The following is a 69,880-nucleotide window of genomic DNA, read 5'->3' on the forward strand; positions in this document are numbered from 1 at the left end:
GGAGAGAAACAAGTCAACTCTCCACACTCCTGAATAGGGTGTGATGTGGTAAGGAGAGGGCATAACATTCATCAGAACTTTTGAGACCAAGTCTGCTCACCAGTCCTTCATACTAGCCATTCAAGCTCACCCACCAGTACCACAGGAAAGTGAACCATCTATCCAGACACTGAAAATAACTGGTATTCATGGCTTTACACAAGGACAACTAGACAAGTTTGCCAGGAAGAATGAGTTTAGGGTAAATAAACTCTTCCCACCACCTGTCTGACAGCCTTTGTTAAAGTGTCACTAACAAGAAAGATAGCAGGGATGCCCTGTCTACTGGCCTAGTTCCACAAAGTGAGCCATGCCAGCTTGTTGGTTTCTAAGAGGAAGGGGAGGGGATATCAACTCTATAGTTTATTTTGAAACCTTTTATAAGCTGCCTATGTACGAACTGTTGGCTCACTGGGCAAGGGCAGCCAGATGGCATCAACTGTTTGCACAACAAAGATCAATGTTACACTAGCCTTCAGAAGCCTGCCACAGCAGCAACTTTATCAGGTATACATTATAGACTACTAGTGAAAAAGTAATGTCCCTAGGGGCCATGCAGGGGACATCTTTACATGGCCAGGCAGTCTCAATTGGCTTTGGTGTGTTTACATTTTAAACCAAATACCAATAAACATTACATCAGTAAAACAGAGACAACTCAGCAAGTGGTAACTACATTTTCTCTAGCTGAGTAGCAAGGCAGATTCCAAGGGCATTACTATGTCAGGAGTATAATCTGATCTGCAATGCCTACCCTAAACAGCAATATCAAAAACGTTGATTGTTTTAAACTAACTTAACCTTGAGCCCCCAAGGAACAAGCTTTAATAGTAAATAAATCCTTACACGGCAAGCGTGTAACATGCACCCATGTAACAGGTAACCTGAGACACAGAGATTAAACAAAAAGAAAAGGAGGACTTGTGGCACCTTAAAGACCAACAAATTTATTTGAGCATAAGCTTTCGTGAGCTACAGCTCACTTCACTGGATCCAGGTTAAGCAATTTCCCAGAGTCAAAGTTTGTAACAAAGCTGTGATTAGATCTTAGGAATCTTGCCACCTTTGCTCTGAACCCTAGGACAAAACTTCCCGTAACATCCCCACTAGCTGGGAGTGTATTTTAAGCCTCCTGTTTGTTTCTGCTGAATTCTTGGATAGATAAAATACAAAATCCCTGCTACCAACAAGCCTGTGCTTATGCTATATCAGAAGCCTATATAAGCCTAGTTTAAAGAAAAAAGAGAAAATGAAAGCAACAATAAGCTAATCTAGAAAGTCACCATGTTTGGATGGACTGAGTTTTGGCCAGTTAGACAGTTCCTCATTTAAGCAAACAGTGAATGAGTCAGTATGATTCAACATTATTCCTCCACCATGGTGCTTCAACACCCTGGTGCCAGCTTGGTAAAGATTTCCCGCACTTAGGAAAACCAAAATTTACAGTTCCGCCTGCAGGTGTGGAAATCATTTCTATAGTTCACCAACTCTATTTTAGCTCTCAGCAGCACACATAGTAGAGGAAACACCATACTTCCCATTATTTCAGAATAAAGCTTGCTTTTAAATTAGAGAAACAAGGATGTGATCATAACTGAAAACCCCTAGGAACTAATTCTGAAACATTCTCTGGAAAGGTGGCACTTCATATCTAACTTTTCCATGCTCTCACAACCCATGGTCTCACTTCCCTTGGTTTGCAAGATCAGCTTTATAGTGAGGGAGCACTGTCTAATAACCAGTTATTAGCCTCCTACACAAACTAAAGCCTATCCACCTGAATCTATAAAAAAAGGTCTAGGTATCTGCAAAACATAGAAAGGTATGGGTAGGAAGAGGATTTTGGCAAGATGGGGGCTCTGATTTAACTTAATACTTAGTAAAAAAATCTCAAAGTACTTTTTGGAATATTTACTAAGACTCAACCCTCCTCCCAAGGTCGAGTATACATAGTCTAGTTCACAGCTGGCTGAGGAGAGGTTAAGTGACTTGCTCTAGATCACAGAGTCAGAAAAATTCATGTAAGCCACTAGACCAGGCTCCTTTCTTTACAGAGGTGTGCCTCTAGGGGGATGAATAGGCTTATAACAGAAGAAACAGTCCTATGTGTCACTAATACTAAATATTAAAAACTTATACGGGGCTTTTCATCTAAAGACAGCCCCACTGCCCCCCCGGGCTCCCCCAGCCCAGCCCCAGCCCCGCCCCCCCAAAGAAGGGGGTGCCAGCCCCACTGCCCCCCCAGGCTCCCCCAGCCCCGCCCCCCCAAAGAAGGGGGTGCCAGCCCCACTGCCCCCCCGGGCTCCCCCAGCCCCGCCCCGCCCCCCAAAGAAGGGGGTGCCAGCCCCACTGCCCCCCGGGCTCCCCCCGCCCCGGAGATCAGCCCCCCTGCCCCCCAGGCCAGACCCTCGCCCCGGGACTCACCCGCAGTCGGGGGCCGGGCACCAGCGGCAGTCGGGGTCGGCGGCCAGGCAGCGGCGCAGCATGAACTCCTCGTACTTGGCGACGAGGCGCGGCGAGTCGCTGAGCAGCAGGCGGATGTCGGCGGGGTTGAGGCGCTCGCTGCACTCGGGGCAGCAGATGTTGACGCGGGACTCGGTGATCTCGATGCGCAGGTACTGGCGCAGGCAGGCGCGGCAGGAGCGGTGCGGGCAGGAGAGCAGGCGCGGCGCGTTCTCCGCCGGCTGCCGCACCAGGCACAGCGGGCACTCCAGCTCCCCCGCGCCGCCCTCCGCCGCCGCCGCCGCCGCCGCCGCCTGGGGCTCGGCCGGGGCCGCCTCCGCCGGCGGGGCGGCCGGCGGGGCAGCCGGGGCGGGGGCCGGCGGCGGCGGCGGCGGCGGCGGCGGCTCGGCCTTGGCCCGGCGGCGGCCCCGCACCCCGCCGGAGGCCGAGGCGGCGGCGGCCGAGAAGACGCTCTGGAAGGAGAGGCGGCGGCGGCGGCGGCCGCCGGGCTTGGGGCACGTGGGGGCGGCCGCGTGGATGGAGGAGGAGCGGGGGGACTCGGAGTCCTTCTCGGAGCCCATGGCGGGGCCCGGCGCGGCGGCCTGCGGAGACAAACGGATCCCCTCAGCCGGCAGCCCGAGGCGCCGCTCTGCGGGCTCCCCTCGGCAGCGACTGACGCTCACACCCCGCCCTCACTGCGCAGGCGCACGGGGCGGGGAGACCCGCCCCCGCGGCAGCGGCGAGGCTCGTCACGTGACGGCGATCGGCCGCCAAGGCGGCCATTTTGGGTATGGGCACATGGCCAGCGAAGTGGGCAGGGCTCATTGGGGGTGGGGAAGAGCAGGAACACGTGCCCTAGGGTGACCAGATGTCCTGATTTTACAAAAAGAAAAGGAGGACTTGTGGCACCTTAGAGACTAACCAATTTATTTGAGCATGAGCTTTCGTGAGCTACAGCTCACTTCATCAGATGCATACCATGGAAACTGCAGCAGACTTTATATATACACAGAGAATATGAAACAATACCTCCTCCCACCCCACTGTCCTGCTGGTAACAGGAGGTATTGTTTCATATTCTCTGTGTATATATAAAGTCTGCTGCAGTTTCCACGGTATGCATCTGATGAAGTGAGCTGTAGCTCACGAAAGCTCATGCTCAAATAAATTGGTTAGTCTCTAAGGTGCCACAAGTCCTCCTTTTCTTTTTGCGAATACAGACTAACACGGCTGTTACTCTGAAACCTGATTTTACAGGGACAGTGCTGATATTTGGGACTTTTTCTTATATAGGCACCTATTACCCCCGCCCCGTCGTGATTTTTCACATTTGTTATCTGGTCACCCTAATGTGCCCTGAGCTCAGGGGGCCCCCTAAACGCCTGTAACTGGGGTGAAATGGCACGGGGTGGGCCCCACGTTTCTCTGGAGGGGCCTGGAAGTGGGGATGCGCAGCCCAAGCTTTGCCCGGTCTCAAGGCTGGTCCCTTCCTTTGCTGACAGCCTCGGCTACCGCAGCTTGCTTACAGCTCCGGCGTCACAGCACGATGACATCCCAACATGTCATTGACACACGCTGGCCCATGACACTGATGACAACGTGCCAGTGGCACACACGCGCCCCTTTGACACCCTGGTTCCATGTCATGGCAGCCAGTCTCGCCAGGGAGTGCCATGATATGCCATCGTGCCACCAACACACAATGCCCGGTGGCACCTCGGTGCCATGTCACCTTCGCATGTCAGCACGACCCAGCGTGCAATGAAACCTCAGGGCCACGCCATATCTATATATCAGTGCCATACACCGCCTGATGATGCCTCTGCACCACGTCAGCTCATCATAAGTCTTGATGACACCTTGGTACCACAAAACAGTAACAGCCGATACCCGGTTGCCACCACATATCAAAAAATTGCAGATCAACTCTCCAGGGTGTTTCGGCACCATCTAATCAAACCGGGAAAGCTCTTGAAAATGATGACAGGACCAGCACATAATCCCACCACACACAAAAAAGCCATTTACAAGCAGGATGATCCCCAAAATGACAAAGACCTTTCCTAACCGGAACTTGAGGGCCACACCAAGTTTGCATAAAATTAAGTATATCACAGTCATGCTTGTTTTTAACATCTGCTGGGATCAAGGTGAGATATTGTATGCTGAGCCCTCTAGCTCTGAAGGATGCACCTCTTTATTAGACATAAGACTGACTGTGAGATGCAGTGGAAAACTCCTTGGAACACACACACAAACTCACTCTCCTGCTGAGAAAACCTGGATTTGTACTGGAAATGGCCCACCTTGATTTTCATACACACTGTAAGGAGAGTGGTCACTTTGGATAAGCTATTACCAGCAGGAGTGAGTTTGTGTGTGTGGTTTTTGGAGGGGGGGGGGTGAGAAAACCTGGATTTGTGCTGGAAATGGCCCACCTTGATTATCATACACATTGTAAAGAGAGTGGTCACTTTGGATGGGCTATTACCAGCCGGAGAGTGAGTTTGGGCGGGGGGGGGGCGGGGGGCGGAGGGTGAGAAAACCTGGATTTGTGCTGGAAATGGCCCAACCTGATTATCATACACATTGTAAGGACAGTGATCACTTTAGATAAGCTATTACCAGCAGGAGAGTGGGGTGGGAGGAGGTATTGTTTCATGGTCTCTGTGTATATAATGTCTTCTGCAGTTTCCACAGTATGCATCCGATGAAGTGAGCTGTACTCACGAAAGCTTATGCTCAAATAAATTGGTTAGTCTTTAAGGTGCCACAAGTACTCCTTTTCTTTGTGGAAAGTTTCCTCAGCCTTTGCCAGGAGTTTATAGGCTCCCGCTCGCTCAGCATGTTCCTGACCAAAGAGCAGTTCAGACCCAACGGTTTGTTTTTATTCAAACTGAAGAAAACCCTTATTGGGAAGGAGAGTAAACAAGGAAGTTTGCTGTTAAGGAAGGGAGGAGGGGAGCCAATGGGAAATTCTCCAGAATCTGCAGATCAGCTTATTCATACCTAGGAATTACAAAGAAATCACATGGCTTTAGAGTGGTCTCCTGTTCTGACTGTTCGCCTTAGAGAGAAATGAAAAAAAAATGAGGGAGATTTTAAAAGCCACAGTGAAACAGAGAGCAAACCCCAAATGAGAGGGTCAAATTCTGCTCTCACTTAAACTGGCATAAATCTGGAATGACTACTGACTTCAGATCTTCCAGCTCTTCTCTGTTTAAATGAGAGCAGGACTGGACACAGATACTTTTAAAGCTGCCTTAAAATGAGACATCTTCCATGAAGCCTTTCGGCAACAAACCAACAACACCCTGCACTGCTGTGGTACTGAACCCTTTGCCAAAGTATTATCCTCAGCTGTGCTGCATGGCTTGTGCATCTTTCTCTTTGTACAGCACCACACACAATCAGCATTCAGTAAGTAAGAGAAGTGGGTGAGACATGGTAGGCCTGAAACTTCCCTTCTTCCACCCACAGTGTTGCTTTGATGGGTGATGATGAATTCACACAAACACACACACACACACACAAAGCGATCTGTCAGAGTCACAAGGCTGCAGGGAGGAAAGGCCTCTGGCTACGTACTAAAGAAAAGCCCTTTGTAAGATGGAGGGTGAAAGCAGAGTCTACCAGGAAATGTGCAGCTTGCCTGCTTAGTCTGCTCTGGGGGTTGCGAAACTCCCCTTTCACGGTGGGACCGTTTGTGTTGAGGAAGCGGGGAGTGCCAAGGACACACTCACACCAGCCCGGAATATTCTGTGGCGGCGTCAAACAGCCCAGCCAGTTTGGGTTTGTGTCATTTAAAAGAGAAACTCCGGCTCCTGCCACGTACCCTGCCCCCCACCTTTCCTGGTTACCCAGAGATGTGGTAAATGAATGCCTGCTCCTCTCCCTCTCCAGCCTGTCTGCACCTTTTTGACTCAAAAGAGCTGCAGGGTGGACAAAGAGCCGTTAGGGCTGAATCCTACAGTTCATTCCAACAGTGAAGCTTAAACCCTCTCTCATGAGCAGCACTTTTATTTTGGATCGTGTGTGCCCGAGGGGCTCCCCCCCACCACACACATGGGGCTGGGACAGCTACCAATAGGTCACAGCCTATGTCCTGGTGTGGAAGAAGTTTAGGGAAAAGTCCTTGTTTATTCACGAAGGGACCGCAGAGAAAGTTAAAGCGGGGGGAAGTGACTGGATGGGGGAAAATCCGAATGGGTGGGATTAGAGCAGGGGCCTGGCTGGCAGTCAGGAGTTAAGGCTCTCAGGGTATGTCTACACTGCACAGCGCGGCCACGGTAACGTGAGACATGGGCAGTGTAGATGCGCTTTATCGTGGGGGGAGAGCTCTCCCGGCAATATAAAAAACCCCAGCCCAAGCCGGGGGGGGGGGGGGGGGGGGAGAGTTTTATCACCGGGAGCACGGCTCCCAGCGATAAAGCGCTTTTCAGTGCTACAACTTTTGTTGCTCAAGGGTGTGTTTTTTCACACCCCTGAACGACTCAACTTTTAGCGCTGAAAGTGGCAGTGCAGACCCAGCCTTACTTATTATTTGTATAGCGTCAAGAGTGTGCTAGGCATTTTACAGACAGGTCTGGAGAGAGGGGCCAAGATCTTCAGCCCCTTTACATTGGGTAAGACAGCCAGAGCAATGTAAAAGGGCTCTAAAAGGATTCCCCAGTGCAGGAATGCGTCTGAGGACCCTTTGCAAGCCTTGGCATTAGGGGGGATGCCAGAGGCAGGAGAGGGCATGCCAGGCGCCGAGACATGGCACGCAGTGCTGCAGAGATTCCAGGCAGTGCAGCAGCCCATGGGGCAGTCCTAGGCGGCTGCTGTGACTTAGACAAGCCCCCAGGGCTGTCAAAATTATGCTAAGAGCTGCTCTGAAACCCTCCAGTCCACAGAGTAGCTCAGGATCAGGAGGGCACAAAGGTGGCTTAAAAGCTCTTAGGAACATAGCACAGAATCTCACCCAAGGTCCCTGCCCTAAAGAGCTAAGAACACATCCCAGCTCTGCTACCTTGAGCAAGTCACTTCTCCTTTCTGTAAAACAGGAATGATAATTCTGACTTGCCCATAGGGGTTTTAGGAAACATTATTGTTTGTAAAGGGCTTGGAGATCCTTGGAAGAAAGGTGCTTTGTAGGTACAAAGTATCAGTAGTATTTATAAGAGTTGACGCATGATTGGGTCACAACCTTGTAAGTCCCTGGGGAAGAAACACTGCATACTGATGTCAGGCAGATTGATCATTTCACAGAGCAGGCTGTCCTCATGAGGCTATTTTCTTTTTCTGGATAAGGATGGGGAGAGATCTCTGTGCACCATTTCTATACAAATATACTGTCTGTTCTGGTTGTTTCATGTCTCATTTCCCTCCCATGCTCCCATGAGATATTTCCACGTGAGCAGATGAATCTGCTTTATCCTCCCTTCTATCTGCTGAATTTAGCCAGGATTTACATTCTTTTAAATGAGGAACAAAAGGCAGGATACGGGAGCCCTGGGATCAGCAATTCAAGGCTCCTCAAAATAGCATTACTTTACCTTACCTTGCAATTACACACCCTCTCCTGTATCACACGCACACACATCACAGCAATCTCTTCACTCCCCACAATAACTTTCTAAAGAGGCTGCTGTCGTCATGTAATCTCCTGGGAGACAGACACTCCACATGAAGTGCTGGGAAAGCACCGTGCAGCATTTACAAATCAGGTCTGCAGACAGAACACCAAACATTCTCTAATTTTTGCTGATCTCAGAATCAGTGGTCCTGCCAAGGGACATGCAGTGAGCCCTCATGGCCTACCTGGAATGAACAGACCTTTTCTTAGGGGTAGATGGATGAGAGAATCATAGAATCATAGCATATCAGGGTTGGAAAGTTTCAGAGTAGCAGCCGTGTTAGTCTGTATCTGCAAAAAGAACAGGAGTACTTGTGGCACCTTAGAGACTAGCAAATTTATTTGAGCATAAGCTTTCGTGAGCTACAGCTCACTTCATCGGATGCATGCAGTAGAAAATACAATGCGGAGATTTTATATACACAGAGAACATGAAACAATGGGTGTCACCATACACACTGTAACCAGAGTGATCAGGTAAGATGAGCTATTACCAGCAGGGGAGGAAAAAAAAAAACGTTTTGTAGTGATAATCAGGAGGCCATCTAGTCCAACCCCCTGCTCAAAGCAGGACCAATCCCCAACTAAATCATCCCAGAGAAGAGTAGGTCTGTGGCTCCCCTGAAGTAGGGTGACCAGATGACAAGAACAAAATATCGGGACACATGGGGGGGCAGCCACAGGCTCACCCTGCACCAGGGCCGGCTCCAGGTTTTTTGCCGCCCCAAGCAACAACAACAAAAAAAGCCAGAGTGCCGCCGAAGCAAAATATCGGGACAAATGGTACATTGGTCAGGACGCGGGACAAACAACTAAATATCAGGACAGTCCCGATTTTATTGGGATGTCTGGTCACCCTACTCTGAACTGTTTGCAAGTGTCTGCAAGGTGTTTGCAAGGGAGAATCACCCAGGAGCTGCCTCCGCAGAACGAGGGTGCATTCTGAGTGCTGTCAGCAGCTGATCCAAGAAGTGGGAGGTGGAAGGATTCTGAGTGGGAAGACTGTGGATAAGAGGCAGGAGTCTTTTGTTGCACATTTCTTCCTGGGCTACTTCCCCGAGGTTTGAGCTAGCCGGGCAAGCCTGTCTGGATGGGTGTCCAGACGACCAGCATAGACACGCTGAAAGGGGAACTGGAACATAGACACAGAGACAGTGATAGTCTATTCTGTCTGACGCGTACAGATAAGGAGCAGTAAGTGGCGGTTTATAATAGCTATTTGATATTTTTTTCCTGTCTATAAAAAAGGGTTTCCTTCGGTAACAAGAGCACAGGCTGTTCTGATTCCTGAGTATATACCTGATGTAATATGTCGTTAGCTCACAACTACAAGGGCTAGAAATAGTAATAGCCCTGCTTCTTGATTTTCCATTGCCTTGTGACTGATCATTCCCAGTTACAAGGGATTATAGCCAGAATGGTTTAGCCCAATAGCGATCTACCCTTGGAAACATGCTAGTCTGATACCTATAATACAAAGGGAACAGCAAGACAATCCTCTGACCTGAATTATTCAACAGACACAATTATAGATTTGGTAACAGCATAAACACATGCAAATTACTGACTTGAGAAATCCCCAAATGCTTGTTGCAGCTGGTTTGGGCTAGACGGAGGTGGTGATGCCAAACATCTTCTTAGCCCTGTACTTCACGGTGAGAGGCTAAGCCAGAGAGGAGTAGGCAATTACAGCTGGGCTCAGAGAAGGGAGGAAGGTGCTGGGCCGATCAGGTCTTGTAGTGACTAGTGCTCCAAACCACCTGACATGAGAAGAAATGCTGCAGGGCAAACCATCTCTGGCCAATGCCTGAAAATACCAGTACCTGATCAAGGAAGCCAGAGGCCTCCTGGCTGATGTCATGCTGGGTTTCCCAATGTGCTGTAATGCAGCAGTGGAATGAAAGGGGGAAAAGCGTGCCACTGGTGATCACAATTGAGACCCAGAGAAAAAACAAGAGTATAGTACTGGGAACCCTCAGCTCTCACTGATATCACCAGGAGTTGAGAGCACTCAGCACTTCACAATATCAGGCCCCACATGATGAGGGGAGGCCAACAAAGAATCAACAGCCGTATAGCCTGCAAGGGCTTGCTGTGCCCACAATGAGCAGGTGGTGACAGGCTCCAACGGAAACACAAGGATTGCCTTCGCTGATGAGAACATAGCAAGGCAATGGCCTGATTTCCAGGAAAGGAGAGCAGTGTGTCAGGGAGAATCAGTTACAAAGACTGAAGGCTTCTGCCTCAGCTCTCTGTCTCGCTCACAGAGACGTGTGAGTGCTTGAGAGTTCAAAAGGCTAAATGAGAGACTATCACAGTACCCAATCTGGCACAGGAAACTGTGGGTTCAGCAGGCAAATTATCAATAGGCACAGAGCAGAGCACTCTGTGCTTCTTCTGGGGGTGCAGGGACAGCTGAGTGACTGACTGCATTGCCCCCGAGGGTGGATCAGAATTGACTGGGGACAGGTTAGCTCCAACCAAGACCCAAAGAGAATCCCAGTCAGTCTCTCACTTCTCCAAGCTTAGTGTTCAGAGCATCCTGACTACAGATCAGGGCATCGTTTACAGCCTTTCAGATTAATTAATGCTACAAAACACAGGCAGGGCCAGGAGTAGCCATACATCTGTGCCCTAATCCAACACCTTCCTTTCCATTCGCTCTCTTCTGGAGATGTGGCAGCAAAAGGGTTAACCCTGCAGGCCTCTAAGCTAAACTGTATTAGCAGGCACCATCTGTCCTTTTTCGTTTGGTGATGCACGACCTATTTTGCTGTTTAGCGGAGCAGGCGCTGCAGCTGTGGGTCTCCGTATTGCAGCACTGTGGCTGGCTCTGCACAATCCATCCCCTTGCCTGTCAAAGAGCCAGCTGAACAGGCTGATGAAAGGAGGCCTCATGGGGCTAGCTAACAGGAACCTTACACGGGAAAGTTCCCAGCATGGCCCCTTCTGCAGAGCCACCTTGCTGCAGAAAGAGCTTTGGGTCTCCTGTGCATCAGACTCATGTCCACAAAGCAGCAGTTCACGTCAAGGGAGAGAAGGCATGACAACCAGAGGCTTGCAAGAAACAGGAAGCAGGGAGGAAAGAACAAGACACCCAACCCAAAGTGCCTCTCCCCGCAAGCGTCCTCATCGCAAACAACCATAGGGAAGTGACTTCGAGGGTTTGCCTCAAGGTGATACTCTCCCATGGTGGAAAAGATCAAGACACATCCTCTGCAGTCTGCACGCAAAAGTTCACTGTGTCACACGATGGAGAGCAAAATAGACAGGGGATTTGAACCTGATTGTGTCTCTTCAAAGCCATCTGTGGTGAGGAGACCAGAGTTAAGGCTAAACCCCATCACAGGTCTATGACTGGCCTCCCAGGAATAGCACCCTGAGAAACACAGCCCTGCAAAGTTTGCTGTGCTCTGGAGGGAAAGGGGAAATTGGGTCTCTTTCTCCCTAGCTCACACACCTGTCCTGCTCTGTCTCTTGTTTTCAAAACTCAGCAACAGCTTGAAGAAATAGAACATTCACAGGAGTTGCATAACAAACAGAGCATTCTTGTATCCATAGGGATGGAGTGAGCTGGGAAGTGCTGACAGAGCTAATCACTAGGAAAGAGAGTGTTTGCCATACTGATCAATCTCATCCTCTATTTTGCTTCAGACAATACTCTATACCTGATGCGTCAGAGGAAACTGATCTCCCCACTGAGGGTTTCCAGATAGCAACTGTGAAAAAACAGGACAGGGGGTGGGGCACCTATATAAGAAAAAGTCCCAAAAAACGGGACTGTCCCTTTAAAAACGGGACATCTGGTCACCCTATCCCCACCCTTCAAAATAAAGCCAGGCCATTGTGCCGTCCTGTCCATGGTGGGAGGATGGGTGAAAGGCATTGGAGAATTCCTTCCTGATCTCTAAGGAATGAGCTCATGTCCTTCAGCATGTAACTAAAGATGTTATTAAAGGTCATAAAACCATCAGGACTTTCTTCAAATTCACCCATGGTATTTGACTCAACAAACTGCAGCAGAAGATTCCAAAGGTTAACGCCTCCCTATGTGAAGTAGCATTTCCTCCTGAATTTACCTGCCATTCATTTAACTACACTATGCTGGCTGAAATTTTCCCTGTGCCCTGACTCAAAAGGTATGGATAGATTTTTTCCCCCCAAGGGTGGTTATGGTCAGAAAAGGAACATGGTAAAAATGACGTACTGACAATGCAGTACCCACTGAGGGCTCTGGTACCTAGAATGCTCTAGTTAAAGGTCAAAACAAGAGTTACTGCTGAGAATTCAGCCTAGTGTGTGAGAATCAAGCTGGGATTTTTCAGCTTCCTGCATTACTAACACCATAACTATTCTCATCCTGAAAGCAAAATAGAGACTGGATGGGGGTATCCAGTATTACATTTGGATTGATGCTTTTTACTGGTAGGAAACACTCTCTTAATTGGCTCATCCGCCACCTAAACCCTTACCCACTCACTGCCACCACCAAAGCCATCAGCAAGCCAGCAAAAATACTACCACCAGATGAGATTTAGCTTTACTTTTCTTACAGCCAACACTGGATTTCAAGGGCCACCTCCCCTAACACTACCTTTTCCAGCTGTTTTGGGGTAGGGACGTGTTTATTTTGGCTCAAGTAGTCATTAAACTGGATTTCTCAGTCAAGCAAACTCTCTGAAAATATAACTCCACCATTTGGTCTTTCCATTGGAATATGGTTCTGATCCAGTCTGGCAAATCCTAAAGTTCATCTAGACCAGTATCCCATCTCTGGCAGTGGCCAGCACCAGATGCCTCAGAAGAAGGTGTAAGAATCCCACAGCAGCAAAAGTGGGGTAATCTGCCTCCCACATTAGGTCTCAAAGTGATCTCTAACTATTAGAGATTGCCTTAAGCCCTGAAGCCTGAGGTTTAATATCCCTTGTTTAATATTCCTTATGATAATTCTGGATATTCTTGTTATCCATATAAATGTCTGATCACTTTTTGAATCTTGCTAAATTATTGGCATCAGTGACTTCCTGTGTCAATGCGTTCCACAGTGTAATTACCATTCCTCCTCCTGCCTTCTTTCCTATGCTCCCTCTAGTGTTTCATGATATGCAGTGCATGTACTTACTCCTGCTCTGTCCATCTAGCATTAGCTGCAACGAGTAATAAGCTTCCCAACATATGCCACAATGATGGTGCCCACATTCCTTCTGTTAGGGTGGATGTGTCCTCACACGCTTTGGGAAAGAAGAGCTGTACCTGACAGCAAAGGCCCTCAATATGGGTAGAAGCCGGGCCTGATTACAGCCCTCTGGCTTGGGGCCCAAAACCCTGCTGCAGGGCTGGCCACCAGGCCACTGCCAGTATTTATGAGTTTAATTCTCTTTGCTTTGGGAAGCAAGTCGGCTCAAGAATGTTACTGGTCCAGAGCCAAGGAATAAACATCCTCCTTGCAGACCAGATTCCGCAGGCCTCTTTCATTAGCCATGTCTTGTAAGTAATGAAACAGGAAATAAATGAAACTCAGCAAGGGCAAATGATGTCCCTGAAGGCAGGAGCGTGCTTGCAGCTATGATGGCAAGGGGAGAGGAAGGAGTGGCTGACGTGACGAGTTCTGGAAATGAAAGGGCAGCTTTGGCTGAGAATCTGCTGGGGGAATGTTCCCATTTTCTTAACCAGAAACAGCTGTGACAAGGGGAAAGAACAGCGTTCCTGGAACTGAAGAGCCACACCTCCAATCTGACAGGCAGAGGGAGTAGGAGGCTGGGGACGGAGTTTCCACCACATATTTCTTGGCCCCCAAATAAGAAAAAATATATTTAATTTTCCAGGGGTATGAGCCAGGTGGAAAATGCATGGAGCTTTTTCCCTTTGAAACTTGTTTTGATCAGGGTCCTCCTGTTTAACATGTAATCTCACCCCATCATATTGTCATGAAGCAACCACACTTGGGCTCCCCACTACATGGAGTCCATTAGAATCCCTTGTTAGCTGTCCCTATAGGTAGCCAGCTGCCCTATCCTCTACTGAGAGAGACAAGGTGCGTGAGGTGATATCTTTTGTCGGATCAACTTTTGTTGGTGAAAGAGACAGGCTTTCCAGCTGCACGGAGCTCTTCAGACCTCACCCACCTTCTCTCATATCCTGGAACCAACACGACAACAACACTGCGAACTATCCTATGCTGGCAACCTGCTGCAACACTTAGTAGGTCGTGGGTGGGGGAAGCAGAGTGCTTAGCATCATCCTTAGCTCCTGAGCTATCATGGGAAGATGAATAGGGTCTGCTCTGTTGCACCAGCAACCCTGATTGGTTATACCAGCTTGTGGCACTCTTAAGGACTTGTCTACACTTAAAACGCGACAGTGGGAAAGCTGTGCCACTGTGTCACTTCAGTGTAGACACTACCTATTCCGATAGGAGGGTCTTCCCATTGGCATAGTTAATCCACCCACCTGTGAGGCAGTAGCTAGATCAACAAAAGAATTCTTCCGTAGCGTTATCTACACTGGGAGTTAGATCGGCTTAACTACATTGCTAAGGGGCATGGAGTTTTCACACCCCATGACCCAGTTAAACTGACCTAATTTTCTAGTGTAGGCCAGGCCTAAAAACCCTCTTTCCTGCCTTGCTGTTTACCTCATACACTGGTATGTATTCCCCATAGTCACTGCTTAATCAAACTAGGCAAATTTAGCTCCGATTGGACTGAATTACCTGCATCCACTGAAGTCAGTGGGAGATTTACCATTGCATTCAGTGGGAGCAGGCCCTGCATCTTCCCCCATAAAGTAGTCCCTTCTACACACTAGTCATTTTTGTTGCTCCTCTCTGAATTCATTGCTGTTTGGTAGTATCTTTCTGGCAATCAGGTTCCCAGAGCCTAATGGAACAGTCAGGTGTGGTTAGATCAGATCTACTGAGATGTGGTCTCTCTCTTTCTCTGCTCTGGGCTGTGATGCTATCTCCACAGAGTGCTATAGACTGGTACAAAATAGCAAGAGTTGCTGGGTATCATGCAGTGGTCTCCGAGATACGGCACCTATCCTCCGTTGTAAGTACTGTGGCAGCATCTCAGATGATGCTCAGGGGTAACTGCTAGCAGTTTTAAAGAGTGACCAAGGCACTTTAAATGGCCTCTTTCGCGCATGGAGCTCCCCTGCTTGCGAGGCTCCAGTCAGGCACATTAGGAAAGAAATCTGACAGCAGCCCCTGTGACTGCTGCAACTGCTGCTGAAATGTGTGGCTCTGGGTTGACTTCAGAGTTACACTGGGATTTAAACAGCCCTTACTCCTGCTCCAGTGCTTCCAGCAGCCTTCGCCCCCTCTCTCCCAGCTCCAGAGTCATACTGGGATTTACACAGCTCTCATTCCTGAGGAAACAGTGGTGCCTCCAGATCCATCTAGGAAGGGGACTCTTCACATGTAACCATGACCAGAAACAGAACATGGCAGCAGCTGGGAAATCTGGCACTGGACACAGAGAAGAATCCTATCCCCCAGCCAAGAACAGAGAGTGTCTCTTTAACATCTAGCAGGACAAAATTCATAAGCCCTGCCAAACCTCAGTATTTGTTCCTACATCTGGTGTGCAAGGGGTGGTTGGGAAAGCATGTATGAATGAGAGAGGCGCTCAGGAGGAAGGGAAGCAGGTTTACCATGGCCCTCTGTAACCCTCTCTGTTGTGGAACCGAGCAAGACACCAAAGTGCCTAGAGACACTAATGCTGCAAAGAAAAAGAGATTTTTAATTTCAGTCGCCTGTCAAAAAGAACAGTCCCGCTGGCCTCCTGCCACCAAAGCTTTGCATACTGGTGCCAAGGCCCGGGCTTAAGATGTTTGGTGCTTGGAGCTAGCAGAAGGTTTGTGCTGGGAAGTCACTGCCATTTATTGTTCAGAATGAACGTTTATTTGTAACCAGGGAATGCTGCTGCTGTCCTCTTGTCTTCCAGCCTTGAGCTCTGCTGTAGACTTGGAGAAAAGGCCCTGCCCTTGAAGGTAGCATTTGTTTCCTGCTGGTATTAGCTGACTCAAACTCCACAGCAGCCAATGGATTTGGACCCACTCATGCTTGCAGTGAATTTGGCCCTATGAATCAATGCATTCCATGCATCCTGCCCCGTCCCTCACTGTACTTAGTGCAGGAAGTGACTGGAACAAGGTGCACAGTAAAGGCATAGTCTTAACAAGCTCAGGAGTCAGCAAATCCTGTTTATGAAGAGTCAAGGGGTATGGAGGCAAAGCCAGGAGGAAGGGAGCTAGGATAGAAGGGTTGGGCAAAGTAGCCATGGCTGTCCATTCACAACCTGCTAGCCCCTCTTACTCAGCCCCAGATGAAATAAGTCAACAGCAGAAGAAGGAAAGAAGGGGAACAGGGCTTTCCAGAGTGGGACCAAGCGTTTCCAGGGTTGCCTAGGAAGCTGAGAGGGCACGGGCCCCAATTTACAACAGAAACAGTGGGAGATTTTTTTAACCAGCTTTCTTGTTACAATGCAGAGAGCCAGTGGCTGACTGCTCGCATGGCCACAGGCATCTGGATGCATGGCTCTCAGCAAAGAAGGAACGCCCCAGGTTATGTGTTGTAAGGGATTGTGTGCTCATTCTAGCAGCACTGGGAGCCAGAGCTGACTCCCGCCTCTTTGTCAGCTTTCCTTTCATCCACCTCCCTCTGGCACTTAGTTGCTAGGTAAAGAGGGAAAGCAAATAAGCCTGACACACGCCTGTGACAGCACCTGCTTGTGTCACGGTCAAATGAACTGACAGAAAGGAACAGGAAGAAATTAATTAATAAAAATCACGACAACCATGACATGTCAGAGCCTGCGGAGTGGGAAGGATTAGGAGTACCAACCAGCAGGGCTTAATTTGTAATGAAAGAGGTGCCGGGACTCAAGCAAATGTTTTTACTTTCATACCTGACGCAGCAAGCCCAGAGGTACTAGGGCTATGAACTGCCCAGCCTAGAGATGCCGGGGCTCAGCCCTGGCACACTTTAAGCTCTGCTGACAAGATTTCTCTGGGGACAAACAGCTGAGCTAGCTGCAGTAGGCAGCCACTCTCTGAAGGATAATGCGTCGCCCTTTTAATAGAGAAGGAAGGATTTCCCTTTGCTCTCGCTTTCTCCAGTGGCCGGGGGGTTTGCAGCCCTCTGCTCTGCAGACAGGGCTGTGGAACAGGCTGTAGAAAGGTGGCTGTGTGCATGATCACACCCTTTGATAAGAGTGTGTTACGTTGCCAAAGCATCGGTTCTCTATGTCTAAGCCACCAGGGCTTCTTGCTTCCCTGTCTCCTATCTTGCAGCGCAAAGATCCACCACAAATCCCAGGCCTAACCATTTGTGCCACAGAAGACAGTTTGGGGTCATCTGTGTTGGGGTCCATCTAATGTAACGTGGCTGAGGAACATGTTACCACATGACAGCACCCCAAATGTGTTAGAGCCTGACTTGGTCGCAAAGAACCAAACTGTAGTATACTCACGTTACCATCAGTTTTCTAGTGTAGAGAAGTCATAGGAAAGGCCTCTGAACAATTCAGAGTCAGAGATAAGGGGGCGTTAGCCTCCTTTCTGCCAGTTTAAGGCCCCATCTCCACTGGTTTTCGAACTGTCTTTGGAAATCAAGTTGACGCATGATTCAGAAATCGTCGTAACGTGTCTGTAATTACCATTTGGCCAGCTAGCACATGGGGGGGCCCAAACCACAGGAGAACAGGATTCAAAAACCACCTGAGAGGCTAGGTTTTTACTTAACCGAGCATGGTATTTCTGGCATTGTTTGGGCCTGTCTGCACTGGACAGCCCAGCAATGGTAGATCCCCATTTGGCTACCTATCACTCATGCCTCACGTGTGCTTAAGCACAGTTTCAAAAGCCAGTACAGACAGAGTGCCTTCCTCCCACGTCAGAAAAATAAAACCCAGCTGACGATCCAAGCCACCTGAGTGATAGCACCATAATTCTCCGGCAATAAGCCGGCTCCTAAAATCCCAGCAAGGCCTTTAAAGCTGGGGGCTTGGACCCAACACTATTCAGTGAAGTCATGGGCAGCAGTGTTAGCTGTTTATGTAATTACCACAAAATAATCTGCAGAGTGGCTAACCCTGAGCCTTCCCCTGGTAGCTCTGCATAGAACCAGTGTCCCTTGTGGAAATGGTTTACAGAAAGCTAGGGGTAATTTTACAACCCAGCAAAAAGCATAGCTATCCTCCTTGTTAAGAATCCACCCGCTCTCTCTCTCTCTCTCAGGTGTTTCTAAGGTTTGTCTCTCCATGGGTACCTGTTATACAACAGCTTCTGGGACCTTTGTTGCTCTCAGTTCTTCAGCCTTTCAATGGAGTATTGTGCTCCCACATACGTGGGAAAGATTTTTAAACAGTCTTAATGAGACAAGCGTAAGCCGATGCCCATAATTTTACTGGCACGCCTCTGTTCTGGTGTTTTAAATGGTGTATCTACTTTCCCACTGAGGTTTATGGTTTCCAGCGTTTCCAATCCCTAGTTTTTATTTTCTAAGTTATGGGGGAGATTTAATCACCACCCCCACTCGGCTGACAGCCTGCTTCAGTCACTGTTCCTACCCCAAGCTACCCTTTTCCCAATCACATACATGCTGTAGGTGTTGATATAGTGAAGGTCTGGCAGAAACAGCCAGAGTTAGGTACATTTGATCATAACTAACTCTCTTCCTCTGGTGATGTCATCCCCCTGGTTTCATGTCTAGCCTACTTGAAGGTACAAAAACGACACTAAACTGTGCCATGGAAATGTAACTGTAAAACCAAGGTTTCAGAGTAACAGCCGTGTTAGTCTGTATTCGCAAAAAGAAAAGGAGTACTTGTGGCACCTTAGAGACTAACCAATTTATTTGAGCATAAGCTTTCGTGAGCTATAGCATCCGATGAAGTGAGCTGTAGCTCACGAAAGCTTGTGCTCAAATAAATTGGTTAGTCTCTAAGGTTCCACAAGTACTCCTTTTCTTTTTGTAAAACCAAGGTTTTTTTTCAAGGGTTAGGGTGAAAAGATAAACCTAACCTATAGGTATAAACACAGATGAAATTCAGCCCTGTGCAGTGGGCCAGCATTAGGCCTTAGTACCACTTAAGTCCAATGGGAGTTAGGAAGTGAATTTCACCCTTAATTTTTTATACTAGGTGAACAGATGCAATTGTTCTGTGGCAAAGCAACGTGACGTCAAATATTATTTTGAGACCCGTCACAATCCTGCCTCCCGGGCCTGCAGGATTAGCAGCCGGACAAAACTAGAAAAAACTCCCAGAAACAATAGGACAACAGGCTGCCCTCTCTTGAGCAGTGGTTCCCCACCAGTGATTCCTGGCCTCAGCTATAATAGCACCATAGACTTTGGCGACCAATAATCTAGGCTCGCCTATATGAACTTTTGAATTGGGCTCCACTGCACCCACATTGTTCACCACCCACCTATTTAACTGTGGGGGTGTCATGGAGACTGGGTCATTTCAAATCTCAGATTCACTTGTTCAACGGCACCTGTTCTAACCCCACAAGAGAGCTCTGCTTCCCACCTCCAGGTACATCAGCTAAGCTCAACAGCTCCAGTTCTATGGCACCAGCATGAAACTCAGGGTACTCTAAGACCCTCCTGGTCCACCCCTTCCTCTGTTTTCCATTCAGTGGCATGCACTCTCACAACCTAGTGGTGCTCAGACAACCCCTTCCCCTGCCCCACCACACTGGTGCTATCACACACCCCTGCCCCCCACTTACCCTGCGGTTCAGACTCCGATCTAGCGCAGAGCTCAGGGGCTGCTCCCAATAACAGCAATGCAGAGCTTGGGAGTAACCCACATGTCACAGCAGCTACCAGGGCACTGCACACCATAGGCTACAGTGGCTGGCAGTCCTAGAGCCAGGTGAAATCAGTACCGGTGCCAAGAACGCTTGGGGAACCCTAGGCAGCGGATGGAGAGAGGATTCAGATATCAGGGTGATGGGCAATCTTATAAAAACCTGGATAGGGAGAGGGCATCACTGGACCCTTGATATCTTCCCATTGGGACAGCCATCCCTGAACCCCTCAAGGGGGATGGGAGAGTCCCATGGGCTTTGGGGCGGGGGGGGGGAAATCTCTTTCTTACCTACTGTGGGTTCCCCCTCCTGCTCGAGGCTCCGCTTCACTCAGCAGCTTCCCTTGTTCTGTCCCCACTTTCCATGATGTCACCCAGCAGCCCTGCCCGCCCAGCCAATGGCAGCCTCCCCATCACAGTGCTGTTCCGGGTTTGCTGTGTTTGGGGTTTCCACTTGGCAACAGTTGCCATAGCAACAGAAGGGGAACTCCATCCCCCGAACCTCTACCCTCCCCCTCCCGCCAACTCATTTGGTATTGCCCACAGCCCTTATTAAGCAACCCCTGGCAGCAACCAAAAGGAGCAGGGCTGGGGGTGCGCAGGGGACTAAAATAAGGGGATGGCTTTACATTCCATTGCAACACAAGGATGGGGGGCACTTTGGGGAGGGGCAGGGTGGGAACCGTAGGGACTCTGATCTCCTTCCTTAATAGGCACCATTAGCCAGTATGGGTCTCCCACCCAGTGTGCAGAGGAGCCAGTTGGTATCTCTGCATATCCAGCCCCCCCAGCACACACTTGATATCTAGCTGCTTTGTTCCTCACTCCATGTGCTTGGTGCAGGGCAGGGATTCGTTTTGCATTCCAAGCCAGATGCTCTTTTGCAGGGAATACAGTAGATGCGACATTCCCCAGCCCCAAGTCTACATGTACAAGCCAGAGAACACTGCATTCTCATCAGCCCGGAATACCGTGCAGGGGAAGAGATTTGCTGCATTCTCTTTCACAGATGCTTTGAGGCGAGAGGGGGGAGGTATGCCACCGTTAAGTCCCGCAGCACATTTCAGAAGGAAAAGCAGCTTGATGCTTTCTGCAGCCCAAGCCGTGGAGCTGCTTTTCCTTAGCAGGAGAGAGACTGCTGCATTGGAGAACAACTCACACCACACTGAACGAAAGGGAAAATGCAGTGTCCTAGACTATGCTGGTCCTAGTGTTATACATAGGGCATATTCTCTTCTCCTGCTGCTGAATAAATTATCTGTATGAAATACGAACACACCTTTCAAAAGATCACAGGATAAGCAGCTTGCAGGGGTGAAGTCATTTAACAGGAACAATTTACTAAAAAACAATTCTAAAAACCTTGTCAAAGCAAACAGAGTGGCTTTAGCAAAGGCAGGTGAAAGGTAAGGAAAGAGGTTATCAGTAAGAACTAGGAAGAACCTGATTATCAAAGTACAGGAATGATACCACAAAACTCAGATGTGTGAGCTTGCTTTCGAAAGTTGAAGAAAACACTCATCAAAACCCTATGAGAAACATTAGGGAAACACAAGGTGGAGGTGAAGAAAAATACTGATACATCCTGCTCACTAAACCTATTATTTGCAAAAGCAAGAGACGATGCGTGCTCTGCGGCATCCTGTCTTTGTACAGTGCCTAGCAGAGGACTCCCAAAATAGACTGGGGTGCTTGTGTACTACAAATAGCAACAAGGGGAGGCCACACATAGTTTTCCTGCATATCAAGAAAAATGTTCTTTCAGGAATCACATCAGAGAATAATCCACAAGGTCTCAGCCCTGAACAGGTTCGGATAAAAAGAAAGATATGTTCTGCCATCAGGGCAGATTTTGTTCTATGCTGCAGAAGATACACATTGCTGAAAGGGGAGCATGGAGGGTAGTAAGCATGAAGATGATGGTCACAGGCTACAGTGCAGAAGAAACTGATACACTCAAAAGCAGTAAAACTAGAGTTGTTGTCTTGTGGGAGTAGGGAAAGAATATAGGACCACGTTAAAGGCACACAACACTGATAGAAATAGAGAGCTATTAAAACGCTCAGAGATGTCAGCTATGAAAACACACAGAAGACAAGCTCCAGCCAAGACAGGGTCAAAGCTCAAAAGGAATTTATCTTTAATTTCTTCATACATAAGAGTAGAAGAGATAGAAGAACAGGGACAGCACTTGGAACAATCACTTCCCTAATAGGGAGTTTGAAATGTATACAAGAGAGAAAATGACAGGGTATGTTCGTTAGTTGCACAGAGTTGAGTTCTCTGGTTGGACTTTCTGGTCATCCTCTACCCTCTCAATTCTGGTAGATGTAGTCTACAGTATGTATCACCGCTGCCAGCCTGTGTTGTGTGCAGGTCAAAAAGAGAAGAATGCAGCTACAGATACAAAATGTAAAGTATGTTTTATTGATTCAGAGATTAAACAAGGCAGCATTTGGTTTGTAAAAAGAGGCAAAAAATCCAATTCACTGTCGCTTCCACAGTCAAGTGGGAGAGGGGTAAAATCCTATGTATTTCGTCATTAGGAAAAGTTCAGCTTTTCCAAGATCAGAAAGATGGAAGGCTTGGGCTCGAGTTCAGGTCCCTGATGGCATCACACAGGAGCAGAAAGCTCCTCAGACCACCTTTGCCTTGTTTTAGGAAGGCCAAAATATCCAGGAAACGAGGGAAGTACAATTTAGTCAGCTATTTTCTCCATTACAGAAGTCATTTTACATATTCATTTTGGTCCTACAATAGGGGAATTAAGTTGAGGAAGCAGAAAAACAAATTCTACAATGACCTTAGAGAAAAAAGAAACCATGCAGAGCTACCAAGCAATGGCAGTACCAGGAGTCCCATTTGGAAGCTTGAAATTGCACCAAGTCCAACACTCATCGCAGGGCAAAGGCTCAGCGGTCTGATCTTTGGCACAGAAATCCATTTTCATACAATACAATGTGTTCTTCCTCCCCAAACACTTGTCTCTCTCTTTTTTTTTTTTAAATTAAAGAAGATCAATCTCCTCTTGAACATGATTCTGATGAGAAACAAACCACTCTGCCTTCTCCTTCTTCCCCTCCTTTCCTCTGATCAGCCGTGACCCCCACCACCATCCCTCCCAGCCCGCCCTTTCTCCCAAGGGGAAGGGATGGAGTGAGGTGATGGAGCATGCAGCCTTTGGTGGTGTCTTGTCTGGCCTATGGAGTCACTGAGCTGGAATAAATGGGAAACAAAAAAACAAAAAACAAAACAGATTTAAGGAATAAAACCCAAACAATCATGGTTAACAGCAGAATGAGGCTGACGTGTAGGACAGATGCAGCTCACACAGGGGGGTGGGATGCGCTGTTTCCCAACTCCAGGTGATTTAGTGGGAATCTTCCATTAGATTATTGCTACATGGGCTCCCCTTCTCAAGAGATTCAAGTACTCTCAAGGGGCAGTTTGTGTCATTCTAGGCAAACAATTACGCAGTAGTGGCTCCAACAGACACTCAATTCCATGGCTGACTATACCCAGTCTTCTTATGTTCCTGAACTAACTGAAAGCTGATAGGAGCTGCCCCCAGAGCATCTGCACCCAGCACCCCACTAGCAGCACAACCACAGAGTCTCCGTTGTGGTGAGGCGAGAGGAAATACCACTGCAAGACAGTGGAAGCTGGGGAAGACCCAAACAGAGCAACAGATTCTAAACTTCTGTTTTCCCTCCACGCCCCTTTCCATGCAGTCACATGATTTCAGAGAGAGTAGCAGTGACAAGACCGCTTTCAGTTTCTGGGGCTATTTACAGATTTTTGAAAGGGGGAAGGGACGGCTGTACTTCACTGGAAGGGAAGTTGAGGAGCAGAGTGTGATTAACAGTAAATCATGAACTAAAGGAGAGAAGAATCCCTCCTGGCTGACCCTCAAACTGAATAGGCCAGTCCCTCAGGCAGCTCAGCATACAGACTCCACATCTCCTGTACACAATGAGATTACACAGCCTATTACACCAAATCAGCAAAATACACTGAAGGTTAAAGGACGCTCAGCTTCATTTGGGCCAATAAGCATTTATGCCAGAAGCTTCCACATACTGTTGAGATTTCCACACAGAACCGAGTTCGTTCCTTTCATACCAGCCTTGTTTTTACTGTGAGGGCAGCATGACCTCTGTCACGTTAAAATCAACATCGGGCAGCCCAGGTTTCAGCACGAGCACTTAGGCTTGCTTGAGAACCTCAAGTGCATTTCCATGATATCATAAGGAAGGTCAGAAGGGCTCAAGGACACTCAAAGCTTTTATCACACACTCCTTGAAGAATGACTTGTTTGGAAACCTTGAGAAAACCTTGAGAAAACTACACTAAGGGCTTGCTACATCATCTCCCATGATTAGGGGATGAGGAGACAGCGGAATCCACAGAATTTGCTTCCCTTCCCACTCCCTTTCCAAAGGGGAGTCTCCTACGGCCTACACTCACCTTCCCCCTTTAGAGTCAAACCCACTGGGATCCAGATTCCCCTCCAAGAAAACTAGGCTGGTTACAGTATTGCTCACACAGTATAAAATAATCAGACATGTACCACAGGGTAAAGGCTTGTGTTCTAAAATGGTACTAAGCAGCACATTCTCCACTCACACATTTTGCATTCATTCCTCCTCCCACACAGACGAGGCTCACTTCCTGCAAGCAGGCAGAGCGTTTTATTTTCCCACAGCCGTACGGTGAAGCATGAAAGACAGCACTGACCTGTGTATTGCAAGCTTCCCACCCCCGAGATCAGCCATGACCTCCAGTACTCCTGCTAGTCCCAAACTGGGTCCCAGCCAAACAGACTGAACAGTGAAAAGTCAGCTGTTTTCCCATTAACTAGGACTCTTTAGAAGAAACCAAACTTTCACTTTTGACCCGACTGGATGGTAACATGTTGTTAGCAGCAAATGGCCCGTACATTAGCTCACTGCGCCCCCTACAGGCTATATTCTGTCTCACACAGGTATACAGAAACATACCAGCATGTTCATAGGCCAGAAAAATAGACCAGCAACTGCTTGTTTAATGGACACTTTACCCAGCCTCCTCTCAGGCTGTCATCCCCACTCCTTCCGCTCTCTAATTGGCCTTTCCTCCCCCTGACCCCACAGGAAAAGGGAGTGCGCTGCACTAGCTGAGCCCTAAACAAACATAACCAGGTCTTTACATGTGGCTTTTGAGAAGGCTGCCAAGATGCTGGCAAACACCACGTCGGGGGACTGGGAGGCATCTATGGCCGTATGGATCCCTCGTTTGGTGTAGTAGTCTACCAGCGGGGTGGTCTGCGTGTGGTAGGACTTCAGACGAGTTTTCAAAGCCACTTCGGTATCGTCAGAACGGCGGATCAAGGGCTCCCCAGTGGCCTGAAAAAAGAAGACGACAGTGAACAGGCCAAATCTGCAGCTTGTTACAGCCCAGCAGAGCCCTCCCCTCCATCAAACTCATCTCTAGTCAAATGGAGGTGACAACATGTGAAGACAGGGCAATAAAAGCTTGGTTATTGGTCTGACATTGAATTGAAGAAAGAAAAGGAGTACTTGTGGCACCTTAGAGACTAACCAATTTATTTGAGCATAAGCTTTCGTGAGCTACAGCTCACTTCATCGGATGCATACTGTGGAAAGTACAGAAGATCTTTTTATACACACAAACCATGAAAAAAATGGGTATTTACCACTACAAAAGGTTTTCTCTCCCCCTCACCTGCTGGTAATAGCTTATCTAAAGTGATCACTCTCCTTACAATGTGTATGATAATCAAGGTGGGCCATTTCCAGCACAAATCCAGGGTTTAACAAGAACGTCTGGGGGGGGGAGAGGGGGAGGGAAAAACAAGGGGAAATAGGCTTGAATAGAGACTGGGAGTGGCTAAGTCATTATGCAAGGTAACCTAAGTTAATTGTATCCAATTTGCAAATGAATTCCAATTCAACAGTCTCTGGCTGGAGTCTGGATTTGAAGTTTTTCTGTTGTAATATCGCAACTTTCACGTCTGTAATCGCGTGACCAGAGAGATTGAAGTGTTCTCCAACTGGTTTATGAATGTTATAATTCTTGACATCTGATTTGTGTCTATTTATTCTTTTACGTAGAGACTGTCCAGCTTGACCAATGTACATGGCAAAGGGGCATTGCTGGCACCCGATGGCCTAATGTCAGGGGACACCATCACAGGGCCTAATAACATCAGCCACACTATCAGAGGCTCGTTCACCTGCACATCCACCAATGTGATATATGCCATCATGTGCCAGCAATGCCCCTCTGCCATGTACATTGGTCAAACTGGACAGTCTCTACGTAAAAGAATAAATAGACACAAATCAGATGTCAAGAATTATAACATTCATAAGCCAGTCAGAGAACACTTCAATCTCTCTGGTCACGCGATTACAGACGTGAAAGTTGCGATATTACAACAGAAAAACTTCAAATCCAGACTTCAGCGAGAGACTGTTGAATTGGAATTCATTTGCAAATTGGATACAATTAACTTAGGCTTGAATAGAGACTGGGAGAGGCTAAGTCATTATGCAAGGTAACCTATTTCCCCCTTGTTTTCTCCTTCCCCCCCAGACGTTCTTGTTAAACCCTGGATTTGTGCTGGAAATGGCCCACCTTGATTTTCATAACATTGTAAGGAGAGTGGTCACTTTAGATAAGCTATTACCAGCAGGAGAGTGGGGTGGGGGGTGGGGGGGGAGAGAAAACCTTTTGTAGTGGTAAACACCCATTTTTTCATGGTTTGTGTGTATAAAAAGATCTTCTGTACTTTCCACAGTATGCATCTGATGAAGTGAGCTGTAGCTCATGAAAGCTTATGCTCAAATAAATTGGTTAGTCTCTGAGGTGCCACAAGTCCTCCTTTTCTTTTTGCGAATACAGACTAACACGGCTGTTACTCTAAAACCTGCCATTGAATTGAAGGTCATTTAAATAAGATCTCAGGGGAAATGTATCAGTAGCTCACATACATCGTCCTTCATGTGCTCTTTAGGGGGGTTGAATTCCTCATGGTAAGAGCGGCCACTTGCTGGGTGGATCAGCCTAAAACCGAAAACAAGGGTCAGCAAAATACCTCTGCACTCATGATAGGAGGACAAACACACACCAGTCAGCATGGGAAACATCCACAGCAACACAGATGTTTGTCGTTCTATCAATAAATTTGCTCGAGTCAATTCAATCAAGCAGCTCTTCAGGGAGCTGAGGAAAAGAAGCTGTACTGGGGGGGAGTGGAGGAGTATTTTGTCCAGGAGTGAGGGAGGAATCTTCTGGAAATCCAGATTTTAAAGGGCTAGGTGATGTAATGGAGAACTTCTGCTGGACCTAAACGGTCAAGTCTGATCCAGGACAAGGATGTTTGGTTGCACTTCATCTTGCAGGGTAATACAATGAAGCAGTGATAACACCAGAGAAGACACAGCATAAGGCATTAGCATTTCACATTTCTCCTTCATGCTTAGTCATATCACCAACCACTACCCGTGGCACAGACGGACAGACTCTGTTCAAGGAAGGCCCAGGATGGGAATAGCAAGGCATGCTCCAGGTCAGCACTGATGTGTGACAGCAGAACCGTGTATGTGTGCGGAGCAAAGACTGAAATAGCAAAGGCTGAAGCAGGCCAGGATTGAGGTGCTTTGACAAAGCTGGCTCCACCCAGTGCTAAAACTGTCCCAGGAACCAAAATTCACTACTTTCTCCCAAAGCATAGGGAAAACAATAAGAAAAAGGGACCTGGCCTATGTGTGGAGGAAGGAGAATTATTACCGTCCAGTGATCCTCCGGATGAGTAAGGAGTCAGCAATGCTGAATTCAATCACAGAATCTAGCTTCTCACTTCTCTTCTCCATGAGCTCATCCAGCTGTAATAGAAAACATTCCCCTTAAGTACACAGATTCTCTGTTGCAGTGTGAGTTCCGACATAATCAAGTCTCTAGAGACATGGCTGGGGGTAACAAGAGCTACTGAGCTAGAGGATTTGAGGTCACGTACCATCTCCGCCTGCTTCACTGTGCGAGGGAAACCATCCAGCAGGAAGCCATTTTTGCAGGGAGGAGTCTGCAGGTTTTTCTCAATGAGTTCCACCACCATCTCATCACTCACCTTAGAAGAAAGTCATAGACACCTCATTAAAAACAGTAAATACACCAGATTAGTCCATCACTGTCCTATCTTAAGCATGATAGACCACAGGGTGCCTCATTTACATCCCTGAAATTCAGATGACTTCACCAAACATTGTCTTCACACCTGCTAGCCACGGAATATACCCATCCGAGCCTAGGGTTCATGAGTACCTAGTCTGCACCTGCTCCTAAGTGCAACAAAACCAAGGCAAAATAGCAATGTTAACCATGGGTATGCATAATATAATTGAATGCCAAGTATTGTTAATACAATGCAAAATCTGCAAGTTGAAACACATCCTAGTCAGGAAGCAAAGGTTCTCTTTTGCTACGTGTGTGTATGTAACATGTAGATAACAAGACATACATTTAACAGGCTCAATGAGCACAAATAATACACGCCACAATGTGGGCCAGAGAACAGCATGATGAGATTCTTAACTTGTGCATTCGCTGATCGTGGGATAGATTCCACAGACCCTACTGGCAGGAGTCAAACACTAAAACACAGATTAAGGATTTTTTTTTATTATTTTTGATTATTAAAAAGGTGCTGAGAAATGCACAATTTCACAGTTTCCCCTGTAGAGACAGACAGGCCCCATTCCTGCAAAGTTACATACAAGTTTAACTTTAGGCACATGAATAGCCCCGTTGACTTTAACTGACGTGCTTCAAGTTAAGAACACGTACAGGTGCTTGCAGCATCTGGGCCTTGCTTGGCTTCCTCATATTCCAATCTGAACATAAGATTGGAATGAAGTTGACTGTGGAAGACACCAATTCAGACTAGTGTCCAAATGTTATTGGTTTAAATCTAAAATAACTCCCCATTGACTTCAGTGAAGTTACTCCTGATTTATGCTACTGTAGCCTAGCAGAATCTGGTCCTCAGGTAGGCTAGGGTATGTATACACATCAACTTGAAACCCATGGCTGGCCCATTCCAGCTGACTCAGGCTTGCAGGGCTTGGGCTGCAAGGCTGTTTCATTGCTGAATAGACTTCTGAGCTCAGGCTTGAGCCGGGGCTCTAGGACCCTGCAAGGTGGGAAGGTCCCAGAGCTTGGCGAGCTCAAAGTCTACACAGCAATGGAACAGCCCCAAAGCCTGATCCCAAGACAGCTGGCCCGGGCCAGCCGCAGGGTTTTCTCTGCTGTGTAGATGTACCATTAGAGGCAAGAGCCATAAAATGAATGATACAATAAAAGCTGGGTGGTTTGGCTGGAATTTAAGGTTATTTCCATTTTTCTGTGCCTGATGCAACCCTTCTTTTATGGGAAAGCTACGTTATTTTAAAAAAACTAAACAGTCCAAGAATGGGCTTTGGGAATTGCTGTACTTCCACTAAACTAAGTTATCTTAAAGCCAGAATATGCTAATACAATATATTGCCAATGCAGTGTAGTGTTTCCAGGAACACACACATTAAAGATAACAGCCAGTCTTTCTAGATAGTGCTCCTATCTTCCATAACCAGTTGTGATATGGCAGGCTCATTGATGCAATGCAAGCTCCACGTGAAGGGATGATGATAAGCAGTCTCCCCGTGCTACCACAAAGCCTTCTGGAGGAATTTTCTTAAGAGTACTAAAGCCTGCTATTGGCAAATAGCATAATTCAGTGTAACACACAGGGAAAGAAGAGGAAGGAAAGGGGGGAGACTTGAGGTCTGAACCTGGGTATATAGTTATGCACAAAGGGAGACAAAATGATGCAAGGGATTGAGCACCAGCCTGGGAGTAAGCAGACCTGAGCTCAAACTATTATTTTGAGCTAGTTACTTCACTCCCTGCCTCAGTTTCCCCATTAAGAGCTTTACCCACCTTGACAAAATGCATTGAAATCTATGGATGAAACATGCCACAGGTAACAAGTATAGCCATCATCTGGGACTCCAAACCAAGCCATTTTCACACGAAAGAGTTGAATGCCCTCTGTAACTGTGAGGGTAAATGGTCTTAAGGCTTTATTTTCACCTTACAAATTACAGGTGAACCGCAATTATCTGAAGGACTCCAGAGATATATATGAAACCTTCGGATAACTGGAATCTTCACTCTGCAGGGCTTAGGGGCACCATGTGAACAGGAGGCTTAGGAGTGCAGTAGTGATAACACGTGTTCCTGCAACCCCAGAGACATAACCACAGTTTGGGATAACGGAGCATTTATTAGCCAGAAGCTGATTAATCAGGATTTACTCTATGTTCTGTGAAACTAGATAAACCAAAAGGGAAAGCTAAAAGCTAAGAAAACAGGAATTTTAAGGGGGAAAACTCAGATCTATGCAGGATAGGGAGAAGCATCTTTATAGGACATCTTTCCTATGGCCTTACAGGAAAGGTGTGGGGAAATCACACATTTCCCCTGGAACTTGTTCTTAGTTTTCTGGTCTGGATTTGTCATTGGTTCCAGCGTTTCTACATGAAGGACAGCCGTTTGATCACCGCAGGCTTGTATTTTTTTTAAATGCTTTTTTCAGTCCTCTCAATATACCCAGATGATTGGCACTTTCATTAGCAATATCCATCTCACTATACTCACCAGCTTCCCAGCATCCATAGTCTCCTTCAACCTTTTACCCAGCTCCGATCCTGAAGCCACCATGGCCCTCAGCATGTCACCTGTTGCCAGGTGGCAAATGCAGTATGTTTCAGCAAGCTTAGGAGCCTATGATGGGAGAAAACAGAATAAAAAATGACAGGTTTCAGAGTAACAGCCGTGTTATGAATCTGGTGTAACTTCCATGAACAGATCCCATTGATTCTCCACAGGTGAAGTTTTTAATCGCAGGAAGTAATTTCACCTCACAGTGATAGAAGCGATATTAAAAAGTTAAAAGGGTTAAAATCCAAACAGGGTTTGGTAACGTCGGTACAAAGAAGATGGTTTTGCAATGAGAAGCAGACAAAATTATTTTAACATGGTCTGGGACCAAACAGCATGAAGGACCAAGGACTTTGCAGTAGCCAAAAGGGGCAGATGAACTAGAAATCAGCGGATGCAAGGAGGCAGAGAAATTTTATTCCTTCACACGGGTGAGATAATGTCTCAGGCAACCAAAGAGCTAGGGAGAGTTCTAAGGATTCTTACAACAACATGGAGTCTATTGGAAGAGGCCAGGGGATAAAGAAAATGGAGGGGTGGAGCAGGGAAGGCACCAGGAGAAGTGGAGCTGGCTGGCTGCGTGGAGCGGTCACGTCAGGGGGCTGACGGCTGCGAGCAGCGAGGAAGCATGTTTCGAGAGTAGGATTTTGGAGCCAAGAACTCCCGGGTTCTATTTTCAGTTCTGCCCCGGGCAACTAATTGCTACCGCTCTGCACCCCGGCCTCCTCCTAAACGGGATGCGGAAGATGCTTCTTAACGTCCAGGGGCGCGCGAGGATAAGCGAAGCTTGTAAGTATTTGTAACGTACTTCGCAGAGAAAGGCCAGCTCAATGCTGCACGTCATTAGAGGTGGCTAGAACACATCAGAGATTAACATGTGGGGAGAGCCCACTCCCGGGGCCTAGTCCCCCCCCGCCGCCCGGGCGGGGGCCGGGGACTCCCGGGGTCTAGTGCCCCCCCCACCCCCGGGCGGGGCCTGGGGACTCCCGGGGTCTAGTGCCCCCCCACCCCCGGGCGGGGGCCGGGACTCCTGGGTTCGCTGCCCGACTCCACTTGTGACCTTGGCCGCTCCCGACGCGGGGCCCTACCGGGGATCCCCAGGCCCCGCGCAGCGCCCGGCCCCTCACCTGGGTGCCCTTGCCCGCCCCGGGCGGCCCCAGCAGCACGGCCCGGAGGCTCCGGCCTTCGCCTTCCCGGCTCTGCGCGTCCGGCGCCATCGCCGCGGCCCCCTCCGCCCGGCCCCACACCGCCTGCCCTCCGCGAGCCCGCCCACCCAGCACTCCCATTGGGCCGCTGAGGATCGCCCCGCGCTACGTCTGACTGACTGACACACGGGGTAGCCAATCGCTGCTGCACAAGGGCGAGGTGGGGGGATGATTGGGCGCATCCGGGCAAGGGGCGGGGCTTATCTGCCACAAAGGCGGCAGGCGGGGGGTATAAGGGCGCGGGAAGGTCGTATTGGAAAACCCGGGCGGGCGCAGCGCCCCCCCCTGCTGGGGGGGGGGGGGGGAGAGTGTCTCAACCGTTGGGCGCGCCAGGACTCCTGGGTTCTATTCCCCCATCTGGGAGAGGAGCAGGCCCCTGGGGGCGCTCAGTGCTGGTTACAGGGCATCCCACTGCGCCCTGCCTAGCCCCTCTCTCTGTAGCAACCACGTCCCCGGAATCGTTCTTCATCCTGGAAGGCTCATGTGGCACAGCAGAGAGCCCACGTGTAACAAAGCCCTGGCTGGGATGGTTTAGCTGGGGACTGGTCCTGCTTTGAGCAGGGGGATGACCTCCTGAGGTCCCTTCCAACCCTGATGTTCTATGATTCTAAGAAGCCCACCCTGGCTAGTGAGGATTTCGCGGTTGTCACTGCTGTACCAGACACGCCATGCTCGCTCGCTGCTTCCTGGAGATAGCCGGGAAAGAACTCACAGTGACCTGTTGCAGAAGCACAGGTGCTGATCACTGTTTCCTCCTCTAGCTCTTAGCAGTACAGGGTGTCAGGCACAGAGTTGGGCAGTTTCACAGACACACACGCAACTATTGCGCTATATCTTGTCAGAAAAAGATACACTGGGCCTTTGTCAGGAACGCTGGTATGTGATTGAGGAGTAACGGAGCAGTGTGAAAACCAATTCAGTGTGCTGAGGGACAATGAGAAGCCTGTTGGATAGTGTCTGTGTGACCAGTAGGTCGCTCCCCCGCCTTATCTTTCTGTCTGGAGGGCTGCATTAGAAATATAAATGGCACAGGCTGGCACTGGATCTCCTTGGCCACCCTTTGCAGAGAGTGTGCCAAAGGGAATTCCCCAGGAAACGCGCACAGGGGAGCTGCTCCCATTCAGAGGACGGGCTGACCCTTGGAATTATCCTTACAGCAAGGCACAAGGCAGACTGAGAAAAGCCTGTGGTCATTGGATGTCAGTGTGGAGCCTCACTCAGTAGCAGCATCTCCAGGACAGAAGGAGGTAAGGTCCGTTTCCAGCCCCTGTTGGACTCTCCTGCCAGCTCTGAGATTCCACTCCTTGCTGCTGCTCCTGAACGAACCCGGACTGGGATAGATCTCATGTGTGAAACAAGCAGCCACTTTTCCAGTTAGTAGCTCCCATGCCATTCCCTTCTGCCCTGTCACCCTATTGCTCAGGGTTAATGTAACTATGAATAAGCAATCAGGAGTGCCCTACACTTGTCCTTGTGATTGCAACCCTAAACAACACCTCATTACTTCCCCAATACTCATTCCCTGAACCTGTTTGCCTCACACCTTTTACTAGTGTTAACTCATTCCTCCTTTAGAGACATAGTTTTATGTGTGGGGCAAAACAAATACAGTTTTTATTTCTATGGGTAATTCAGATCCTTCATATGCCCTCCCTGCAGTGAGAGGGGTGTAAACTCTTCAGTTAGGCCCCAGTCCTACATGGGCAGACCTCTGTGCCTACGTGAAGCTTCACTGAAATCAATGGGGCTCTACACGGCCACAAGGGACCACTGTGTGTATGTTGAGCTTTCAGGATCAGGGCCCTTGAGGGTAAATTATTGAGGGCAAGGGCCATGTGTGTGCTCTCTATGTGAAGTGACAGGCACACCTGTGGCCTTATAAATACTGTATTTGCACAACATTTTCCCCTCCAATTTCAAAGGTGGGGAAACCAAGGCAAAAAACTTGCCTAAATCAGCAGCAGAGCTGAGACTAGAACCCAGGAGTCCTAAGTCTCAGGCCTGTGCCTGATCTACTGGACCATGATGCCTCCATCACCTGTATCTTTTCTGGAAGACTTCACTGCCTGGTTTTCTTCCTCTGCCCTTTTCCCTGCTCTCACTTTATCCCTGAATCTGTTGATTTCTTCTTTTGAACCCTCTCTTTTGCCTTCTATAACAATAACCCCAGGAAACCATGTGCTTCTAACATTCCTTCCCATCTCCTGTTAGCCAAAGCCCTGTGCTTGAGGGTGTCTAGCCGTTGGTAGGATGGCACTTCCCGTGTGTACCCTGCTACATTACTCAGCCCTCTCTGGCTCCCCTCTCAGTAACTGGGGGATAATATTCACCCAAATCTGTAGCATCCTTTGGGGAAGCCATAGCCTTAACTGGATCTGTGTAGAGAAGTTGTGACAAAAGGAAACACTGTTGCCATCTTGCAACCTGCTGATTCAATACATTCACTCAGCTGCCCATGTATCCCATTTACTGGCATGGGAATGGGAGTTACTGATTATTAAGCATGACTCTTAGCTGCCCAAGCTGCTGTCTGGCTCAAGAAATGGAGGCAAAAGTGGGAGGGTTTACAGGCTATCTCTGAGTAGACAGTACAGACCACAGCTGCATGGTCTCATTGCAGGGATTTGCAGGGTAGAAGGGCTCACCCAGCTGTGTAGACTTTGTGTATGCAACTCCCACAGCACAGGGCTCCTGTTCCCATTGGACTCCACAGGACTTTTGCTATCATCTCCAAAGGGAGCAAGATGGGGCCCTCTGAGAGGAATGTGCTCCTACTGGGGCTAGGATCTAGGCCCAGCTTGGGGAAGGGAAGTGAAATCCTCTTTTTGGTGGACTCACTCCTTGACTGTGCAAAGTCACCCTTAACTGACAGCGATCATTTAAAGAGCAGGCTAGAGGGAGTGTGACTGGAAGTCTCAGTTTAAAGTCTTGTCTGTAGAAGGATTTGGTTTGCTGGTTTGACTGTCGTCAGAATTGCCTGGATGAAGACTTCAAGCTACTGAGGGATTGGTCCCATCCCTGACTGCACCTCACTTGACCTGCCACTGTGGAGTCATCAGTAGCCACGGGAACCAGCATTGGGGTGCAAGGGCTGGTCACCCCTGATGAGAGCTGGGTTTTGCAGACTGCAAAGGAATCCTCCCTCCTCTTGGTGTCAGGATGGCAGTGGCTGAATCTGAATCCAGATTTGGCTGCAACCAGAGAGGGTTGTTTGTAGCCGTCTTGAACCTTTGGATCAGCATGAGCTGTCAAGAGAGGATGCCTGCAGAGGCAGCAGTGAGCCCTGGAGGAGAAAGAACGCAATTAGGAAATTCAGGCCTGGAAGTGCAGAGGCCAGTGTCTCCCTGCAAGGCCCTGTTCTCCCTTGGCTCATAGCCCAATCTTTGCAGGATATTATCAGCAAAGAACTCTCTGGTCTCCTCCTGGCATCTGAGGACAAAGTGTTTTTCAAATCATAGTAACTCCCCACCTGCTAGGGGGAGGTAGGTAGGTAACTCTAATTAGTCCTTGTGCTCACCTGTCTGTCTGTCTCCACCTGTTCTCTCTTGTATAATGCTTTTTTGATTGTAAACTCTTTGTGGCAGGAGCTGTCTATTTTGGGGTTTGTACAGCATCTAGCACAATGGGGCTCTGATCCATGAGCGTGGTTCCTAGGCGCTAGCATGATACAAATCATACAGACCGGGATTCTAACATCAGGAGAGGGGAATTGTCCTGTCCAAGGTCATGTGGGGAGTCAGCGGCAGAGCCCTGGTTCCCAGGCTTGTGCCTCAAACGTGAAATCAACCCTCTTCTCTGGGGTTTGCTACCCATGAGTGAACCCTAGTTTAATTCTTAGGAATGCCTGTGTATTGCAGACACTAGGTATCCTCTGATCAGCAGGCAGACCCTAGCATGCTCCAGAGGAGCAAATACCCATCTGCCCTGAAGTCAAGAGCTACTGTTCTGGTATTGGAGGTCCTGGCTTTCTGTGACACCCTGGGCTAGAAAGCACCTGGCAGGTAAGAAAGCAGCCAAGGAAATGAACAATGACCAGCTGGCTTAGCAGAAACTGGCTCAGAACAGGGAAGGAAAGAGAGCTCTCGCACCTGGGTTCATATGGCCTGTTGCCACATGGCAATATAGCTATAGAGCAATCCTGCCTAGAATATAGCTCTGTGTTATTCAGGATTGCATGGGAACTGAGTAGCCTGCCAGGTGTGGGTGTGTGTGATAATGCCTCTTTCTAAGCATTTTTCTTCTGAGGGTGGCCTGAGCCTTTTCCATGGCCCAGGTAGGCTGTTCTGGCCAGTTTTCTGACACTGAGACAAGAGTGACATCTAGCCCCGTCTGGGCTTGAAGGCAAATGTCACCGCTTTGCGGTGGGCTCATCCTCTTATCCAGAGCAAACCAGCATATGACGGAGCAGACGGCTGCTGATTAATTCCCCACATAAACGGGGCTAATTCAATTAGCTTTCATCTGAAATGTACTCATGAACTGGGTTCCTCCAAAACTAGAAATAACCATGCTCAGGCCCTTAACATTTAGTGCTGCATAAACACGAATGAGCCGTCAGTTCAGGGTAACTGCACCTGTATTCCTCCTTCGTGGTCCACCAAGGGCAGCCCTTTGAGGCTCCCAGCTCCTCATCCGTCATCTCTCTTGAATAGAGACCCATGTTTCCTTCCCTCCTGTCCAGCCTCCACACTTCGGTGCCTATGCTGTGATATTCCCAGCAAGCCAGACTGTCTGTGCTTAGCTTTCTCTTGGAAGTCTATAGACAGCTGTAAATGCCAACAGGTTACCGAACGCCTCTTTATGAGCAAGCACCTTTATTCTTCAGGTGAAAGCATTACAGAGTAAACGTAATTTAAAACAATAAAAGAATCTACCCACATGCTAATAAGATTATCAGCGATCATGCCCCCCCCCCCAACAAGGCTCTGGTAGGAATCAGTCCTTCAAACCCCACAAAGGGTTTTTTTCTGTGGTTACAAGTTCATAACAGTCTTAGGTTATATCTGCACTACAGACCTTACAGCAATACCGCTGCAGCCGTGCTGTAAAGTCTCCCATGTAGCTGCTCTATGCTGATGGGAGAGAACTCTCCCGTTGGCATAATTAAAGCACCCCCAATGAGTGCTGGTAGCTGTGTTGGCAGGAAAGCATCTTTGGTCACCCAGGCCTACAATAAGACATAAGCTTTGCATTTAATACAATGGACTCCAAAGATACTTCACTTAATTAAATAAGGTATTTCAAGGATATTGCAGAACATTGCTACATCTGTCACAGAGCCGATCCTCCCAACGTGCCTGGGAGGTAGGGAAATATTTTTATCCCCAGTGGGGAAACTGAGGCATGGAGAGGGGAAGTGTCTTGCCTAGGGCCACACAGTGAGTCAGGGTCAGAACTCTAACTAGAACTTGAGATTCCCTGTCTCTCTAGCCTGTGCTAGACCATGGAGGGAAATGGGCTTCTGCTTTCCTTCCCCCTCATCTGGGATTAAACCACATTCTTGGCTAGAGGGTTTACTATGAAGTGACACAGCCATAAGAACAACCAGACTGGATCAGACAAATGGTCCATCTCACCCAATATCCTGTCTTGTGACAGTGGCCGGTGCCAGAGGCTTCAAAGGGAATGAACAGAGCAGAGCAGTTTATCAAGTGATTCATCCCTTGTCGTCCAGTCTCAGCTTCTGGTGGTCAGAGGTTTAGGGACACGCAGACCATGGGGTTACATCCCTAACCATCTTGGCTAATCACCATTAATGGACCTATCCTCCATGAACTTACCTAATTCTTATTAGAACCCAGTTGTACTTCTGGCCTTCATAACATCCTATGCCAATGAGTTCCATAGGTGAACAGTGAGTTGTGGAAAGAAGTACTTCCTTATGTTAGTTTTAAACCTGCTGCCTAATAATGTCATTGGGCAAACTCTGGTTCTTATTTTCTATGAAGGGGTAAAGAATACTTCCTTATTCACTTTCTCCACTCCAGTCATGATTTTATAGACCTTGATGTTATCCCCTATTAGTCATCTCTTTTCTACACTGAACACTCATAGTCTTTTTAATCTCTCCTCATATGGAAGTTGTTCCATCCCCCTCATCATTTTTGTTGCCCTTCTCTGTACTTTTCCCAATCCCAATATATATCTTTTGAGATGGGGCGACCAGAACAGCATGAAAACTCGCACTGTACTTTACAGAAATGAAAAGACGCAGACCTTGCCACAAAAAGCTTACAGTTTCAATGAGATCATCTCAGGAATGACCACAACAGCTGAAAGACAGGGAGGTGATTGCTGAGCCAGTGCTCCTTCCAAGTGCAAATAAACAAGATGTGGGACACATGTTATGGATAAAGCTCAGAGGAACCGATTTTTACATTTGAATTGGTGACAGCCACGTGGCAGGCAGGTGCTAGCTGCACCGAGCTGGTATAGAGAAGGGGCGTGGAAGTGGTAGAGAGGGCACTTTGCAAATAGCCAAGGATCTGTCTCTCTCTTTTATTTGCCTCTCTACCACTCATGCTGATTGTTACACTGAACTAGCAGCCCTCGCAGAGACACTTTATACCAGCGCAGACTAAACAGATTACAAAACACCAATCAAAGCAGGAGCAGAGGAGTCGGGGGTGAGGAAAGGATAGGGGGGAGCCTGTCTAAATGGACTGGCAGGCACAGAGGAGGCAAGAGGGTGGGGATGGTGGGGGAGCCTTTCTTGCGGGGGTTCAGTGAGGAGGACAGCTAGGGTTGCTGGGTGCCCAGTAGCCGCAGTGGAAACGGGGTTGGGAATGGGTGGGGAACGGACTGTGTTGCTCTGTGCTTGTTCCTGGTCCCGCGTGCGAACCAGCTGGAACTTGCTCTGTCCCCCTGCAGAGATCTCAGATCCCCAGCAGCCAAAATCACCCCACCTCCCCCACTACCATCATCAAATCTCAAGCAGGGAGGGAAGTGTGTTATCCTGAAACTCCAGGGAACGCAGAAGAGCTCGTTCACAGTGTGTCCAGGGATTTTTGAGAAACCACTCCAGAGAGGGGAGGCTCCTAAGACTGGAAGCAATATGAGTAGGCCCTACCAAATACATGGTCGTGAATAACGCGCCACGGACCGTTAAATTCGGTCTTCCTGCCCATGAAATCTGGTCTTTTATGTGCTTTTACCCTATACTATACAGATTTCACAGGGGAAACCAGCATTTCTCAAACTGGGGTCCTGACCCAAAAGGGAGTTGCGGGGGGGGGTCACAGTATTGCCTCCCTTATTTCTGCGCTGCCTTCAGAGCTGGGCGGCCAGAGAACGGCGGCCGTTGGCCGGACACCCAGCTCTGACGGCGGCCCCCCGCCAGCAGCAGCACAGAATTAGGGGTGACAATACCGGACCAGGCCACCCTCACTTCTGTGCTGCGGCTGGTGGCGGCTCTGCCTTCAGCACTGGGACCTCAGCCAGCAGCCGCTGCTGTCCAGCTGCCCAGCTCTGAAGGCAGCGCCGCTGCCAGGCGCAGCACAGAAGTAAGGGTTGCAGTACCACGACCCCCCCGTACAATAATCTTGCGACCCCCCTCCCCCCACAACTCCTTTTTGGGTCAGGACCCTACAGTTACAACACCGTGAAATTTCAGATTTAAATAGCTGAAATCATGAAATTTACTATTTTTAAAATCTCATGACTGTGAAATTGACCAAAATGGACCCTGAATTTGGTAGGGCCCTAAATAGGAACCCTGGAGTCAAGCCGCTGAAATCCACAGCGGTACAGTAAAGCTGTCAGCCGCCCATGGAGTCTCACCCGTCTGGGATGATTCAAGGCATCACCAAAGAAATAACCGTGTTGGTGACTGCCCAGTGTTTAAGCTGCAGGAGGCCTTTGTCCTCCTCCCATCCCCAAAGCCCTCTTTGGCCCTATTCCTCTCCCCACTGGGACTTTCCAGCGCCACACAGCTCATGTTATTTCTGCATTACTGCCCAGATGAGTGAGTGGCTTCTTGCCAGGGCTATACTGCATGCCTGCTCGTAAGGCTCTGCTCCAGCAGTCGGGGAGATCAGCTGCCTGTCTGTCAGCGAATCGATAGCTGGGTGCAGAGCAATCAGAGCCTTGTCCTCATGCCCCATAGGCAGCCTGCACACTGCCCCCTCAGCAGACTGGGGCCTGCCCAGCTGCCTGCTTTCAATGGGGATGCCATAGAGAGTGCTTTGTATCCGACTCAGCCAATAGGATTGCTGAGTTTGGTTGCCAAGGCCACTCTTGTGAGTCAGAGGTGGGCGGGAGCTGTGTATATAGGGGGTGGCAGAGCCTCCCCAGGAGGGCAGGTTTAGTTGGTGCTGCTTGCATGGTGTAGGCTTGGGAGTGGAGGAGGAGGAACAACCACCGCTGAAGCCAATTCACTCTCTTGGGAGACCCATGGGCAGAATCCGTTTAAATGCTTTTTAAGGTAACAGAGGAGAGGCAGGTTCCCAGCAAGAGCAGAGGAATCAAGGGTTGGGGGAGCCTTTCTGGGGCAGCTGAACTGGCTGGGAGGAGGTGAGGAAGGGGGTGATGAGGAGGATGGCTGGGTGCCAGGTGGGAGCAGAGGAAACGGAGGCATAGGAATGGTTAGGGAGGGGACTGCTCTGCTGTGTGCGTGTACCTGATCCCTCTTGATAACCTGCTGGAACTTGCCCTCTTTCCCCTGTAGAGATCTCGGATCCCCAGCAGCACCTGTGCCTCGGGGAGTTGCAAAAGCTCTGAGTTCACCGGAGAGCCCCCCTGGTATTACACCTAGCCCCCAAGGAAGGAGGCTTTGGAACTCGGTAAGGAAAAAACATCTGGGGAGGGTGGGGGGAGAGAGACAGGGTATACTGCATGTTCTCTTGTATCTAGTTCAGGCTGAGTCAGACAGGGTCTGGTCCTACCTTTATTGCTTATCAGTCCTGTGCCCATGCAGCTCAAGATGATGGGTGGGATGAAGGTCATTGATGTGTTTGGGTGGGAAGAAACCAGAAGAATTCTTGTCCCCTCTAAACTCTCCCTCCCCAGCTGCAAAGTTTCAATAATTTCAATGTATTTGCTCCATTCTCCTGGGAGAGCTTTCTTTGGCTTGCATTATTATTTGCTTGATCCGTTACAAGATAGTGTGTCTTGGGCCTGCAGCTCTTAGATCAGAGTGTGGTTTGCCCCTTCACCCTGCACTAGGAATTGCCCAAGCAAAGCTCTGCAGAGAGTGAGAGAGGCTATGCAGCTCTCAGAAGCAGAGTTTGGGGATTATTTTTATCACTTTAGATAAGGGCGACCGCGTTAACCCAAAAGAGACAGGGCTGAAAAGCGAAGGCCCCCCAGAGTCAGAGCTGGGACCAGAAACCAGTTCCTGCAAGCCTTTGTGGTGTCTTAACATCCTTAGATTATTGGCTGGAGTTAATATAAGGCAAGAGATCATTAAGGCTACACAGTTCAGCATTGACATTGGGGGGGAAATATCAGTGTGCATCCTTAACTCTGCCCCCTGTATGTATGCACGATGCCACAGCTGGCTCTCCAGCTGGCGTAGCTCCATTGAAGTCAAAGGAGCTACGCTGGTTAATACCAGTTAAGGGTCTGGCCTGTCCTGTTTAATTCCATGACTGGCTGGCAAACCATGCGATCTCCTACTCAGGTTTTCTAAAGATATTCATGCTGCTGCACCATTTTAGTGGCATGCCTTGGTCTGTGTGTGCTTGGGAAATGAGGTCCATGAAACTCATCTCCTGGAAAACTACACCGGGAATCCTGGCATAACACATGGGAGGTGGAGCCCTATATAGGAGAGTGTGAGGGGATATGTTCTGGCATACATTGGCAATTTAAGTTTACAGCTAAGTTAGCTTTGTCATTAACTGCACCATTCATTGCCTGGGCATCACCTGAAGGAGGCTGCAAAGACACCATATAGTCATGGCTGCTGCTGAAACTATTAAACTATGTCCTTTATAGAAGCAAACTCATTCGCTAAAAGGTCTGTCACCTAAGAGGTACTGGCCCATTGCCAATATACAAGAGTAAAACTGAGACACAAAGCTACATGCATGTATCTAAGTAAGTCTGTTGAGAAATGTGATATTGAACCGTGTCTAAGAAGCACAGCAATGTGTGGTCATCTCATTAAAGACTGTTATATGCTATATGTGAAAGAAGGCAACCGTTGAGCTGTGTGCACACTGGCACCTCCTGATCTCTGAGAACTTAACTGTGCAACCTTCATGTTTTCTGAGTGTAGGCTTTTCCTGGGGGAACTTCCCGATGATGGAGTCTATATTTTCCCTGTAAAAAACTAGGATGTTTGTCCAGACATCCAACACACTAGATCTGGCACATCTCTCCCACCTAGTGACAGGAGCCTCCTCTTTTGTGATGTGACCCTTGGGATCTGTGCAGATTTTAGCCTACCCCGTGCACAGTGAAGGAGGCAAGGGCTCATGTGGAACCCTGCCTCAATCACTGCACACACGCATAGGCACACACGCTCCATTTTTTCACAGCGAATTGAAGTTAGCCAGTTTGGCCTTACTTAACGGAGTGTGTTTTACAGGGCCAGCCCACAACATTTTGGCACCTGAGGCAGGGAGCTCAAATGACGCCCCCCCCATGCCCCCTCGCTTGGGCCAAAACTTTGAAACTTTGGGTCCTAGTGGCACACCCACCCCCCCAGTCTGGCACCCGAGGTGGCCGCCTCCGTTCGCCTCATGGTAAGGCCAGCCCTGGTGTTTCAAACTTCACAAAATGTCCTGCACAGAGTGATTCAGACTGCAGCCAGTCCTGACCCACTCACTCAATGGCACAGCTCCTCAGTGTGGGTTATTTCCCGGCAGATTTATAGTTTCTTCCCAATTATTATTTATTTGTATTGCACAAGCACCTAGAAGCTCTAGCCATGGGCCAAGACCACATTGTGCTACAAACACAATATTGTTCTGCCACTAGAGCTGTCTTTTAAAAGCAAATCTTCCAGCTTCTTTTTGTTTTCAATTTGATGGGGAACGTGGGGAGTGGTAAGGGTGTGTGTATCCGACTCCAAATAGCTTAACTAATTTTACTCAAACTCCTCTCCCACCCCCCAAAAAAATAATTTCCCAGCAGAGACCAAACTGTTAATTTCAGCTTGAAATGTGAAATTTTATAAGAAACTGAGAACACGGGGCAATCTTAATTAGCCGGGTCACTGCTGTAATAAATAAGTTATCAAAGAGTCTGTGCTATGAGACAGGACTCCAGGCTTGTTCAAACACACAACTTAAATTTAACTTAAATCAGTTTAATTCAACCCAATGCAGCTTTTGTGTGTGGACTTGTATATCTGTTTAAAACTGGTTATATTAGTTTAGCTCGCACCTGTAAAGTTACTGGCACAAGCTAAAGTGATATAAACCCAGTTTAGTGCCATAGAGGAGTACAGTTGGGTGAAATTTTTTGCACAAAATATTTGGGTGGGGATGAAAAATACAGGTCCAGCAAAAGTGAAATGTTTCATGACTTTGTCAATTTCAATGAATTGTTTTGGTTTTAAAAAAACATTCTAAAAAACCAAAATGTTTAGAATTGTTTGGTTTGAAATTTTTTGTTTCAAAATCTCCTCTAACTTTAAAAAAAAAAATCAAACATTTTAAAAATTTTCAAATTCCAAATGAAATGTTTTTGACCCAAAATGATTCTTCAACTTTTTGAAAGTGCCAATGAACTAAAAAAAAATAAAAATAAAAATCTGTTACTTGCTCAGCTTTGTCAAGGCGCGTCCGCATACAAAGTTTCAGTGGTTAACTGAATCGGTATAAAATTACACCTTTAGTTACAGCAGTACAAGTTTGTGTGTAGACCAGGCCTTAGAGAAAGTGCCGGATGGGGATGGTCTCTGGGGTGGACCCAGAAACCCCACTAACACTCTTCCTCCTTCTTTACAGTGTGTTGCATACTTAGAAACTACTTCCTACGGAAGGAGGCTTTAGAACTAGCAATTCTCCTAGATCTGGACGATGAGTGGGTACTTGGACGAATCAGACTTTATGATGGTGGAGGAGGGCTTCACCACCAGAGACCTCCTTGAAAATCTCCTCATGGAGGTCTCCCAGACGGTAAGGGGCACTTAGCTTCTATGGGCCCTTCCTTCCCATCCACTGGCCCCGATGTCATGTGGCATCTAACTGTAGGGGGGCTGTTTAACTGTCACTCTCCTCTGACGCATAAGGATTTGAGACGCTTTAGTGCAATTTCTCAGCATCTCACAACACTTAACTTCTTCTGGACAGTGAAGCGGGGGCAGAATTTTGTTTTCAATTTTTGTGTGTGCACATCTGTGGGAATGGCTGGCTAGATGCTTAACTGGACATATGCACATACAAACACCTGATTTGCATGTGCCTATAAGTTAGCCATATGTACTTGTGTGCATAGATTGGGCTTGCCTATCTTAGTTGGTTTGGGGCCGTTTGTGGCCCAGTCAGCACACAGTTGCAGCCCATGTGACATCCTGATGTCCATACAGGTAGTATGTAGATTGTGTGGATGTGGCCCACGTAATACACAGAGAGTTGCATATGCGGCCCGCAGTGGTAAATAGGTTGAGAACCACTGGTTTAGGGCCAGAGTGGAGGGAACTGGGCAGTGGAATCTTTGTATTGTTGGGGACAGGAGACTTGCATTGCAGAGACCAGGGCCTGAATTCTCAGTTACACTGAAGCCTCTTTACACCACGCTGGAAGTGTGAGGGGGCTTTAAAGTGGATATAAACATAATTTACACCCCTCGCTGCATTGCCACGGTGGTGTCAAAGGGCCTTTGTGTCATTAAGAATCAGGCCCAGGTTTGGGTGATTCCCCCACTAAAATGCACCTTAATGAAAATGCTCCCACTTAAAAATGACCGTGGTGACATTGTTGCTAGATAGTTATACAACAGGATGGAAAATGCTTTTGAATTTGCCAGCACTTCTGTGGAATTTCTTGTCCTATTTTTGACCTAATTCGAATATCAGTGTATGGTATGGAAGAAGGTCATATTCCAACTGTTAGTGTTTTAAGGGTTTTCTTGCCTGCTGGGCTTGATAATGGTCTGTTCTGGGGAACAGATAGTTATTTGCCAGTGGACTGGGGGAAAAGAAACAAAGGAAAATCACGTTTCTAAAAATCTTTTTGTCTAAAAATATCTCATCGGTTCCACTTTCCCCCTCTCTTATGCTTCGTAGGGCTCTTTCCTGGGCTTCATTCTTAGCCCTTTGCTTCTCTTCAAATTAAAAGAGCTGATTTGATTGTGTGTGTGGTGCACCTCAGGGGTGCGCTCCTGCCCGTTCTTCCCAGTGGTGGACTGAGTCCCACCAGAATCTCGCTGCAGCTCTGAGAAGACCATATTGAATTCCTAATTGAGGCTTTGTGCTGGTATCCGTCAATCGCAGGTTACCACTAACTGCCCTCAAGCTACACCCCTTCGTGTCATGTAGTTGCCCCATGCGTAGCAGAGCCTACCCCAGCGCTGGGCGTGTTGAAGCAGCTGTGAGCGTGGAGTTCTTTGTCACACTGGGCATTCAGCTGGTGTCTCGATGCAGATGGCGCGTACATCAGCTGGGCGGGGTGTGCACCAGTGGCCGTCAGTTGCAAGACTTGGCTGTTGGGCATCATTTACAGACTTCACTGATTTCAGTACCAGAAAGATTGAGTCTTAGCAAGCCCCCAAATTGGAGGGACCTTGATCATTGGACATTTAGGGCCTGATTCGCCCCTTCTTTATGCGGGTGTAAATCAGGAGTAACTCCACTGGCATCACTGTGGGGTGAGTGGAGAATCAGGCTCTCAGTTTTGAGTCTGGTGCCTTTGCCGCTCCATGAAGACTCTGCAACACTCCTTCCTTGCGGGAGGGAGGGGCGCTGAGACCACTGTTTGCCGACTCCAGTCTCTTCCCTCTAGAGCGACAAAGGGGCCTTTTTTGTGGCAGACCTGGGGGACGTAGTGAAGAAACACCTGCACTTCCTGAAGGCTTTGCCCCACGTCAAACCTTTCTACGCTGTTAAGTGCAACAGCAGCAAAGGAGTGGTGCGGACACTGTCTGAGCTGGGGGCAGGATTTGACTGTGCTAGCAAGGTAGGAACAAGGGGAAAGAACAACAACTCTGGGCCCCAATGTCCCTGGGGTGCGGTGGCTAGATCTGTACCCTGGAAGGTGGTGAGGGAACCAGCCAAGGCACGGTATGGCAGCACAAATGTTAAACAAGCTTAGTGCAGATTGCAGAGTCCTAAACTTAGTCTGGAGCTTCCCATGCTACATTTACTTTGGAGGGAGTCTCCCCCTTCCTGCAAAACAGTAATAGTGCATCCTGGAAAATCTGCTTCCCGCAGTTGGGTGTTCCAGATTCTTTCCTTGTTTTACATGTCTCCTGGGCAGCAGAATCCATCTGTAATGAGGCATGTCCTAAGTGTGTTGGTTTTTTCTGGGACATGCTGCCACGGCCCACTCTTATGTGGGTTCAAGGCTGAGTCAGAAGCTCCCTCTTGTCTCATTAACGGGTTTTTTGGGTGGATCAAAGCAAGGCTATTTATTTCTTTGTGATTCAGAGGAACAGGTTGCCAAGGTGGCATGTATTTATATGTCTTAAGAACAAAGCCTAAGGGAAAACAACAAAGCCCGAGAGGCCATGACAATGAACAGAGTTCCACGCAGCCTGAATGCGCTATAAACAACTAGCAGGGGGAGAGATGCTCGTTTCTTCCTCCTAACACCATGTGAAGGATTTTGGCCTAATGGGTGAGGGCTAGGTGGCAGTGTTTTTATTACATATCTTGTGGTAATTTGGTCCATCCAGCTTGCCTCCTGCCTTTACAGACCTACCTTCCTTGGTCTTGTGTTTCTAGTGATGTGTTACTGCTATCTCTCGCTCCAGACACACAGTCCACCGTGAGCCCTGTGGGCAAACCCACTTTCTTCATCTGTGTCTGGTTCCCAGGAGAATCCCAGGCCTGAATCCTGGTGAGTTACCCTTGGTGAACCCACAACGTGCATTAGAATGTCCCAGGCCTGGAGCCCTTGATTTCATAACAATTTGTATCCCACAACACTGAGTTCCCCGGGGCTGATCCATACACCCTGCTAATAATGCTTTTTCTATCTTGTTGCAGACGGAGATTGCATTAGTTCAGAGCATTGGGGTCCCACCTGACAAGATTATCTACACTAACCCCTGCAAACAGATCTCGCAGATCAAATACGCAGCCAGCCACGGGGTGCAGCTGATGGCCTTCGACAATGAAGTAGAGCTCGGGAAAGTGGCAAGGAGCCATCCACATGCCAGGTTTGTATATAAACTCTCTGGGTATGGAAGAAGGAGGCTATTGAGGCTGGAAACAGAGATGGACCAAAGGTCAGTCTCTCAATCTCCTCTAGAGGGTGAACGTGACATTTGTTATGGGCAGGACCTTTATGTATTTTCATAGCATGTTCATGTTCCATGTACTAGGGCTGGCTTCAGTAAAGAGTTGGAGAAATCGCATACCTTGGCCTGCATAGTAATTGGGGAGTGGGAGATGAAGAGCTGGGACACCGACCTGGTGTAACTTCATTCCACAGGATGGTTCTGTGCATCGCCACCGACAACCCCAGATCCTCTGCCTGTCTGAGCGTGAAATTTGGTGCCACCCTCAAGTCCTGCAGACACCTACTAGAAACTGCAAAGGAGATGAATGTGGAGATTGTTGGCATCAGGTACAGGGTGGCATCCTCATACCGTGAAGCCTGATTCTCCCTAAACTGACATAAGCACAGCCCCTGAACCCTAACTTTACCTGCACTAAAAGGAGGACTTGTGGCACCTTAGAGACTAACCAATTTATTTGAGCATAAGCTTTCGTGAGGTACAGCTCACTTCATCGGATGCGTACTGTGGAAAATACAGAAGATGTTTTTATACACACAGACCATGAAAAAATGGGTGTTTATCACTACAAAAGGTTCTCTTGTAAGGAGAGTGATCACTTTAGATAAGCTATTACCAGCAGGAGAGTGGGGTGGGGGGAGAGAACATTTTGTAGTGATAAACACCCATTTTTTCATGGTCGTGTGTATAAAAACATCTTCTGTATTTTCCACAGTATGCATCCGATGAAGTGAGCTGTAGCTCACGAAAGCTATGCTCAAATAAATTGGTTAGTCTCTAAAGTGCCACAAGTCCTCCTTTTCTTTTTGCGAATACAGACTAACACGGCTGCTACTCTGAAACCTTTACTTGCACTGAACTTCATGGATCTGGGAGGGTCTGTCTGATCACCAAACCTGGGCAAATCAATCCTAGTGCATTCACTGGGGGGATTTCTCCTCTATTTCTTGTCACCAATAGCCCATGAACAGATGGCAGAATTCCACGTTAATTATGACACTCTCCCCTAATTTCTTCAGACAAGGATTTCCGCTTACTGATTGTTTGCAAATTGCAAGTGTTGGACATTCACGCTGTTGGTTGGTTCTCCAAGTCACGTGGTATTGTTTCTGTTCCTTGATTGGGTGAGTTGGGGAACTAACCAATAACCAAGCAAATTTTGCATTGCATATTTGGGTGTAAAACTAAAAATTTGCACTTGAGGGTTTTGGTTTCACAACTAAAAATGTTTCAAGCTAAATTATTACCATTAAACGCAAGAAGGTCATGGGTGTGATCAAAATTAGTTAAATTTATCACAAGAGTGAATCTCTGTGATGTATGCCTTTTCTTTCTATGTATTGCACCTTTAAGGCTGATATTTTTCAAAGGATCCTAGGGGAGTTAGAGGATCAGCTCCTGTTGAAAGTCATTGCAAATAGAGACCTAACTTCTTTGAAATTCCCAGCCTAGATATTTAAGGGCCTTGCTGGAGTCACTTAGTCTGCAGAGAGTTGCACACAATCTAGGAGAAATCACACACTGTGCTCTCCACTGGAAGGTTTATATTTGCTTTTCTTTAGTCTGAAAGGTTATTCTGACTGTAAGTCTCTCTCTCTCTCTCGGTGTGTGGAAAGAGCATAACTCTCCTATAGAATGATTATTTGTGAATAACATTTTGCACTGTTTTCCCAAGTCTGCTCTCAACGCTCTGGCATTAGAGGAGGCTGGATGATGGGGCTTAACCCAGACTAAATTAAGGATTCTTCCCCCTTAGTTTTCATGTTGGCAGTGACTGCCCCGACCTGCAAGCCTTCTCTCGGTCCATAGCAGATGCTCGGCTGGTGTTTGAAATGGGTGCAGAGCTGGGCTACAAGATGCACTTATTAGACATTGGAGGTGGATTCCCTGGCACTGAAAATTCTAAAGTCCGGTTTGAAGAGGTATAAAGATTACAGTTTGTGTTCTCTTTAGGCAGAGAAGGCAGCTGGGAGGGAGTCCTAGCTGGTATCTCAGCTGGGCTAGAATCTCTGGCCTTTATTTTGAAAGGGTGGTTAACTAATAAATGTTGGAATAAGTGATTGTGGTTTCTCCCCCCGCACCCCACCCCCTTTCTACCAATCAGATGGCAGCCACGATCAACTCTGCCTTGGATTTGTATTTCCCAGAAGGCTGTGGGGTGGAGATCATCGCCAAACCAGGACGATACTATGTAGCTTCTGCCTTTACCTTGGCTGTCAATGTTGTTGACAAGCGGGCGGTTCCCTTGGATCCGTCTGGCTCAGACGGTAGGTTGAGCAGGTGGAATGATGCATCTTCCTGCAGTGCTGAGCCCCCGGGGAGGCAACAGGTTGCTGTGATGGGTAACTGAACTGCGGGCCAAACACCTTTTGCTAGGAAAGATGAGAGCTGAGAGCCAACCAGCATACAACTGCTCAGTAGTTCAGATCCTACTAGTCCAAAGTGGACCTGTTTTGATATTGGACGGCAGTAGTGACTGCAGGAAAAATGGATGGCAGTTGATTCAGGCCTCAGTTCTCATTTTCTGTGTGGCCCTCAGCCGGGTCAGTATCTGGTCACCCCTCAAAAGCCATGTCAGGCTGACAAAGTCCCCTCAAATGGGGCATCTTTGTCCAGTCCCAGGAGCTCAAAGTATTAAGCTTGACACGTGAATTGACCCTTTGCTGAATCTGCCTTCCCTGCTCTATCCCCATCTCCCAGATGAAGAGTCTGGCAGCAAGAAGAGCATCCTGTATTACATTAACGATGGCATCTATGGATCCTTCAGCTGCATTTTCTTCAATCACACCTGCCCCAGCCCCATCCTGCACAAGGTAAGTGTCCCTTCCACCTGGAGGAAGAGGGACACAATAGACCAAAATAACTCAGCCCTCAGTGGAGGGTCTGATCCACTTCTGGGATTCTCCCCAGCTGCACCTCGTGCCTTTCCTCCGGGACGCTCTGTTCCCATGCTCAGTCTCTGGGGTTTCTTTCCCCCACGCTGAGTATCCGAGCTCTTTGGTGAGAGCCTTTGGCTGTAACTCCCTGCAGTGTCTCCCTAGTAGCCTGTCTTCACTAGAGAGCGACTTAAGGGTTAGCTACACTTACAAGTCAGAGCGCATTAAAGCAGCTCCGGGAGCCCTAACTCCTGACGCATCCACACTGGCAAGGCACATAGAGCGCCGGGACTGTGCAGCTGGAGTGCTCCTGGCAATCCACCTCCACGAGAAGCAGAACGCTTGCTGCACCCCGGCTGAAAACCCCGGGCGTCAGTGTGAACGAGGGGTTGCATTACTGTGCTGTGACTTGCCTCCGGAAATATCCCGTAATCCCCTGAAGTCAAGTGGCCACTCTTGTCATTGCTTTGAAATCGGCTGCAGGCATGCGGATATCCCCTTTCAAAGCTCCATTTCTGACAGCCGGCTGCTAATCTGCTCCGGGACAAAGCAGCCATTAGTGTGGAAGGCTGTGAGTGTGTGTGTGGGGGGCGGTGGGGGGGGCGGTGGGGGGGTCTGTTGCTGTCTGAATTTACAAGACAGCATGCTGACATGCTCTCAGCCCCCGCAAAACACATTCTCTCCCCCCACGTGCACACGCAACACACTCCCTGTCACACTCCACCCCACCCCACCCCACCCCAGTTTGAAAAGCACATTGCAACCACTTGCGCACTGGGATAGCTACCACAGCGCTCTCTGCTCTCTGTGGCCACGCCGGTGCGCTTGCAGCTGACAGTGTAAACGCACGGCCGTGTTTTCCCTGCTGCGCTCTGCGAAGGCCGGTTTAACTCTGAGCGCTCTACATCTGGAAGGGTAGCCAAGCCCTTAGACGCTGTCAGGGTGATGCTCCCTGCCTCCCCAGGTGCCCAGCATGGCTCTAGCCTCCCTTCCTCCCTCCCACATCTATCCCGCTCCGCACCTGAGCTCAGCCTGTTTGTGATACAGAGGACGGTGTAGGCAAGGCAGAATGTGTTCAACTCATCCCGGGTGTGACTCCGTGGAAATCAGTGGTGTTTCCCGCAGGAGGACGTTGGGCTAAGGTTTCTAACTCCAGTTTCATCACAAACGAGCCCTTCAAAGGCTTTTGCCCTCCTCCGAGTGATTGGACACCAGAGATCAGCCCCCAGAGTATCAGACCATTGATAGCTTGGCATTGGCCGCAGCAGTGCAACGGACCCTGGGCAGATCTCGAATTCCTGTAACTTCCTGTACCGACCCATGGTTCTTTTTAATACACTGTTGAACCCTTGACACCCATTCTGAAGCGTCGTTAACAAGTTTTCATGTTAGGAGAGCCCTGCATGGATACACAGATGTGTATCCACATCTGATCCGCTATCCACAAAAATTATCTGCAGATATCCGCATCTATCTGCGGATTTGCAGGGCTCTACAGTGGGGGCGGGCTGAGGCTCCGAGGCATTCCCCTGCCGGAGCCCGCGCAAAGAGAGCCCCGGGCAGCTGTGGGGAGCCCGCACAGGGTCGCGGACCCTCCACCTGCCCTCGGCCGGGTGGGGAGCCTGGAGGGCGGGGACACGGCCAGGGGCTGCTCTCAGCTCCCCTCTTTCCCCGCTCTGCACCGCGGGCAGGTGCAGGGTCTGCTGTGGTTCCCCATGGCTCTCGGCTGGGCTCCATGCTGGCCTTGCCAAGGGGAGTGGGGAGACCTGTGGAGCTGCCCGGGGGCTGCTTGGACTCCCCGCCCAGGGCAGGTGGAGGGTCCATCGCGGCTCCCCACAGCTGCCAGCCCGGCTTTTATCGTGGCCAGGTCAGAGAGAGCCGTGCTGGCAGCTGTGGGGAGCTGTGGCAGCCCCATGCCCAGTGCCCCGGCCCCCCACCCAGGGCAGGCGGAGAGGATCAACCAGGCATCGTAGAGCAAAAACTGAGGTTTTTAAAGCTTCAGAGCCAGTTGCAGGGATTTCAGAATCGCAGCTGGGCTGTAGCAAGACCTGAATGTGGCCCATGGGTCAGCCACGTGCTAACTAGCAGCACTGGGTAAAACCATGCATACAGTGGGCATGTCTACACTGTGACTCCAGCACCTGTAGACGTATGTGAGCTAGCTGCAATAACAATAGCAGTGAAACCCCGGCAGCACCGTGAGTACCCAGGGTCCTAGGTGGCCTGTACAGCCAGCTAGATCCAGGTTACTTTGGATATTTCTACATGGGCTGCAGTCACACCTCTGACCGCGGTGTAGGCGCACCCAGTGTCTGTTTGCTCACAAGGAGTGTTCAGGAAAGGATTAAAGGGACAGACACAAGTGACAAATATAGCTTTAAGAGATGTGACTAATAGCGGAGATCAGACTGGAATATACCATTAAAACAAAGCTGTTGCCATTGACAGAGTTAATTCTTGCCTTTAGCTCGGGGAGACAGTCCAGACAGACGGCGTTCCATTTCTGTTCCTTCACTCCCTCGAACTTTCCGCTTCCTGTGTACTGGTGCTGCAATGTCTGGGTTGATTAAAATCCACACAAACTGCTCTTTCTCCCCTCTCTTTTTTTTCCTTAAGGTCGTTAAAATATGAACATTTCTGCTAATATTTTTTCCATAAAACTCACTTTTTGCAGCCTACATTTTGGGCCTGCACTAGTCGATGGCTAGTCTGGTCAATTTGGATTGGTTTTCCATAGAGTTACTCCAGTTTTAGGACCGGATCTTCGGCTGGTATAAATCCACATGGCTCCATTGTAAATGAGCGTGGCTGCATTGCAGTTAGTGGAGAAGTGTTGATTTACGCCAGTTGAGGATCTGACCTTTGGTCCGATTATTTCATTTACGAGCTTGGTCTCCTGTGATGTCCATCTCCTTTACGCCCCACCCCCACTGCAGAAACACGGCCCAGATCATCCCTTGTTCAGCAGCAGCCTCTGGGGTCCTTCTTGTGATGGGCCGGACTGCATTGCAGATGGCTTGGAGCTACCAGAACTGCAAGTTGGTGACTGGCTGACGTTTGAGAACATGGGTGCCTACACCATAGCAGCCTCGTCCTCTTTTAATGGACACCGGCAGCCACAGATCAACTACGCCATGTCCCGGTAAGAGCCTGGTAAGAGACTTCCTGTAACTCATCCAGGGAAAGGAGGGGTGAGAATCAGAGCTCATGACTGACTTCCCTTGGGAGCCAGACTGTGGGGTTGGTCTGGGCTTTGAAGGAAAAGTGCCACTTCTGGAATCAGCAGCATCTGGAAGTTTAGGGTTAAATCCTGGCCCAAAGCAAAACTTCCATTGACTTCCATATAGCTAGGATTTCACTCTAAGTGTCCAAACCCCATCTAGACATGAACCAGCTTGTCTTTGGCCTACTGCCAGACCTCAGCCTGGGATCACCCTACAGAAGTCTGGGTGGCGTAATGGGGAGATGAGTGAGAACAGAACTCCCTGTTCTCTGGGGATGGGTGTAAAACTGGGCTAGAGAGAAAGGTTTGTTTGTTTTTTCTTGCTTACAGGGAAGCTGTCCGGCTGCTACAGGGGAAGCTGCCACAACCAGAAGAAGAGGATAGAGAGAGCCTGTGTGCTCCTCTCTCCTGTGGCTGGGAAATCACAGATACCTTGTGCATTACCCCTGTCTTCACTCCAGCTAGAATCACATGAGCAGCACCAGTCATGGCGGGGGCAGATCCTTAACCAAGGGGACTCTTGTGTCCACTTCTCATGCCCTCTCAGATTTCTGCCCTGAAGTAGGACCTGTTTTACATTCAGGTGTGGTTTTTTAAGTATGCAACATAAATCCCGTTCCTCCTGCCTGTGTTGTGTTGCCTGCTGTGTGCCATAGCAAAGGGCAGAGCATTCGGTTTGTGGGTGTTTATATGCCGATTGGGTTTACATTATTTTTGTAAGTTATCCTAATAAATTGTATTGTTTTTTTTATAAATAAGCAGGTGGATTTTCATCCCCTTCCTGCCAAGGGGAGATTTGCAGAGCACAGCTGGTCTCTAAGGGTATATCTACACTACGAAATTAGGTCGACTTTATAGAAGTCGTTTTTTTAGAAATCGGTTTTACATATTCGAGTGTGTGTGTCCCCCCACAGAAAATGCTCTAAGTGCATTAACTCGGCGGAGTGCTTCCACAGTACCGAGGCTAGAGTCGACTGCCGGAGCGTTGCACTGTGGGTAGCTATCCCACAGTTCCCGCAGTCTCCGCTGCCCATTGGAATTCTGGGTTGAGATCCCAATGCCTGATGGGGCTAAAACATTGTCGCGGGTGGTTCTGGGTACATATCGTCAGGCCCCCGTTCCCTCCCTCCCTCCGTGAAAGCAACAGCAGACAATCGTTTCGTGCCTTTTTTCTTGAGTTACCTGTACAGACGTCATACCACGGCAAGCATGGAGCCCGCTCAGGTAACCGTCACCGTATGTCTCCTGGGTGCTGGCAGATGTGGTACTGCATTGCTACACAGCAGCAGCAACCCATTGCCTTGTGGCAGCAAACGGTACAATAGGACTGGTAGCCGTCATCTTCATGTCCGAGGTGCTCCTGGCCACGTCGGCCAGGAGCGCCTGGGCAGACATGGGTGCAGGGACTACATTAGAAGTGACTTGACCAGGTCATTCTCTTTAGTCCTGCAGTCAGTCCTATTGAACCATCTTATGGTGAGCAGGCAGGTGATACGGATTGCTAGCAGTCCTACTGTACCATCTTCTGCCGAGTAGCCATGAGATGTGGATGGCTTGCAGTCCTTCTGCACCGTCTGTTACCAGCCAAAGATGTAAAAGATAGATGGAGTGGATCAAAACAAGAAATAGATCAGATTTGTTTTGTACTCATTTGCTCCCCCTACCCATCCTGCCCCCCGTCTAGGGGACTCATTCCTCTAGGTCACGCTGCAGTCACCCACAGAGAAGGTGCAGTGAGGTAAATCTAGCCATGTATCAATCAGAGGCCAGACCAACCTGCTTGTTCCAATAAGAACAATTACTTAGGTGCACCATTTCTTATTGGAACCCTCCGTGAAGTCCTGCCTGAAATACTCCTTGATGTAAAGCCACCCTCTTTGTTGATTTTAATTCCCTGTAAGCCAACCCTGTAAGCCATGTCGTCAGTCGCCCCTCTCTCCATCAGAGCAACAGCAGACAATCGTTCCACGCCTTTTTTCTGTGCGGACGCCATACCAAGGCAAGCATGGAGGCCGCTCAGCTCACTTTGGCAATTAGGAGCACATTAAACACCACATGCATTATCCAGCAGTATATAGAAGGTTAGGGTATGCAGCACCAGAACCCGGCAGAGCGATACCAGGCGAGTAGGCGACATCAGCGCGGTCACGTGAGTGATCAGGACATGGACACATATTTCTCTGAAAGCATGGGCCCTGCCAATGCATGCATCATGATGCTAATGGGGCAGGTTCATGCGGTGGAACGCCAATTCTGGGCTCGGGGAAACAAGCACAGACTTGTGGGACCGCATAGTGTTGCAGATCTGGGACGATTCCCAGTGGCTGCGAAACTTTCGCATGCGTAAGGGCACTTTCATGTAGCTTTGTGACTTGCTTTCCTCTGCCCTGAAGCGCATGAATACCAAGATGAGAGCAGCCCTCACAGTTGAGAAGCGAGTGGCGATAGCCCTGTGGAAACTTGCAACTCCAGACAGCTACCGGTCAGTTGGGAATCAATTTGGAGTGGGCAAATCTACTGTGGGAGCTGCTGTGATGCAAGTAGCCCACGCAATCAAAGATCTGCTGATATCAAGGGTAGTGACCCTGGGAAATGTGAAGGTCATAGTGGATGGCTTTGCTGCAATGGGATTCCCTAACTGTGGTGGGGCCATAGATGGAACCCATATCCCTATCTTGGCACTGGAGCACCAAGCCGGCGAGTACATAAACCGCAAGGGGTACTTTTCAATAGTGCTGCAAGCTCTGGTGGATCACAAGGGACGTTTCACCAACATCAACGTGGGATGGCCGGGAAAGGTACATGACGCTCGCATCTTCAGGAACTCTGATCTGTTTCAAAAACTGCAGGAAGGGACTTTATTCCCAGACCAGAAAATAACTGTTGGGGATGTTGAAATGCCTATAGTTATCCTTGGGGACCCAGCCTATCCCTTAATGCCATGGCTCATGAAGCCGTACACAGGCAGCCTGGACAGTAGTCAGGAGCTGTTCAACTACAGGCTGAGCAAGTGCAGAATGGTGGTAGAATGTGCATTTGGATGTTTAAAGGCACGCTGGCGCAGTTTACTGACTCGCTTAGACCTCAGCGAAACCAATATTCCCACTGTTATTACTGCTTGCTGTGCGCTCCACAATATCTGTGAGAGTAAGGGGGAGATGTTTATGGCGGGGTGGGAGGTTGAGGCAAATTGCCTGGCTGCTGGTTAGGTGCAGCCAGACACCAGGGCGGTTAGAAGAGCACAGGAGGGCATGGTACGCATCAGAGAAGCTTTGAAAACCAGTTTCACGACTGGACAGGCTATAGTGTGAAAATTCTGTTTGTTTCTCCTTGATGAAACCCCCCGCCCCTTGGTTCACTCTACTTCCGTGTAAGCTAACCACCCTCCCCTCCTCCCTTCGATCACCGCTTGCAGAGGCAATAAAGTTATTGTTGCTTCACATTCATGCATTCTTTATTCATTCATCACACAAATAGGGGGATGACTACCAAGGTAGCCCAGGAGGGGTGATGGAGGAGGGAAGGAAAATGCCACACAGCACTTTAAAAGTTTACAACTTTAAAATGTATTGAATGCCAGTCTTCTGTTTTTTTGGGCAATCCTCTGTGGTGGAGTGGCTGGTTGGCCGGAGGCCCCCCCACCGCATTCTTGGGCATCTGGGTGAGGAGCCTATGGAAGTTGGGGAGGAGGGTGGTTGGTTACCCAGGGGCTGTAGCGGCGGTCTGTGCTCCAGCTGCCTTTGCTGCAGCTCACCCATACACTGGAACATATTGGTTTGATCCTTCAGCAGCCTCAGCATTGAATCCTGCCTCCTCTCATCATGCTGCCGCCACATTTGAGCTTCAGCCCTCTCTTCAGCCCGCCACCTCTCCTCCCGGTCATTTTGTGCTTTCCTGCACTCTGACATTATTTGCCTCCACGCATTCGTCTGTGCTCTGTCAGTGTGGGAGGACAGCATGAGCTCAGAGAACATTTCATCACAAGTGCGTTTTTTTTTTCTTTCTAATCTTCACTAGCCTCTGGGAAGGAGAAGATCCTGTGATCATTGAAACACATGCAGCTGGTGGAGGGAAAAAAAAGGGACAGTGGTATTTAAAAAGACACATTTTATAAAACAATGGCTACACTCTTTCAGGGTAAACCTTGCTGTTAACATTACATACATAGCATATGTGCTTTCGTTACAAGGTCGCATTTTGCCTCCCCCCACCGCGTGGCTACCCCCTCAACCCTCCCCGTGGCTAACAGCGGGGAACATTTCTGTTCAGCACAGGCTAACAGCCCAGCAGGAACGGGCACCTCTGAGTGTCCCCTGAAGAAAAGCACCCTATTTCAACCAGGTGACCATGAATTATATCTCACTCTCCTGAGGATAACACAGAGAGATAAAGAACGGATGTTGTCTGAACACCAGCAAACATACACTGCAATGCTTTGTTGTACAATGATTCCCGAGTACGTGCTACTGGCCTGGAGTGGTAAAGTGTCCTACCATGAAGGACGCAATAAGGCTGCCCTCCCCAGAGGCTTTTGCAAAGCATTTGGGAGTACATCCACGAGAGCCGTGAATGCCAGGGCAAATTAATCCTTTCACATGCTTGCTTTTAAACCATGTATAGTATTTTAAAAGGTACACTCACCGGACGTCCCTTTTGCACCTGCCGGGTCCAGGAGGCAGCCTTGGGTGGGTTCGGGGAGTACTGGCTCCAGGTCCAGGGTGAGGAACAGTTCCTGGCTGTCGGGAAAACTGGTTTCTCTGCTTGCTTGCTGTGAGCTATCTACAACCTTATCATCATCTTCTTCATCCCCAAAACCTGCTTCTGTGTTGCCTCCATCTCCATTGAAGGAGTCAAACAACACGGCTGGGGTAGTGGTGGCTGAACCCCCTAAAATGGCATGCAGCTCACCATAGAAGCGGCATGTTTGGGGCTCTGACCCGGAGCGCCCGTTCACCTCTCTGGTTTTCTGGTAGGCTTGCCTCAGCTCCTTAAGTTTCACGCGGCACTGCTTCGGGTCCCTGTTATGGCCTCTGTCCTTCATGCCCTGGGAGATTTTGACTAAAGTTTTGGCATTTCGAACACTGGAACGGAGTTCTGATAGCACAGATTCCTCTCCCCATACAGCGATCAGATCCCGTACCTCCCGTTTAGTCCATGCTGGAGCTCTTTTGCGATTCTGGGACTCCATCATGGTCACCTCTGCTGATGAGCTCTGCATGGTCACCTGCAGCTTGCCATGCTGGCCAAACAGGAAATGAGATTCAAAAGTTCGCGGTTCTTTTCCTGTCTACCTGGGTTGAGAGTGCTGTCCAGAGCGGTCACAATGGAGCACTCTGGGATAGCTCCCGGAGGCCAATACCGTCAAATTGTGTCCACAGTACCCCAAATTCGACCCAGCAAGGCTAATTTAAGCACTAATCCACTTGTCAGGGGTGGAGTAAGGAAATCGATTTTAAGAGCCCTTTAAGTCGAAAAGAAGGGCTTCATCGTGTGGACGGGTGCAGGTTTACATCGATTTAACGCTGCTAAATTCGACCTAAAGTCCTAGTGTAGACCAGGGCAATGACAGTGTCATCAAGACACATACAAGCTACAGAGGGAGCAAATTGTAGTGCTGTGCATCCAATCCAGGCTCCCAGGGAGAGAGGCAGGGCCTTTTAAACTGCTCTGGCACCATCTACTGGTAGAACATAGGATAGGCCAGATCGAATGCATGCCCAGTGTAGGTTTCAGAGTAGCAGCCATGTTAGTCTGTATCCGCAAAAAGAAAAGGAGGACTTGTGGCACCTTAGAGACTAACATATTTATTTGAGCATAAGCTTTCGTGAGCATCATCGGATGCATTCAGTGGAAAATACAGCGGGGAGATTTATATACACAGAGAACATGAAACAATGGGCGTTACCATACACACTGTAATGAGAGTGATCAGGTAAGGTGAGCTATTACCAGCAGGAGATGGGGGTGGGGGGACCTTTTGTAGTGATAATCAGGGTGGGCCATTTCCAGCAGTTGAAAGAACGTCTGAGAAACAGCGGGGGCAGGGGGGAATAAACATGGGGAAATAGTTTTACTTTGTGTAATGACCCATCCACTCCCAGTCTTTATTCAAGCCTAAATTGTATCTAGTTTGCAAATTAATTCCAATTCAGCAGTCTCTTGTTGGAGTCTGTTTTTGAAGTTTTTTTGTTGAAGAATGGCCACTTTTAGGTCTGTAATCGAGTGACCAAAGAGATTGAAGTGTTCTCCAACTGGTTTTACTCAGTATATTGTTCTATTTAATGGTCGTAGCCTATACCCACTTCTGGTTTTAAACCTTTAATGAAGAAATGTTTAAAAAAACCAGCACTGAGCCAGCTTTGCTTGAGCCAGGCAAGGTGAGCTATCAAACCAATGAGAACAAGCTTTTTTTTCTTTCAGGGGGGGAGGAAGTAACTAAAGGGGTAACAATTAGTGATTAAAATCAACAGTTGATCCATCGTGGTCCACCGACTGTCTGTGTGTCTCACAGAGACAGATTTTCAAAAGAACTTTTGCTGCCAGTTGGGCACCTAACTGGACGGGAGCAGCTGGATGCTGTACTGTTCGGAAAATCCAGACCATAGACTTCATGGCCCGGTTGGGACTTACACTTGATTTTTGCTTGTTATAATCAGGACAGGAACTGCCAATGCCATGAAACTGGCAGCAGTAATGCCTTTCTAAGTCCCTATTCTGGAACTCTTTTAAGTACATGAGTAGTCCTGCTGAATAGAAGAATAGGGAGAGCTGTCTTGTAGATATCCAAAACTGTAACAAAACAATGTACTATGCAAGGTTTGATTTTTGGGACAAATATGTGGCAAACGTCTAATTGTCATGGAACCACATATCATGTTGTCAAGGTTCCTCCCCCACTCTGAACTCTAAGGTACAGATGTGGGGACCTGCATGAAAAACCTCCTAAGCTTATCTTTACCAGCTTAGGTCAAAACTTCCCCAAGGTACAAAATATTCCACCCGTTGTCCTTGGACTGGCCCCTACCACCACCAAACTAATACTGGTTACTGGGGAAGAGCTGTTTGGACGCGTCCTTCCCCCCAAAATACTTCCCAAAACCTTGCACCCCACTTCCTGGACAAGGTTTGGTTAAAAGCCTCACCAATTTGCCTAGGTGACTACAGACCCAGACCCTTGGATCTTAAGAACAATGAACAATCCTCCCAACACTTGCACCCCCCCTTTCCTGGGAAATGTTGGATAAAAAGCCTCACCAATTTGCATAGGTGACCACAGACCCAAACCCTTGGATCTGAGAACAATGAAAAAGCATTCAGTTTCTTACAAGAAGACTTTTAATAAAAATAGAAGTAAATAGAAATAAAGAAATTCCCCCTGTAAAATCAGGATGGTAGATATCTTACAGGGTAATTAGATTAAAAAACATAGAGAACCCCTCTAGGCAAAACCTTAAGTTACAAAAAAGATACACAGACAGAAATAGTTATTCTATTCAGCACAATCCTTTTCTCAGCCATTTAAAGAAATCATAATCTAACACATACCTAGCTAGATTACTTACTAAAAGTTCTAAGACTCCATTCCTGGTCTATCCCCGACAAAGACCAGCCTATAGACAGACCCACAGACCCTTTGTTTCTCTCCCTCCTCCCAGCTTTTGAAAGTATCTTGTCTCCTCATTGGTCATTTTGGTCAGGTGCCAGCGAGGTTACCTTTAGCTTCTTAACCCTTTACAGGTGAGAGGAGCTTTCCCCTGGCCAGGAGGGATTTCAAAGGGGTTTACCCTTCCCTTTATATTTATGACACATGTCTACTTGGAATTTCTGTGCAACAGTAGGCATCGAAATCAAATCCCCTGTTCTAAAAGCACAAATTCCTAGCACTTGAGCTAAGGGGGAACTCTCAATCAGCTGCTAATAGTGTTGGACATACGACTGAGAATGGTGCAGTTCAGAGTCCCACCAACAGTGGGCAGTGGTGACACATACGCACTGATCCGTTCATTCCAGTGCTACTGCCGTGGCCACTGCAGGATCAGGTCCCTTCAAGGCTGGAGACTGGGCCACTGACTCTCTCTTTTTATTAAACTAATGAAGTAAGATCTCTCCGCTGTAGAGTCAGCATTTCCACACGATACAAATCAAGAGTGGGTGAGGTCCTTTGCAGCAGACCGTAAGTCTCCTGGATCAGCAACAGGAACAAGTCCGTTTTTAAGGGACCTGCTAGCAGGTAGAATCCTACCATCTGGAATCCACCATAGTTGCAGGGAAACTCACTTCTGCATTAAAACTAGGTTTAGTATTTATTATTATTTTGATGATGGCTGTGCTTAAGGGGTTATGGAAAGCAGGGCCCCAAGGTGCTAGGTGCTGGACAAATAGAGTAATAGACAGTCACTGCTCTGAAATGCTGATATGACAGACAAAGCTGTGGAAAAGGGCTGTAACACATTAGCAGAATGACAGGTGGTAGTGGTGTTTAGATGAAGAGAGAGAAGGGGAATAGCACAAAGGAGGGGGGTATGCTGGGCAGCATGCTCAGGGCAGGTGGACTGAAGCTGAAGTGAGGGTTGGACTGAGGGCGGGGGCTGGAGCAAACAGCTAATCAGCACATGAGAGAGAACTCTCCGGAGTCAAAACTGTAGAAAGCAGCCTGGTCACATCAGCAGAATCCTTGCTGCTGATCCTGCTTCTAGGTTTGCTCCTGCCATGTTGACAGTTGCAGGTCTCTGGGGGTAGGATTAGCTCGTTCCTGCAATTTTTCTTCCCCACAGAGGGCTTGGTGTGTTGGAGGGGTACTACAATGGCCTAAGTACCTCTAGAAGGTGGGAGTCACCCCTGCAGAGCTTTGTGTTGGGGTGCACCTGGCATGGAGCGTTAGCCCTGGCTGAGCTCTGTCTTTCCCTATTACTCCCTCCATGCTGCAGGACCCACTGCGGCTGCTTCTGTGTCTGCTTTGGCTGACTTGAGAGTTGCTCTGGGCTCTGGAGTTGGTTTGTTCTGGAATCTTTCTTCCCCAAGCTCACATGGCTTGAGGGATGGGAGAGCCCCGTTTGGGTCTCAAAACAGGAAACTCCTACATGGTTTAAACTGGAGATCAATGCTGATGCCTTGCTAAACAGTGATTACAACATTCCACTGGCTGTTTTTATGTTTAAGCAATAATGATTAATCGACGTGCCGGATCTTTCCTGGGAATTAATCACTGCTCTCAAAAGGGGATCCAGGAGTATCAAACAGAAATGAGATCAACCCTAAACTGACAATTACCAGGGCTTTGAACATTGGTAAGAACTGTCACGTTCAACAAAACTAACACAGACTGACAATGGGCTACTCTGTGCCCAGAGGTCTGGAATAAAGCCACTAGGGATGCAGAGGTTGGGAACAGAAAGCAGTGAGTTGGGAGCTAGATATTTTCTGGATACACTTATATCATTTCAGGAAGGATCCAAGGTCTAAGGAATCGTTACATCATCCCATCTCTGATAATTGATGGATTGATAGGTGGTGGTTCTTCAACTGCTAACAAGTGTCTGTCTACGGGCCCTTGGGAAACCCTAACGGAAAAAAAAAAAAAAAGCCAATCCCCAAGACTATCCCTTCAACACACACATATCTGTACAATAACACCTAATGCTGCTCTACCTCCTTCCAGCTGAGCAACACAAAGTGCTTCTCGAACCCTCATTAACCTTCTCAACATGCCTGTGAAGAAAGAAAATTATCTCCATTTTACTGATGAGAAATAGAGATTAGTGAGACTCCTCCAAGGTCACAGAGAAAGCGAGCAGCAGAACCAGGAAGAGAACCCATCCGTTCCCACCCCCTATTCCAGTCGATCTATGCATTTCCCAGATCAGGCAGTAGAAACCAGGAGTTCTGATTCCCACTCCCTGCTGCTCTGACTGCTGGATACCAGTCCCCTTTGGTGCATGAGAACTCAGGACACTATCTCCTGCTCTGTGCCTGAGAGTACTAGGGCCAGAGGTGTTTCAGGCCCATTTGGAACGGGTCATGCATATAACTCTGAATCACAAGTGAGCCGGCATGACTGGTGGGAGCCCCACGGTTCGGTGATTGGTTATGAGTCTCCCAGACCACAGTCATGTTGCACTGTAACTTGCTGCTGACCAGTGAGATATGGGGGTTGTGGGAGAAGAAATATGACACCTCACAAAGACACAGAGGGCTGGAGGGTGTGGGTAATGCATGACTCCTCCAGCTGGCAGGGGACACCAGGGAACTGTCATCCCTCTAGTCTGCAGGAGGCCCTAGGGATGTCACCCCCCTAGTCTGCAGGGGACACAGGGGAATTGTCACCACCCAGCCTGCAGGTGGCGCTGGAGGTGTACTGGGGAGACGACTGGTTCCCCACCAGGTCGCAAGAGACACTCTCTCTTTATTTCTCTATGATTCCTCCCCCGTGAGGTGACTGCGAGCTGTAAAGCACAGCGCGGGTGGCGTGCGAAGGGCGCGGTTGACGGCAGCGAGTGTCGTAAAAGCCCCGAAAGGACGACGGCGGAGGGCGCGGCGGCGGCGGGTCGCAGGTGAAGCTCCTGGGTTGCAATGGGGGGTGGGTCTGTTCCGGGGTGTCGGGCCCGGCCTCTGGTTCTGGGGAGCCCCTCCCCTGCTCGCCGGGTTGTGGGGGGCCGGGCCCAATGAGCTGGGCGGTCAGACTCCGGCTCTCCCTCCCCAACCCCCGCGCAGCCGCGGGGTGGGTGTCTGTGGGGCTGCCGGCTCGCCCCACGCTCCCGCCCCGCCCTGTGTTTCTGCCGCTGGGGGTGTATGTGGAGGGGGGAGTTGCCCCAACCCCCACCTGTGCTTCGTCCCGCCCCCCGGGGTGGGGGTGGGGGGTTGCCCCAGCTCCTGGCCCCGCCCCCCGGGAGTGTGTGGGAGGGGGTGCCCCAAACAATTTTCTTAGTCTCCTCCTTCACCCCCACCCATTGTGGAGAGATGTTGGTTCTTTTTCAGGCAAGGCAACCTGTGAAACTAGAGTTGGTTGTAGCTTTCTGGTTGTTACTATTACTAATAATTAGCAGTACTCGCCTGTATTCGCTAGTGGTATTTCTTGCTGCTTTTTGCAGCACTCAGCAACTCCTGATCCTGTTCTTCAGAGATGAAGAAATCTTTGAAGGATAACTGGAAGTTTATCCATATATTGAGTTTCATTTTAATTAAATCTACGCTGCATCTGTTCTGTTTGTCAAATCATTTATTTCCCATTAAGGAATAATATTATGTCTGTAAGGACATCTCTGGTACAGTAAGTACAAAAGACACAACTGGGAACAAGGTTTTTCAGGTTTTGTTTCCATGCTTCTGAAACATACCCACTTTTTGTTGACAGGTTTGGAAATGTGATGTCTTGATATTTCAATCACGTCTCAGCTGGGTGCAGAACTCATACGGCTGATACGTGTTTATGATTTCCTTCTTTTTGAGTGCTTCCATTACAGTCTTAAGGTCTGAGAAGCTAAGCTTCTCATATTGCTCAGTGGGCTTTAGGTTCATCATTACACTGTCTGAAGAGAAATCAAACTAGTTATCAATATACAAAAACATAGGGTCATAAAACTTAATGAAGTATTGCTTTATGTTCACCTTTTGTTCTGGTTGTGTTTTTCCATCAGTTTGGTGTGGAATCTTAAAAAAAATCTTAAAATGGTACGTCTCTGTGTACACATCAGTAATGCAGAGCTTTGATTCTTCTAACTTCCTCACAAGATTGTCGATACAAGCCACACTTGGGGGCAGGGGGAGAACACCTGTAAATTTCCACAATGCAGGTATACATGCCATCTTCAGTGAAAGCTTTATTTAAAGTTACTGGGCAAGCGTCAGCTAATGACTTGAAGCAGGCTTTAATTACAGGCCAGTTTCTCAAAAGGCGGTCAGCTGCTGGGTTAAGGAATAGCCATCTTCTACTCACATGTCTCGAGTACTTCTTTCCATTCAATTTCAGTAAACTCAGAAAAAACCTTCTCTGCACGGTGCAGGCACAACAACGTGGTTGTAAATCTTCCAACACAATCATTTCTACAATAACTGACAGCGGACCACTAGCATGTTTGCAGGTATCATGGGTTGTGTATGCAAGGCAGTTTGCCTTCAGAGTGCAGTCATTTTCAGCACATAACTGATGCACCTATGAACTATGGGAAACACAACTTGGTGTATTATCAGCAAAGTATGCAGTAATACAATTAACGTTAAGCTGGTGTTTCTCCAGGCAGTTCTTTATAGCGTGATGAATGCCACTTGCAGACTCATCATTATCTTCATAAAAATCAAGCAAGTTGTATTGAACACTATTTGATGTGATAAAGTATCCCAAGCACATTAGAAACATCTTTCTTTTCCTTTTATTTGAGGCATCAGTTGCTGCAGAAAAATACAGGGGGTGTTGTGTTGGCACTGGTAATAAATCCAGTAAACAATTCATCACTGACTTTGGGGCTAAAACATTGGTCACCAGTAGCTCTGCCTTGATTCTTTCACAAGACTGTTAACAATATTTCAATCATGAAACATTTCACTAGCAAGCTTATTGCCACTGTGCATGCTGTTGTAACTAAGGCTGTGTTTAACTATATGGTAGATGGTTGTAAAAGTTATTAACAGTACAATTATACAATTTAGAATTTATATAGTATAGTCTGTTCCCTTAATAGCCAATAGTGTAAATAGACATAGAATGCGCACTTGAGGCCAAATACAGCAATCATTATTGGGTTAAATTCCCTGTGACTTCAGTGGAAACTTAGCCTGAGAAAAAAAGTGAGTAAGAACACAGGGCTTATCTTACAGACCAGAGCCACACTGTACAGTGTCACAATTGTTAAAGATCAGGCAAACCTAAGAACATGCAGAGAAATGCAAACAGAGGAAGGTACCAACATCCTACATGTCACATATAAAAAAGGTGTTGAAAATTCATGGAGATCTATTGCAAAAATGCAATCATAAAGTATGTTTAACTCACATCCAACGCTTCTGAGTGCAATTGCCCTCTGGTCTGCCTGCACTAGGTGGGAGATCAGAGACAAGGAGAATGAAGAGATTTACAAGGGCTTGTGAATAATAACCTCCAAGATCATACAATCAAAAGGTTTGTATATAAAAAAAAATCTGAGTGTGTGTGTGTGTGTGTGTGTATGTGTGTGTATATATATATATATAAATAAAAGCAGGTCCGTGTATAACTTTAACTGAGTCTGGTGTGAAATACTATTTTATCAATGCATTTTATTATGAATGAACCTTGTGTACAACAGGAGCCATCCATGGAAATGCCATTGAGTGGACATTTTTATAGTTTTAAAAAATGATTCCAGAACATTTTCCTCTCTGTTCATATGCTAAAGAGGTTAGCTTATATTATTATATCTACCTGCCTTCCCTCAAAAAATAGATAATATATTTTGGATGAATGTTTAACTCTTGCTTCTGTTTTTGTGAAAATAAAACTTAAATGAATCACTTGGGAAAAGTATTAAATTGTGCACTGAAAAGCATTGATTGAAATACCTGCTTTCATATGCTTCTGTTTTACTGAGCTAAATCTCTAGACTAGTCTTATAACCACTATACTTTATCTCTGTCCTCACTTCCTGCTCAGCCATGCCATTTTGGAATCTGCAAGATCAGCTGGGAATCAATGTGGACAAATGGATGCTGCATCAAAGCTCAGAGCAGCCCTACAAACGGGCAGCTCTGTGCCATGCCTTTGAGAAGGAATGGATTGAGTGTGCCAGTGACATTGGGCAGATTCGTGCACGCAAGGAATGCAGACCAGAATATGAAGACTTCCAAGAATGTATTAATAGGCACAAAACGGTAAGAAGATTCGAGGGAATGTATGTTACACACAGTGTGAACACTGGGATAAATAATAAGGGCTATGCAAAATTTTCAGTCCAGTACAAAAAACAATAACCATACACCTGTCACTAACCCCTAGGGCCCAACTTCTACCTCCAGATAAACGTCTGAGATTCCTAGTGACTTCAGCGGGAGCCTGAGAGCAGAATTTGGCCGTAGAAATGCATGGTTAGCATGCAGTGAGAAATTTAGTATTCTGTAGAGACAGCAGGGCAGAATATCATCAGTGGATTAGTCCTATGTCTGACTCTCAAAACTTTTTTTTTTTTCTTGGAGATTTTGTTCCTAGTCAGTGACTGGTTATTGTTGAGTTGAGTACATTGTAAAGTCTGAGCAAATAACCTTGTAGTTAAATTCAGACATGGAACTCTTCAAACCTTGACAGTGTTTGTGTTTATTTATAAACCAGATCACTCAAAAAATGCTCTCTTCAGTTCTCTTTCACTGAGGCAACAGATTGGTCAGCTCAGCAGGAAACCCAGTATGTCAGGTGACATTTCTGCCTTGGCTAACTGAGCTACAGAGCTTGTGGAACATTGCAGCATGCTGTCTACTTTCCAAGAACTTGAGCTGTGATTCACCCAGCTTCCTGCTCCCCAATGCAATAATCCATGATTCAATAAGGAAAACATGGATTTGGGATCTTTGATGGGTAGACCTGTCTTCTTAAAAGGATGCCAAGGACTCTAGTAATTAGGGATATCAGATAGGCCATTCTGAGTTATATTTCCCAGTTTGTCGTACTGTTTTCTGACTCCAAGGTCTCTAATCCTACTGTAGTCACAATGTGCTTGTACCGTGGAGTTGTTATAAACAAAAACGTTGCCCATTAAGCTGATACACACATCAGTTAGTAACAGGTAACTGAGCATATGTTATAAAAAATAGTTTCCCTAGAAGGATATTTAGTGGTTATATAGCACTGTACATTTTCAAAATGGTTTACGAACGTGAGCCATTACAACGCTGAAGCTGCTTAGATAAGGTTAATTCTGTCTTATGGCAAAACAGTGACAGATACGTTTACAAGGGCAGCTTATGCGTAACGGGGCCATCACTGACAAGTTATTGAGGACACAGGGCAGAAAGGGACTTCAAGAGAAGTAGTAAGGTGGAAGGAAGTTTAGTGTTATTGCTTATTCAGAGCATTGTAAGCAAATAACAAAAGAGGTTAAAGGCTGTGGGGTGAACTCTCAACTCTGAATTTACCCTGTGGTTTCTATGAAAGTTGTATCTTAACTCAAACCCTGTGATTCTTAGTAATAAATGTTTATCATATGGTAGCTGAAAGACCCCAGTTGGGACTGGAGCCCCATTTTTGCTAGGTGCTGTACAAACATAGAAAAGATAATCCTTGTCCTGAAGGGTTACGGTGTAAAGGCAAGACTTTCTCTAGTGGTTGCAAGTGTGTGCATGGTGCCTTGTACTTAGGCACATTAGTGACTCCCTTCATGGAGAAGTCTGTTTGGATGCAGTTTTCGTTGCAACACAAAATATACTGGGTTACTCAAATATCCCCCATACTGTGGCCCACTTTATTTACTTGTTTGTAATGTTTTTATTGGTTTTTCTTTTTTTATAATAAAAAACCCCTCAGTGCAGGACCTCAAAGCAGGACCAATCTTTAGTCCTTAACTCATTTGTCTTTGGCAGATAATGCGTTTGAAGACAATTGTGGCGCAGAAGAAGCAGCTGATAAAGGAAGGGAAATACACGCCACCTGAGCACCACAGTGGCAAACCGGAGGCCAGGCCTTGATCTGTTGCTGGTAACGCTGAGTCCCTCTGACAGCAGAGCTAACCATGCATCACCCTCTGTGCACATGTTGTGGGAATGAAACTCTTCTGTTAAAGTTAGCCCAGTTATGCCCTGTGTGCAGCTGTTCTGCTGGCTGTCTCTCTCCTGCAGGCCAGCCATGCAGAGTATATATGTTCTGAATAAAGGACCTGTCACCTTTTAGATTAAGTGATGCCAGTGTCTGTAACTGATCAGTTCAGAAATTAAATATCTCCTTTAGAAGCCTCCTCTTGGCTCTGTCTTGTTTTTCCCGAGGCGTGGCATATGGGTTAGTGTCCTAAGTTTGAGGGGGATCCTAGTGTAAAATCTCCTGTGCTGACATTTGGGGCCTGATCTGCAAAGACGCTGGCTGCCCACAATTCCAATTGAAGTCCATGGGAGCTGGGAGCGCTCAGCATCCCTAAAAATCAGCCTGTAGTTACCTGCCTTCCCTTCGTTACTTCTGTGTCCTTTAAAAGCCCCTGCCACATATCTTAGTCACACAGAAAGAACAATGTGCAGATTCCCCGATCTGTGATTCCAGGGGATCATTACTCATCACCAACATTCTTCCCTTCGAAAATATCTTCATAGCTCTGTACCATATTCATAGTTCTACCATAAAGCTTCAGTGCCCAAATCATAAACTCAGTCCAATCATAAGTCAAATTTGGATCCAAACTTCCTTAAAGTTCAGCAATTTGGATCCTGAATTCTGGGGCAGGTCCATATCTCTGCTTTCTCCATGTGCTGTTAATTGGACCCAGCAAGAGGAGCACGAGTATACATTTGGAGTCAGAAGGAATCTGAAAGATTGACTGGCTCATTGTCTTGTTTCTTGTTTTGTGTCCTCAGCAGCTGGAACACGGAGCCAAACTACAGCATTT

At 48.0% G+C, this 69,880-nt stretch overlaps 4 protein-coding genes across 7 annotated transcripts in view; 2 read left to right on the forward strand and 2 right to left on the reverse strand.

Annotated features, from left to right (window-relative positions):
• RNF19B (ring finger protein 19B) overlaps window positions 1–3,154 on the reverse strand; it is a 16,291-nt gene extending 13,137 nt beyond the window's left edge. The window contains exon 1 of the mRNA XM_077837961.1: window positions 2,464–3,154. Within this exon, the coding sequence (XP_077694087.1) occupies window positions 2,464–3,062 (599 nt within the window). The 5' untranslated portion in view covers window positions 3,063–3,154. The remainder of the gene's footprint in view (window positions 1–2,463) is intronic.
• A 19,169-nt stretch (window positions 3,155–22,323) lies between these two features.
• AK2 (adenylate kinase 2) lies at window positions 22,324–31,927 on the reverse strand. Of its 3 annotated transcripts, none has more exons than XM_077837722.1 (7): window positions 31,806–31,927; window positions 30,616–30,741; window positions 27,938–28,048; window positions 27,712–27,806; window positions 26,913–26,985; window positions 25,106–25,301; window positions 22,324–23,128 (listed from the first exon to the last, which is right to left on the reverse strand). In XM_077837722.1, the coding sequence occupies exons 1-7, from the start codon at window positions 31,893–31,895 to the stop codon at window positions 23,118–23,120; spliced, it is 702 nt and encodes a 233-aa protein (XP_077693848.1). In that variant the 5' UTR covers window positions 31,896–31,927; the 3' UTR covers window positions 22,324–23,117. The 3 variants fall into 3 exon arrangements, with proteins under 3 accessions (XP_077693848.1, XP_077693849.1, XP_077693847.1); XM_077837723.1 differs by having other exon boundaries at window positions 22,324–23,133; XM_077837721.1 differs by lacking the exon at window positions 22,324–23,128 and having other exon boundaries at window positions 24,925–25,301.
• On the forward strand, window positions 31,308–54,024 carry AZIN2 (antizyme inhibitor 2). Its single transcript, XM_077837724.1, has 12 exons — window positions 31,308–31,467; window positions 33,041–33,130; window positions 40,549–40,663; window positions 43,781–43,951; window positions 45,776–45,949; window positions 46,981–47,153; window positions 47,429–47,563; window positions 48,991–49,156; window positions 49,339–49,501; window positions 49,935–50,047; window positions 53,047–53,252; window positions 53,664–54,024. The coding sequence occupies exons 4-12, from the start codon at window positions 43,853–43,855 to the stop codon at window positions 53,806–53,808; spliced, it is 1,374 nt and encodes a 457-aa protein (XP_077693850.1). The 5' UTR covers window positions 31,308–31,467; window positions 33,041–33,130; window positions 40,549–40,663; window positions 43,781–43,852; the 3' UTR covers window positions 53,809–54,024.
• A 9,746-nt stretch (window positions 54,025–63,770) lies between these two features.
• NDUFS5 (NADH:ubiquinone oxidoreductase subunit S5) lies at window positions 63,771–69,241 on the forward strand. Of its 2 annotated transcripts, none has more exons than XM_077837944.1 (3): window positions 63,771–63,883; window positions 66,955–67,172; window positions 68,871–69,241. In XM_077837944.1, exons 2-3 carry the CDS (start codon window positions 66,957–66,959, stop codon window positions 68,973–68,975), a joined length of 321 nt encoding a protein of 106 aa, XP_077694070.1. In that variant the 5' UTR covers window positions 63,771–63,883; window positions 66,955–66,956; the 3' UTR covers window positions 68,976–69,241. The 2 variants fall into 2 exon arrangements, with proteins under 2 accessions (XP_077694070.1, XP_077694071.1); XM_077837945.1 differs by lacking the exon at window positions 63,771–63,883 and adding an exon at window positions 64,593–66,444.
• The last annotated feature ends 639 nt before the right edge of the window (window positions 69,242–69,880 follow it).

Source organism: Eretmochelys imbricata, chromosome 19, assembly GCF_965152235.1.
Source record: "Eretmochelys imbricata isolate rEreImb1 chromosome 19, rEreImb1.hap1, whole genome shotgun sequence".
Taxonomy (NCBI): domain Eukaryota; kingdom Metazoa; phylum Chordata; order Testudines; family Cheloniidae; genus Eretmochelys; species Eretmochelys imbricata.

What these genes read in the sequence shown, in the direction of transcription:
- AZIN2 (XM_077837724.1), top strand. Translation starts at nt 43,853, where the DNA reads ATGAGTGGGTACTTGGACGAATCAGACTTTATGATGGTGGAGGAGGGC. An exon ending in AGGAGCCATCCACATGCCAG is followed by an intron (nt 47,154 to 47,428) that starts GTTTGTATATAA and finishes TTCATTCCACAG; the next exon opens with GATGGTTCTGTGCATCGCCA. An exon ending in ATCAACTACGCCATGTCCCG is followed by an intron (nt 53,253 to 53,663) that starts GTAAGAGCCTGG and finishes TCTTGCTTACAG; the next exon opens with GGAAGCTGTCCGGCTGCTAC.
- AK2 (XM_077837721.1), bottom strand. Translation starts at nt 31,895, where the DNA reads ATGGCGCCGGACGCGCAGAGCCGGGAAGGCGAAGGCCGGAGCCTCCGG. An exon ending in CTATGGATGCTGGGAAGCTG is followed by an intron (nt 28,049 to 30,615) that starts GTGAGTATAGTG and finishes CTTTCTTCTAAG; the next exon opens with GTGAGTGATGAGATGGTGGT. An exon ending in CAGTGAAGCAGGCGGAGATG is followed by an intron (nt 27,807 to 27,937) that starts GTACGTGACCTC and finishes TTTCTATTACAG; the next exon opens with CTGGATGAGCTCATGGAGAA.
- NDUFS5 (XM_077837944.1), top strand. Translation starts at nt 66,957, where the DNA reads ATGCCATTTTGGAATCTGCAAGATCAGCTGGGAATCAATGTGGACAAA. An exon ending in GTATTAATAGGCACAAAACG is followed by an intron (nt 67,173 to 68,870) that starts GTAAGAAGATTC and finishes TGTCTTTGGCAG; the next exon opens with ATAATGCGTTTGAAGACAAT.